This window comes from Camellia sinensis, chromosome 7 (assembly GCF_055761805.1).
Source record: "Camellia sinensis isolate YWXY chromosome 7, ASM5576180v1, whole genome shotgun sequence".
In the NCBI taxonomy this organism is placed as follows: Eukaryota; Viridiplantae; Streptophyta; class Magnoliopsida; order Ericales; family Theaceae; genus Camellia; species Camellia sinensis.
In genome coordinates, this window is record NC_138967.1 from 43159185 (window position 1) to 43231273 (window position 72089).

The 72089-nt window shown below is 39.2% G+C and overlaps 1 protein-coding gene across 1 annotated transcript; it reads right to left on the reverse strand.

The window, feature by feature from the left end:
- Positions 1–369: 369 nt before the first annotated feature.
- LOC114311595 (uncharacterized) lies at positions 370–1595 on the reverse strand. The gene is made up of 2 exons (XM_028257721.2): positions 1317–1595; positions 370–927 (listed from the first exon to the last, which is right to left on the reverse strand). Exons 1-2 carry the CDS (start codon positions 1593–1595, stop codon positions 370–372), a joined length of 837 nt encoding a protein of 278 aa, XP_028113522.2.
- Positions 1596–72089: the final 70494 nt, after the last annotated feature.

Below are 72089 nucleotides of genomic sequence, written 5' to 3' on the forward strand. Positions count from 1 at the left end.
AAAGCAAGAATACAAACTATCAATTTACAAATAAAATATTTTAAACAAAAAGTAGACCCAAAAAAAAAATATGACTTTACAAATAAAATATTTTAAACAAAAAATAGGTAAAAGTTAAAAAGTAAACTTTTTTCATTGGTGGGTTCAAAAGAGTAGGACTTAAAACTATGGGTTCAAAATTGTATTTTAGTGGGTTCAATTACTAATTTTTTTCCTAAAATCTAATATTTATATAATAAATAAATAAATAAATTCAGCCAGGGGGTTCGGGTGACACCCCTGACCAAGCCTTGGAGCCGCCCCTGCCTATAGCCCATACTTATTGATAATAACCTTTTTCTACAGTAAATGATCCTCCACCCCATACCTCTACCACCACTTTAATAACATACAAGCATTAGTATCCCTTGTCTTCCTAATGCCTAACCCTCCTTGGTCTTTGTTCATTGAAACATCATTCCATTTCACCATATGGATCTTCCTTCTCAACTCAGAACTGCCCCATAGGAAAGCTGACTTCAACTTATCAATTTCCTTAGCAATACCAATGGGTAATTTGAATAAAGAAATATAGTAACCAGGAATACTATCCAAAACTGATTTCACCAAAGTTAGCCTTCCAGCAAAAGACAAGAGCTTCATTTTCCACATAGCTAATCTTGACTTAACCTTATCCACCATAGGTTGCCACGCCTTCTTCCTTCGCGGATTCGCACCCAATGGCAAGCCTAGGTACTTTAAAGGTAACTTTTGACTTAAACAATGCAGGGTTGAAGCAAAATCATGAACCATCATATCACTAACTCCAACTCCACACACCACACTTTTATGAAAATTGATCTTCAGCCCTGACATTACCTCAAAACATCTCAGAATTCTTTTAACATTAATAATCTCCTCCCATTCAGCTTCGCGAAACTGCAGATCCTACAATAGTGTCATCTGCAAACTGGAGATGAGACAGCTTCAATACTGCAGATCCTACAATAGCTCCCTGAAATAAACCTTGACTTTTTGCCCTTTCCAACAAAATATTTAACCCTTCTACTGCAATGTTAAACAAAAAGGGTGACAAAGGGTCACCCTGCCGCAACCCGTTTTGTGGGTTGAATTCATTAGTTGGAGAGCCATTAACTAAAACGGATACTCTTGCAGTGGTTACACAGGTTTTCATCCAACCAATCAATCTATCTCCAATCCCAAGATTAGCCATCATGGAAAACATATACTCCCAAATTGACTGAGTCGTAAGCTTTTTCAAAACCCAACTTTACTATGACCCCTTGCGTTTTTGACTTTTTCCACCAATCAACTACCTCATTAGCAATCATTATGCCGTCAAAGATATTCCTACCACCCAAAAAAGCCATCTCCACCTCACTAATGACATTAGGTAGCACCTGTTTCAGTCTTCTTGAAAGCACTTTTGCAAAGATCTTATAGACAACCCCCACTAGACTTATCGGCCTATAATCTGTTAGGCCATTTGGACTTTCCTTTTTCGGTATGAGAGTGATAAAAGAGCTATTTAGCCCTTTAACCAACTTGATATGCTGATAAAACTCCTGCATAAACTTGAATATATCAGTCTTCATAAACTTCTAACATTTCTGAATGCATGCCATATTAAACCTATCCGAACCTGGCGCTTTATTCCCATCACACTCTTTAACAGCCTCACATACTTCTTCCAATGTGAATTCAAGCTCCAGTACTGCCACCACCCTTGCGTGACCAATTGGCACTCTTTAACTTAAGTAATTTAAAAATATATGTTTTTTCATCCTCCACAATAGGAGTGTGGTTTGGTGCGGTATGAAGATAAAATTAAAACGAAATCATGATTTAACAAATCTGCTATTTATAACAACACTGTGTTTTAGATGGTTTCAACTTATAGTTGATCGGAGAATAATTTTAAATAATTATTAAGTATCTGCATTATACATAACATTAATTTGTAACAAATTTTACATTTTAAATCTCTCTCAAATTTTTAGTTTTATATTTCGTTGGAAGTAATGTTAACTATGGTGGAGCGATGAGATTTCAAACACAAGTTTTAAATTTCAAATTGCAAACTAAATTAATCCACAATTAGCAAGAGAATCAATACAAATTAAACAATGTTTATAAACTAAGCGTTATTTTATACAGCCCTACTCCACAATTGGCTGGTGGCACGATCCTTTTTTGCAACTCATGCCACCACCACAATGAGATTGTTTTCTTCCCCTTTCTATCTCTATATGTTTCCCCTTTTCTCTCTCTAAAATATGCCAAAACACATTTTTTCTCTAACAAACCACAAATTCTATAGTTCTAAAAAAATATCATTCGCGTTGTTTTGTTTTCAATTTTCAAAAATAGTTTTCTAAATTTTCAATTCGTATTTTTATATTTTTAATAATTTTTTTAATATTTAAATTCACTTAAGCTTAACATACTTAAAAAGTAAAAAAGTTGTACAAAAATATTTTAAAAATTCATTGAATACAACAAAATATGAAAATGTATTGAATTTTCATATTTCTTTTGTATTTTTTTGTATTTGGAGAGTTTTTTGATGTTTTTTTTTCTTAAATATTATGCTTTTTAAGCATTTTTAGATTGTGTATCTAAAAAATGAAATTTTTGCGTAAAATATTAAAAAATTTACTAAAAACAAAATACGAAAAATAAAAATTTGTGAGATGTAGAGCTTCCTCTATAGCTTTTTAATTGAGTAATTGTGAGATTTCATTTTTTTATATATAATTTCATATTCGATATAGATTCCCTTTAAGGAAAATTTACTTATAAATCTCATCTTGAGGAATGGTGATCCATTTAGTCTCAACGATTTTTTTATAAATCAATTAGTCTCATTGATTTTGGAAAGGTAGATTTAATATATTATTTGGAAATTAGATTTATAGTTATACCCTTATTTCTATTATGTTTTTTTCTTTTTCTTTTTTTTTTCTTCTTTTATTCTAGAAAGGTAAGATACACAATCTATGGGAATCAAATTTATAATGAATTTTATGATAATCTTTTTATTTGAAAATCAAAAGGAATAAAAAAATGACTTGAAATATGAAATTCTTCAAACATTCCAAAGGGATGTGAAAATTGTCAAACATTTCAAAAGGATTACAAAAACTCCTTAATAAATTTTGAAAAAATATATAATTTCAAACTATAACACTCTTATATAATATTCCAATATAACATTTCAAAAAAACTCCTTACAAAAAAGCCAACTAACCCTTAGGAAACTGAGAGTATGATACAGACACCTCGTGCCACAAAAGATCAACAACCAACAGTGTAATGCGATCTGTATTTCGAGCGTATTTGCAAGTTCCTCTCAAAAGCCATTACTTTACGTTCAGCTAGTATTAAAAAGGCTACTCCTAGTAGAACTGGTAGAATTATTCCAAGTATTTCAGTTAGAACAATTATGTACTTTTTTTAAGCGTAGCATTCTAGTATAATATTTCAAAAAAAATTCTTAATGTACTTTTTCCGAAGAAGACACTCTAATACAACACTTCAAAAAAACTCCTTAGTGTACTTTTTTCAAAAATGACACTCCAATATAACACTCAAAAAAACCTCCTTAATATACTTTTTTTTCCAAAAACACTCCCATATGACACTCTAAATTTTTTTTTTTTAGTGTAACACTCTAATATAACACGAAAATTCCTTAGTGTACTTTTCTCAAACATAACACTCCAATATGACACTCTAAGAAAAGGATGTGGGATTTTTTTTAAACCATTTCAGAAGGATGTGGGATTCTTCAAACCATTACAAAATGAGTACAAAAATTTCTTAGTAAGTTTTAGGCAAATGTATAATTTCAAACTGTGAGCGTTACGTTTGGGAAAAATACACTAAGGAGTTTTTTAGTGTTTTTAAGTGTGTTACATTTGGAATTACATTGATTAGAGTGGTACGTTTAGGAAAAGTACACTAAAAAGTGTTTTTGTGTATTATATTGGAGTGTTATGTTTGGCAAAAACATACTAAGGATTTTTTTTGGAGTGTTATGTTGTTATATTTAAAAAAAAAGTATATTAAGAAGTTTTTTAGTGTGTTACATTGGAATCTTACATTAAAATGTTGCGTTTTTGTTTGTAATGTAGGATTTGTTCCAGAAGGAGAAAAAATTCAAAACATCTATAGCGTGGATTGCCTAAATATGTAATTTTACATTTGGAGAACTATACTTTTTGATAAGATTACTGAGTCATCATCAGTTGCATAACTGAGTCATCATCAGTTGCATAACTGAGTCATCATCAGTTGCATAAGATCAAGAGGCACAGCAGAGCTTATGCAACTGAGTACACAACATATCAAAGCTTCTATTAGTTAATATAACCGTATTTGTAACATCAGTTGAGTTTGTTCTCATCTGTTAGATATAGAATAGATATAGTTGGTTAGGTTTTACTGATGTGTAAATATAGATGTGGTGTAACAGATTCATTCATTTGAATAATAGTTGAGAGATTCATATCTTCTTCATGGTATCAGAGCAACTGCTCTAACGAGCTTCGGTTATGGAAGTATCTTCAATGGTGTTCATGGAGGAGTCTGTATTCCTCCTAATCTCACACTTTTGATTTCTAATTTGAACTCATTTGTTACTGTCAAATTGGATTCTTCAAATTACATCATCTGGAAAAATCATTTCCAGAACATACTCTGTGCTACATATCTCCTGAGTTTTGTTGATGGTTCTGATGATTGTCCCTCTGAATTTGTGCTTGATCTCCATGGTAACAATGTGATCAACTTCGATTTTCTAAAGTGGAAGTAGATCGATTCTCATTTGCTTAGTTGCATCACAGCAACTCTCACCTCTTCTATGTTTACCTATGTCTTTAAATGTACAAATTGCAGAGAGGTTTGGTCACTTCTTGCTAAGAGATTTACTTCTCTTTCTCGTACACATATTCATCAACTCAAGAATCAATTGACTAACATCTCAAAGAAATCTTTGACAATGGAAGCATATCTTAGTCAACTTAAGACCATCTCCAATCAGTTGGCTCTTGCCTCTTCACCTATATCAGATGAAGATCTTATTCTCATTGCTCTCAATGGTCTTCCTGCTGAGTATAATGCCTTGAAGACTACCATTCGTGCTCGAGTTGAACCTATCTCTATGGCAGATCTTTCTTCTTTATTATGTTCTGAGGCTTTACATATGGAAGGTGTGTCTTCAGTAGTCTCTTCTTTCTCAAATCTTACAGTAGCATATGCAGCCATGACCGATCAAAATGCTTTTAAATCTCATTCCTTTGGTTTTCGAGGAAATCGAGCCTCTTATTCACGAGGAGGTGGTCACAGAGGTGGTAGATCTTTTTGTGGTTCTCATAATAGAAGAGGTGGTCATAGAGGTAGAAATGGCAACCAACATTTTTCTCAACAATTAATTCAACCCTCCTATCATTCACCTTCATCTTTAGTTTGTCAAATTTATGGCAAGCCTAATCATACTGCCCTTTCCTGTTGGTATAGATTGGACACTTCCTTTCAGCCTTCATCTTCTTCCTCTAAACCTACTTTTGTTGCTTCTTCTACCTCCAATTCCTCATCTCTATCAGCACATTGGTATGTGGATTCTGCTACATCATCGTATGTGGCTTCTGAGTTGAACACTTGCCAACAATATCAGCCTTACTATGGTCGAGATCATGTCACCATTGGCAATGGTTAATCCCTTCCAATCCAACACACAAGTCAAGGTATTCTTCCTACTCCTTCATTTCCCTTCAAACTAACTAATATTCTTCATGTTCCCTCTATTACTTCTAATCTCTTGTCTGTCCATCAGCTAACTTCTGATAATAATTGCACTATCACATTTGATAATCAATCTTTTGTGATTCAGGACAAGATCACCAAGAAACCTCTATATAGAGGTGCGCATCGTCATGGTCTCTATCAGTTGCCTTCTAGTTTTCCATTATCTCCACAACCTGCTTCATCTGTTTCTCTTACTTTTGTTGCTACACAGTCTGTCTCTCCTGATACATGGCATAACAGACTTGGCCATCCTTCATCTTAAAAGATGCAAGTCCTGCTGAAGCAATTTAGTTTACCTGTTTCTTTTACTTGTAATAAAACTCAAATGTGTACTAATTGTGCTGTGGCCAAGTGTCATTGTTTACCTTTCCATTTGTCTAATAATACTGTTAATAAACTATTGTCCTTCATCCACAGTGATGTTTGGGGTCCTTTCTCTTCTTATACCTCTCGTATTAAGTACTATGTTCTTTTATCAATGATTTTAGCAAGTTCACCTGGATTTATCCTTTTCTTTACTTTACAAAAGTGAAGTTTTCTCGAAATTTCAAGAATTTACGGTGTTTGTTGAAAATCAATTTGATACTTGGCTTAAAATTTTTCGCACCGATGGTAGTGGTGAATTTACCAGTACTCATTTTGAATTGTTTCTTAAAAACCATGGTATTTTCCATCAACTTTCTTGTCCACATACTCCTCAAAATGGAGTTACGGAAAGAAAGCACAGACATCTCATTAGCACCACCATTGCTCTTCTTCATCAATCAGGTCTTTCACTGTCCCATTGGTTTGATGCTTTGGCCACATCTATTTTTCTTATCAATTGTTTACCTAGTTCCAAATTGCATAATAAAACTCCTTTTGAAATATTGTTTCATCAAGCACCAGATTTTGGTTTTCTCAAAAGCTTTGGATGCCGGTGTTTTCCTTGGATTAAACCCTATAATTCTCACAAATTGCAACCTCCTTCCTTGCCTTGTATCTCTATTGGTTATCATCCTTCCATAAAAGGCTATAGATGTCTCGATCCTCTTACAGGTCACATTTATGTGTCAAGACATGTTGTGTTTGATGAATCTCTATTTCCTTTGGTCATTTTTGATACACCATCTCATTCCTCTGGGTCTGTTCCTTTTTTTTGCTCATCTTTATTCTTTCTTTTGGTCTACTCAGCCATCTACTCCTATGAGTCAGTCTCCTATCTCTGCTTCTCTGTCTTCGACATCTCTGCCTCCATCAGGTTCTGTTGCTCTAGTTTCCTCTACTGTTGCACCTACTCCGTGTTCTACTGCTGCACCTGTTCTGTGTCCTCCTGCTATCGCAATTCCCTCTACTGCTGCACCTGTTTTGTGTCCTACTGATGTCCCTCCAACTATGGTTTCTGCTAATCCTGTTTTAGCTACTCCATCATCTTCTACTATTCCTATTGGCTCTCTTATTGTTGATCTCAGTTCTTATTCCGATTCAGCTCCTCCTTCAACTCCTCTTCCTCCTCCTTATCTAGCTCCACCTCCTACTCAAGCTCCTCTTAACTCTCATCCCATGGTTACTAGGTCCGAGGCTTCTCATTTCTCTTTTTTACTTTTGCCTCTCTTTCTCTTGATCTTTCTCTTGTTGAACCTCAATCTCATCATGAAGCTCTTCAAAACCCAACCTAGACTCAAGCCATGAATGAAGAATTTCAGGCTTTGCAAAGGTAGAAAACTTGGACTTTGGTTCCTCTTCCGCTTCATAAGCACTCTATTGGCTGTAAATGGGTTTTCCGTCTTAAGAAAAACTCTGGTGGCATTATTGCTAGACATAAAGGTCGCCTGATTGCTAAGGGTTATTTGCAAGAGGAAGGAATTGATTATCATGAAACCTTTAGTCCTGTTGCCAAACAACCTACCATTCGAGTGTTTCTCAGTCTTGCTCTCTATTTCAATTGGTCCATTAACCAGTTAGATATTTCTAATGCCTTTTTGCATGGTGTGCTTGATGAAGAGGTTTGTATGGTTCAACCTCCACGGTTTGAAGACTCTAATTTCTCTTGTCATGTGTGCAAATTAAGTAAAACCTTGTATGGTCTTAAACAAGCTTCCCGAGCTTGGTATTCCATTTTCTCTTCTTTCCTTCTCTCTTCTGGTTTTGTTCACAATAAATGTGACTCCTCTCTCTTTATTCATCATACTCCTCAGTCTGTCATTTTGTTATTGGTTTATGTGGATGACATCCTGATTGCTGGCAATGACTCTCGGCAAATTGCTACTTTGATCAAGCACATGCATTCAGCATTTTCTATGAAGGAATTGGGTCATATTTCTTACTTTATTGGCATCTCTGTTCACTCCACTGTTGATGCCTTCTTTTTATCTCATCACAAGTATGTAACTGAGATTCTTGTCAAGGCTGGTATAACTAATTGCGAGTTCTATTCTTCTCCCATGGCCACCAAATCTTATCCTTCTCATGACACTCTAGTTCCTTTCTCTCAATCCAATCTTTACAGAAGTGTTGTTGGAGCTTTATAGTATCTCACCATTACTCGGCTTGAGCGCTCCTTTGCCGTGAATCATGCATGTCAATTCATGCATGCCCCAATAGTGGCTCATTTCAATGCTGTCAAGCACCTTTTATGTTATCTCCAAAGCACTTTGCATTATGGTTTGCAATTTAGAACAAGCCCTTTGGATCTTCCGATTTCGATTGGGCTGGCAGTGTTCTAGATCATAAATCTACTACTGGATATTGTGTGTTTCTCGGTGATAATCTTGTTTCTTGGACTACCAAAAAGCAATGCACAGTCTCACGTTCCTCCACTGAGGCAGAGTATCGCGCTCGTGCTTAAGCTGCGGCAGAGTTAGCATAGCTTCGTATGCTTCTGCATGAGTTGTATATTCCTTCTTCCACTCCTACTCTTTGGTGTGATAACCTTTCTGCCATCTCCTTAGCCTCTAATCCAGTATTCCATCCAAGGTCCAAGCATATTGCTATGGATTACCATTACATATGTGAGCAAGTTGTTGCTAAGCAAGTGGTTGTCAAGCATGTCTCTTCTGTTGATCAAATTGCTGATATTTTTACTAAACCCTTGTCCACTGATTGGTTTACTACTTTACAAGCCAAGCTCATGGTTCGTCCTTCTCCGCTTCGCTTGAGGGGGCCTGATAAGATTACTAAGTCATCATCAGTTGCATAACTGAGTCATCATTAGTTGCATAAGATCAATAGGCACAACAGAGCTTATGCAACTGAGTACACAGCATATCAAAGCTTCTATTAGTTAATATAACCGTATTTGTAATATCAATTAAGTTTGTTATCATCTATTAGATATAGAATAGATATAGTTGGTTAGGTTCTACTGATGTATAAATATAGATGTGGTGTAACAGATTCATTCATTTGAATAATATTTGAGAGATTCATATCTTCTTCTCTCTCAAAAATTAAACCCAAATGTGTAAGTGACTACCCTTTTGTGTAATTTCTATTTTAATGGGACATTTGGGTTCATAAGAAAAAAAAGAGAGGACTAAACAATTCATAAGATCATATTTTGAAATTTATTGGTGCTTCACCCTTCAAATAATAGATACAAATTAAAACTATATGTACGCAACATACATATAATTTAGAATACATTACACTCAACTCCTTTGAAATTTGGAAATAAATATGGTCTATATGATAGTTTTGTTATAATTACACTGATCTCTCTTTAGTGAGGTCAAATAAACTAGGAGTAATATGCAGATAGTATGAAGACAAATGAACAAAGTAAACTAAATATTTTAGTATAAAAGTAATAACAATATTATTTTTCTGTTCATGTGAGTAACAAATTTCTAATAAAAATAATATCAAGTATTATGGGAATTAAAATTTTAAGAGAAGTTAATATGGTGATGCCAAAAATATATGACTTACTATATTTTGTTAAAATTTAAGTGGAGATATTATGTGACTTACCCTATAATTTAAATATCTATCACTACAATTTGTTTGTTTCAGTGGAAAATATTTTCTCACTGTTGTTGCACTCTTGACACTAATGTACTAATGGTTGCATTAGTGGTGGTGAAAGTGGCATCAATATGTGGAGGTAGTGATGAGGTTGAGGTGGTGTTGTGGCTGTGGGGTGATGAAGGTGGTGGCGGAGACAGTGGTGATAATGGTCATGGTTGTGGTCATGATTGTGAGGTGGTGGTAGTGGTCAGGGCCGACTCTAGGGGCAAACTGGCAAAGCTGCTGCTTTGGGGCCCCCAGATTTGATCTAAAACATATAGGACTCCATGTAGGAAAAATTCTTATAATATTGAGCAAATTTTTATTTTTTTTTGGGTTAAGACCTCAATTAAATGAAAGGGCTCAATTATTTTGATTGTTAACTTATTAAACTCACTTTAACTCTAAGCTTTTAACCCCAAACTCAAAAACAAACTGTTTTTATATATGGAGGATTCCGATTACTTTGATTTTAACTTATCACAACCCAACTACGTCTAGTGCTTAATGCCAAACAAAAGAACAACACTATTTTTATTACTGGAGAGTTCTAACTAATTGATTTTACTTCACCAAATTTCTTTCCAACTCAATTTAAAATTTTGATATTAAACTTCTTTGGTATTAATATTCTCTCTAGATGACTTTAGATTTTATATCATTTCAAGTTCTACTTCAATTGTTTGTTAACTTTACTTTAAAAATTGAAACCTCTAGATTTGAATTAACTGTTGCTTACTAAATTATGGAGTGGATTATTTATTTAATCATACTTCCTAAAAAGTATAGATGAATTAATTGAATCTCAGCCAAGAGCTCTTGGTTCAATTTTACAACTAGAAATGCAAGAATAGTAATGTTTAAGTGATACGGTGTTCAATTTTCTTTGATGTTATTACTCTAGATTTTTGTGCACTATTTTTTTCTTATGTAAATGGTTAAAATATAAAACAATAATACTGGTTTTTATCTATTTAAAATTTTCTAATAACTACTTTAAATTGATTTTATCTTTTAAGTGATGTGAAAAACTATAGAGCTCCAAATTAACAATTTGCTTTGGGTCTTTGAATATTCAGGCCAGCCCAGAGGGGTGGTATTGATAAAATATTTAGTTTGAAAAACGTTTGCAAGCTTTAAAGTAGAAAATATTTTTCTCCAAAATAAATTTATTTTCTACTGATCATAAAAAAATGTTTTTTTATTAACTTTTATTTTTGATTATATCACACATCAAAAAATACAAGAAGATATCTTTTAAAAATATTTCCACCCAAATGATCGGAGCTCTACGCTGTTGCTAGTGGTCATACGTGGATAACATAGAACAAAAAATTCTAACGCACATAAAGAGAACATATATTATTTGATTTTGAATAAATAAAAATAAAAACTACTTTTTAACCAAAAAAAAAAAAAAAACTTGGTGAAAGCTTCTTTCTCAGTGACTTCAGTTGATATAGTGTCAAACCGAAGAAGGGGAAAAAAAATATTACAGTCAAACCTCTGCCTTCAATTTGATTTTTGAAATAAAAAAAATGAAAGCAAAAGTTGATAGAGATTATGACCAGAAGAAAACTCAATTTATAATGGACAATGAGCGTATTAAACATTAAAAGGAGGGAAGTACGAAGGGAGGGAAAAAGACAAAGAAAAAGAGAGAGAGAGAAGGAAAAGAAAAAGAGAGAGAAGGAAGGAAGAGAAAGAGAAGGCCATGGAATGGGTTCTCTAACAGGGTGTAATCTAATTACCCATTTTGTCTATTTTGTTAAATATTAAGTTTCGTTTGGCAACCTCTACAATTTATTTTTTAAATTTATATAAAAAATACTAAATATGTTTATGTTTATTTTGAATTAAAACAAGAACAAAAACGGAAATGCTCCAGTGTACAATGCACACCGTATGCAACTCTACTCAAAATTGCATAAGTTTTCACAATCTCACGAAAATACATAAATTCGCTTAAGTTCGTGAAAACTTACATGATTATATGAATTTGTGTTCAACTTATGTATTTTTGTGAGATCACTTATGTAATTTCGTGAAAACTTACGTGATTATATGAATTTGTGTTCAACTTATTTTTATGAGATCACTTATGTAAATTCGTAAAAACTTACGTAATTTTGTATAGAGTTTCCATATGGTGTGCATTGCATACTGAAGAATTTTTCAAACAAAAAATATATTTGGCATACAAGTTTTTAAAAAAATTATTTTGAAAACAAGTTTAAAAAGTTAGTTACCGACGGTTAGAGAGAGTGGTTGGATATGGTTAGCAGTGGTCAGAGGTGGTTGGTTGCCACATGATGACCCAAAGTAATAGTCGATGGTCAGATATGGTGGCTAGTCAACTGCCTAAGATAATTTTCAACAAGAGATGGTGATCAAAGGTGGTTATTACCGATGAAAGGTGGTTGGTAGTGGTGATAGATGGATGGCGAAGGTAGTTAATGATAATAGTAGACAGTAGTGATAAGTAATGGGTGGTGGTTGAAAAAAATGGTTTGGTAATTTTTGATAAGCAAGTAAAATTAACTTTTTTTTTTTATTTACAGCTTTTTAAAAACCAAATCAGAAACCAATCAAGTTTTTATTTATAATTTTCAAAAAAATTATTTATTAAAATAGAAAATTGTAAATATAAACGTTACTAGAAATGCTTTAAAGAATTGGTGTGATGGTGTGGATGAGACATCATTTTATATATATAATGATATGATAATGGAATTGAACTCTATATGATTAAGTGTGACAAATAAGAAATTGACAATTTTCCTACATTGTGAGTCAAATTATTTTATTTTATTTTATTATTTTTTTTAAGGATTTCAAATATTTTTCACAAGTGAAATAACATTTTGTTCAACTTGAGTTCTATTTTTTTTTTTTTAAATGTATTTTATGAAAAACAACAAATTGTTTGACAAGCTATTTTTGGAAATTGATTTCATGAAATTTTTATGAAAATAATCCACTTGTTAGAAAAACACACACACACACAAACAAAAACAAAAAATAAAAAATTCAAACTATCAAAAAATGTTTTGGAATAAAATAAAAAAGGGGGTATTTTCAACATTTTCAGTTTTTTTTTTTTTTTTTTTTTTTTTTGCGCAAATAAATTATGTTTTGTTACAATTAGGAAAAAGTTGGGAATTCATAAAACCAGCAATCAAACTAATTGTTAACCAATATAGGATTGAAAATTTTGAGTTGTTATTGAGCACACGATTTGGTGATTTATTATTTGTCATCAATTCCATTGGTAAAATTTTACAAATCAACAATATGCAAATTGATATTGTTAGTAAATAAGTAAAACACTTCAGGCTAAGGTTTGACATCTCCTAAAAAAGTTAAAAAGTCAAAAATTTACTATCTTATTTAAGTCACATCATCTTATTTAAGTCATATCACCTCTCTACCACATCACTTCAAACACAACCCATATTTCATAAAAAGTCAAAAAGTGCACTTATTTAGATCATTCCAAATAAGTTTTCAAAAATATAGAAAAAATAAATTTTCAATTGCTATGATTTTATCCAAAATAATTTTTGATAGAATGGAAGTAGAGCCTGTATTTCGAATGAAACCATAATTGCAAAAAGAAATGGTTAAATGAGAACATTAATAACTACACAACAAAATCTATCAAAAAAGATGGCTTTAACTATCCTTTCAAAATAATCCAAGCTCTTTCTAGAATTTTTTTTTCCCCAAATTATTTTACAAATACAAACCAAACATGACCATCATGTTTCAATTGTAAAGTGAGAAAGAGTGATATACCGTGAATATTAAAAAGTGAAACAAACTTTTATGTTTATAATTTTTTGTTTATGTTAACAAAAAATTTAAAAACTAGTACATAAACATGTTTGGTACACTTTTTCGTTTGGAAATTACTGTAATTGATTTATAAAATTTGAACAATTCCGTAAAAAAAAAAAAAAAAAAAAATTAGTTACGCCTGTTCTTTAAATACATTGTGAAAACTTAAAAGAAAATGAAAGTGGATTTGAACGGATTTAGCAGGCCATCAGAACCGTGTCCGAGAGACGAATGAGTAGATTTAATGGCCAACATGGGTAGTAGCTACAAAATCGATATTCATTTTGTTTATGAAGTTTCATATATTTTCAATCAATTACATGGGAGAGGAAACAACCGTATTAGACATTTAAGTGCCTGTTGTTAAAAATAAAAATAAAAAATAAAATAAAAATGTACAGATGGATGTAGCCTATTTTATGATTACTATTATTTGATTCATTTAAACAATTGACAATGACAAGTTACTAAATTCTTACTTATATGTATTAAGGAAAATGCATAACACCCCAGTGGGGGTGCTGGGATCTGTTTTGATTGGTCAAAAACTGTTTTTTTTATTTTTATTTTTTCTTTCATTGGCAGTCACCCACGTGGAGGTGAGGGTGCTGGGTCGTTCCGTGCAGGGGTCCGGAGCAGCGCCCATGTATTAAAGCGTTGTGGGTATGTTTTTGTACTTCAAATACAGCTGCAAAACCTGAACCTTCTTCAGCATTTTACCATTTTCATTATCACCACAATCGACATATATATAAATAGAACAATAATATTAAAATTCAGAAAATTTATCTCAAATTTTATTTGAAAATATCAAGGCCGAATTACACTAACAATCCCTATAGTTTTGGGTTTGTATTACTTTATTCCTTGACTTTTCAATTGTGACAGATTTGACCCTGAATTTTGAATCTTATTCCAAATAAGAACAATTAAAGATATCATTGTGGTATCAGAGCCTCGTTGGTGGCGTTTCGGAACAAAAACAGCGTGTTGTTTGAAACTGCCCAGAAATCAAGTTGTTCAAAATCAGGTTTTGAGCATACCAGGAGCAAGGGCTCGACAAGAGGAGCCCAGAAATATAAAGCAAACACCCAACGGAGGTCGGACGCCGTCACGCGCCCTTAGAAGTTGGCGCGTAAATCCCAGTCTCGCCACGCGCCGTTCAGGCAACCGGCGCGTGGTCCCAGTCTCACGCATGCGCCCCCACGCGCGGCTGAAGGAAGAAGGTAAGTGGGGAAGGCGCGTGTAGGGCACGCGCAGGCCACGGGGGCGCCACGTCAGCAGCCGCGTCATCAGACACGTCAGCATAAGATGCCAGTCGTGCTACCACGTGGCAGACAGGTCAGCGACACGTGGCAGTCCACGTCAGCGCCACGTCAGCATGGTTGTGCCATGTCATCTGCCACATCAGCATCCAGAGGAGGGATCCAGTGCTTTGCGGCGAAGGTAAAGCCGCAGATCTGAGGCGTACAAAATGTTTTGGCTAGATCGAAGCCATTTCGAGTCCGTTTTTGGTGATCCAATAGTGGTTTCCGACTATTTGGAGTATTCCAGACACATCTGTACGGTCAGATTTTGGAGACGGAGTTTCTGTAAAAAGAAGGCAGATTAAAGTGGCGGACGGCGTCAGGGGCAGTGGACGGAATATTTCGTTGGTACACAGAATATTCCTTGAACTTCTGAAAATTGCAATTTGGCCCAGAATTTTCAAAAAATTGTGGTGTGGCCCAGCTTTCGGGGATAGTTTTCAGTGAGGTCCTCGGAAATGCAACGAAGGTTGGTTCTAGCTAAACGGACCGCTCCGGACGCAACCGCGAGGTCAGAATAGTGAAATTCTGAACGGTTTGGAAAGATTGTCAAAACATGGGTGTTTGCCATCTTCAATACTCGAAGGAAGGTTGCCGGATATTATGAAATGTTGCGGATTCACTGAAGAGGTTAGAATGGGCAGATTCTAACCAGATTGGACAACCAGATACAGATTGAGATAGATCATTGAAGACCAGAGGAGATCAGGCTTGATCAAATGGAAGATCGAGGGAGATCAGGATTGGTCAAGGGCGATCAGAGGATTGCAGACATGATTATCTCAAAGGTCTAGGAAAGTTCTGTCAAAAAGACACTGTCTAAGGAGACTGGTTCTTAAGTGGGACCGGTTGTGACCCCACCAGTCTTTCCTGGGAACTTTCCTGGTTGTTGAGGTATTCGGAGGATCTGGTTCAATCAAAAGAGAAGACCATTCATCGACGGATAGATGATTTGGCAACCAGTACAGGCTCAGGGAAATACTGTGGCTGTTGGAGCTACTATATACGAGAAGGTACTAATGGTATGTGGACATGTAGAACAATAGTTGCAGAGGAGCATACTAAGCGCAGAAGTACAATTGCAGACGTGCAACAGTACAAGGGTACGCTAGAGTGTCGTACAGAGGCGCGAGAAGAGTGTGCAGCAGCGGGTTGTTGACAGTTCACAGGAACTTCCAGACAGAGAAATTGAGACAGGTAAAACGCAAGAGTGCGTGCCAAGGAGTGGCAAGTCTTATTTCTCTATGGTGGTTTCTTTAGTTCCATGGCAGCAGATGATAGAGTTGATGCAGATCTCTCAAGCAAGCTTGACGCAGGGAGACCAGAAGCCATGGGTGCGAGCATTATGCATGGAGTTGCATAGTGGTAACTTGTACAGACCGGTGGAAGTTGTCTTGGCAGAAGGGCTAACTGTCAAACATCAGTACGAACGTACAAGTAAGACAGAACCGAACATCAGGGATTGCAGCACAGACAACAAGCGTATGTCGAAACGCCAGGAGGTTGTTCAGAAGTGCAGAGGGCAAAAGCTGAAAGTTCAGAAATAAGCTCCGAGCAAGGAAAATTGAGGATGTTGATATGTCAAACTCTGAAGTTTTCTAGTTGCTCCCGTGTTCATCATGCAAGGAGTTGCACGGTAATGCATGACAGTCAAGGGCATCCCAGCAGGGGGTGCAGGACATCCAATCAGGGGGTGTCGGATATCTTGGTTGCGCAAGTTCAAGCATAGCAGGTATAGACATCCGAGACAGAAGCGTGGAAGAGATCTGTGGGAGATAGGAGCAGAGGCTCTCTCCAAATCAGAGAGTGGTGTGAGTTGAGTTGAGGATGTAGGATTCCCTCCTCCTCTTGTATCTCTGGTGTATTATCTCTAGCTTTCAAGGGATACAGCGTCTCAGTGAGGAGATGCAAACTATGTTGAATTTGGGCGTGACAAGATTAGCAGCAATGTGTGTTGTGGATCACCTCACATGGGTTGAGGGGGTGATTTGTGGAATATCATCACCCCATGTGAGGGGTGATTCTCCATGTGCTGCAAGAGTGCAAAGCCAACAAAGGTGAGTTGGCCATGTGAAGCCATAGCTGGCCATATGCAAGGCCAGCCTCTCCATCTCCTTTGTAATTGTGTATAAATGGAGGCTAAGGGGAGGATTTGAGTGAGAGAGAGAGAGAGCAGAGCAAGCCACAGAGAGTGAAATACGTGAGGCGGAGAGACCGTCTCCCTCGGTGTGAGCGAGGGAGACGGGAGAGTGTGTGAGTGAGGAGAGTGTGAGCTCCTCCTCTATTGTAATCTTTCTGTAATATTTCCATTGTTATAGTGATAACCGGCTACTCTCCCGTGGACGTAGGCATTGAGGCCGAACCACGTTAAATATTGTGTCTCCTTGAGTGTGGGTGTGTTTTTCTGCTTGTTATGATTTCTACAAGGTCTTGGGCGGGATCCCAGATCCTAACACATTGCGCAATTTCAAGGGGCAAAGTCATCAATTTGATAAAATATAAACTAATTTGACAAAAATGAATGTCAAAAAAATATTTTTAAATTTTTAAAAATTATTTTTACCTACCAAAGATAAAATTATGTAAAATTAATAAATCTTTGAAGCATTTATTTATTTTATCAAATTAATTTTTATTATATGTTTGGATGATGATTATGTAATATGTGCTTGTTAGGCTTTTAATGTGTAATCAATATATTTAATATATGAAATATTTTTAATTTTGAATTTTTTGATTTAATGGATTGATTTAATAATGATATCAAAGTGGTCGCTATATTTGAGTTTTGAAAAAATAGAAACTAATTTAATGAAAATAAAAATAACCATCTATTACATGATCATCATCCATACACATAATAAAAATTAATTTGGTAAAATAAAAAAATAAAAAATGTGTAAAAGACTTATAAATTTTACATAATTTTATCTTTGGTGGGTAGAAATAATTTTTAAAAATTCAAAATATTTTTTTGACATTTATTTTTGTCAAATTAATTTATATTTTATCAAATTAACGACTTTTTTTTTTAAAAAAAATTGAGTAATGGTATTTTCAATTGTTCTTATTTTGAATAAGATTCAAAATTCATGATAAAATGTGTCACAATTGAAAAGTTAAAAACTAAAGTAACATAAAGTCCAAATTATAAGGACTGCTAATGCAATTTGTCCAAATATCAATTCATAGCCCATATTCATTTACATTTAAATCTCTTACTTATACCAATTTTCTACTTCACAACACACCACTTAAAAAAGTCCAGATAGTTATATCTGAAAAGTAGACTTTATCTAAATTGAAAGATAACTGCTAGCTGTTCTTCACCAATGATCGAATTTAGTGACCAACTGTTTTATATAGAATAATTATTTTATTTTTATTATCAACTTTTATATATTGAATGATGTATTTAATGTGTCATAAAAGGAGTATTAAATAAATACATGAGAAAATTATTTATAAGTCCTATTAGAAAGAGTTATACTACATATGGTCCTACTAAAAAACTTATGTTCTCATAAGTCCTGTAGGAAGTTTGTTGACACATTTACCTTCAACATTAGTTGTTAATATCATAAATAATAGTAAAACCATATATAGGAAATTGAATGTTACCATAGATCATATCTATATAAACGTAACGTAACGTAACGTGACACCTAAATAAACGTAACGTAACACCTATACGTAACGTGACACCTACATAAACGTAACGTGACACCTATGATTTATGGTAGGAAATTGCATGTTACCATATATCATAGCTACATAAACGTAACGTAACATGACACCTACATAAACGTAACGTGACACCTATGATCTATGGCAACATTCAATTTCCTATACAGGAAATTGAATGTTACCATAGATCATATCTACATAAACGTAACGTAATGTTTGAGACAAAATTCAAAATTCAAAATTTTTTATCAATTGAACCAATTTGAGACATTTTTTTGTCCAATTGGTCCAATGCTTCCAAATTTTTTGTCCAATTGGTCCAATGCTTCCAAATTTTTTGTCCAATTAATATGCTATAAATTGAGTTCAATTTATTTTTTTGAGTTCAATTTATTAACACAAAATTAACATGCTATCAATTGGTCCAATTTGAGACAAAATTAAAAATTCAAGGTTAAAATCGATTCAATTGAAATTACAAAAACTAAAATAATACAATAATCAAAATAGAGGAACTAATAGTGTAATTTGCCCTAATTGTTAGCATTTTTTAAGGACAAATATGTATATAAGTGACATATGTCATTTTTTTAGAGGCAAAATAATAAATTTGCTCAACTCAGTGAGTTAATCTGAACAATTTCAACGATTATTTTTTGTCAAAAACACTAATGGTATTATTAATTGGACCAAATTGACACAAAATTAAAAATTAAAAATAATCTAATTAAAAATATAAAGATAAAAATAATATTTATTTATTTATTTAAAATGTGAACAAATTTATTTATAAATAAATAAATAAATAAATAAATTTTTGGTACACTACTTCTAGCGATTCTAATTTTTCTTAAATCGTTATTTATTATTATTATTATTACTTTATTTTTTGGCTTTACTAATTGCGTGGGTACATGAGAATTTAATGTGATATTTAATTATATATAATTAATATGAATATTTATATATTTATACATATAAAGATGTTATATATATATATATATATTGATCTTATATAGCATTTTTGTATATGTTATATTTATATAATAAAATATAATATAATAATTATTAGGTTATTAGCCTAAGAGGCAAAGGAAAAAAAAAAAAACCAAAACAAAAACAAAAAAGAGAGGTTGTGCCCGTGTGAACAAAAAAACGGGAGGGCTCAGGGCTGCGCCTGTGTGAAAATAAAAAAAAATAAAAAAAAAATAAAAAAAACCGACATCGGAGAAAGCCGAGGGAGGGAGAGCCGGGGGAGTTCGGAGAAACAGAGGTAATAAGGAAGGATTAGAATTTTATTTTGATAATTTTATTTATTTATTAAGTACTTTTTAATTTTAAAAAAATAATTATGAGTGCAAAACTCACTTTTCTTAATTTATATTTATTTTATTGTTTTTATTTATTTGTTGTTGGTTTGATATTGAAATTGCATGTACATGATGGATTGATTTCAACTATTTTGGTTAGTTGTGTATGCAAGGTTTAGAGCTTTTATATGTATTTATTTTATGATTGTAATCATACTCATGTATATATGAAATTAAAATAAATTAGAAACACAGATAAATTCTGAATACTCCATCATACCTCAATGAATTGTTGTTTTATTTGAGTACTGGTGAGAAAAAGTGTATAAAAAAAGTAAGGATTATGAAATTTATTTGAATGCCTTAGGCTTGGCATTATTATATTTGTTCTTGTGAGTAAATGAGGAGTTGTGTGTATATATATTGTTGTCTCGTTTTTAGGAGTAGACGAGTGCTTTGATTCACGCGCGTACGTATATACTAACCGTTCGAGAAGTGTGGGTCAAACTCGGGATGATATCTCCGTGCAAGTTTGGTTTCGGAGCAATGTTAGATATACGGGAGTCACATGAGATATATGTATAAGCCAGAGGTGAAGAGCCAAAGTGATGGAATGAAGGTAAAAAAAATCAAAGCACTCATTACATGATTATCCAAACACATAATAAAAATTAATTTAGTAAAAAAATAAATAAATAAAGGGCAAATTAGTTGGAGGTCCTATTTAAAAGAGGATAAGTCTATTTAGTCCCACAATCTTTTGAATACTCTCAAAAGTTTACTACGTATTTTTCTTCTTTATTATTCTCTGTGCATTTGTTTTTCTCTACATCTTTCCCTTCATGATTTCCGGTGACTAGCAAGCATACCTTACTTCTTCTCTTTCTCTTTCTAATATATAGTCACCGGTGACCGACGATCATCATTGCTTGGGGTTCACCGGCAACTACCGACTATCGACTCTTTACTTCATCCTCATTGACTGCAAAAGAGACGAGTTTCTGACGAATAAGATGAGTAGATCTACTCAGATCTACATTAGATCTGAGTAAATCTATATGAGATCTGACTAGATTTAAATAAAAAATAGTTGTCAGAGTATAATATTTTCTCTATTTTTGTTTCTCTCTTTTGATTTTTTAATTTTTCAAATTTTCAAATTTTCTACCTTTTCTCTGCTACATACTTCTATTTTCCTGTTTTAATGGAGAAAGTTTTCAAGTTCTAAACAAATTATTTTTAAGTTTTAGTAATAGGCGGTGAAAATTTTACAGTTTTAGTTTTTTTTGGTGCTGAAATAAATCATGCTTAAAAAGTGTAAAATTTTACAGTTTCGTAGCACTCTTTAGAACTGTAAAATTTTACAGTTTCATAACATGTTTTCAGTTTCATTAATAAAGATAAATGTTTAATAGAATCATGTTGTTACAGTTTCAAAGTTTACTTTTCAGTTTGATCAATATTAGAGATTATTTGCTTAAACCCTACAAAATTTTAAAATAATATATACTTCTCATTGTTATTTGTTGTTGTTATGTTGTTGTCGTTGTTGTTGTTTTTTTTTTTTTTTTTTTCATCCTTTTCAATTTATCAATATTTAGTATATTTTGCTATGTTTTTTCACTATAATTTCTCCATTTTTTTCCGGCACATTTCGATGAGTCTCTAATGATATTGTTGACATGCAACGAACATTCTGGACATTCCAGCGACTTTTAGTGATGTTCAAAACACTCCGGCGAACCTCTGGCGAAACTCTAGCGACTTCATGGTGATGTTGACTATTCCGACAAGTCTCCGGTGACTGTTTGACGGAAGTCTGGCAATGGTAACATGTAACAACGTTTTTAAAGTTATAAAAAAAATAAAATTAAAAAAAAAGGGGATTTTTTTTGGTAACACTAAAAAATTTGTAGGATTAATTTGTGTAAGTGTTTTGTTTTGGAATTAGATGAATTTTGAACTTTATGTATGGGAGTTACTGATAACTGCCCCATAAATAAATGTCTAAAAGATTTATCAATTTTAAATAATTTTATATTTGGTGGGTAGAGATAATATTTAAAAATTCAAATTAGTGTATACTTTGACATTTATTTTTGTCAAATTAGTGTATATTTTATAAAATTGACGACTTTACCCTTAAAATTGAGTAATGGTATCTTCAATTGTCTTTATTTAGAACAAGATTCAAAATTTAGGATCAAATGTGTCACAATTGAAAAGGTAAGGACCAAAGTGATACGAGCCCCAAACTATAGGGACTGTTAGTGTAATTCACCCTTAATAAAATTATAGAGACAAAACTAATGCAAATGGTATGAAGATACCAAAATACACGATGTTAAATATATGGTTTAATATAAAAGGGATGCCAACATTATTTTTTCAAGGATAACATACAAATATATTCCCTGAGATTTATTTAAAAAACAAATTGTCTCTGTGATTTTAAAAATTATAAATATCCATTGTCATAAATTTTTATTTAAAAGAATTAATGAAAAAAATAAAATTTCAAAATATGTTCTTATAGAACAAAAAAAATATTGTAATTATTAATTGAAATATATTTATGAAATCATTAAATACTACTAATTTACTTGATGATTTATTCATGAAAAAAGATTACTTGTTATGTGATTAAAACTTGAAGAGGTATGATATAATTTCCAAAAGAGTGTTACTATTAGCACCCATCAATTATTTTGAACCCCCCATTTTTTAGTTTATTTATTTTTATTTATTTTTTTATTACAATGATAACCTCAAGTGAAATTACTAAAAAGGACATTAATAATTTTGGGACATCTTATCTCACAATTAAGCCCATATACCCACTACATCACGAGTTATGATTTATAAGAGCACTGACCTCCATCACCACCCATCCATCTTCCCCAAATTCCACCTTCAAAACCTACCTACCCTCAAAACCTTGAAAAACCCTTTGGCGGCAATATTCCGGCGACAGCGGTGGTAATCATTTGATTACATACACTTCTTTGGCAATGACAATGCGTAAAAGTTTTTTTGACAACCACAATTTCATGAGACGAAAGGAGTACAACAATAAAAACTTAGAGAGATTCATAGCTTTGATGGTGTTCTTAACTCAGAGAAGATTCCCTTTGTAAGGGTAAATTTCTTGAAAAAAATGACAAAAATAATAAAAATTGTTCATTAACTCTCGAACATATAATTGAAATTCAGAAACACAGACATAAACATTGTTTATTTGTTCGGAAACATGTAACGCCCCGAAAATAGTACAATAATTCAGCAATAAAGACTAGTACAAATGACATAATAGAGTATTAGGCTTTCATTAATCAGAGTTCATTTAAAAAAAGGGGTACATGCGTTACACATTCATAAGCTCTACCCTGAATCTATAGCATGCGACACTAAATTAAAATATCAACAAAATAAATACCCTACAGGCTTACATCTTCCCAAAATAGTTCTTGGTTACAACAAAAGTGAGCCTAGCTCATCACCATTCAAAGCCCTTGGCTATACAAAAATAGATATAACAAAATATAAGCTCTTGCTCCCAATCCCTTTAAGCTACTGCCTTGGCGGAGGCATATCACTGGCACCTAAAAATGGTTTTTCCCAAATAGGGTGAGCCAAAACCCAGTAGAAACAATCTAGCACAATATATGAACTTTAACAAGATTATAAATATGATGTACATGGCCAATGCTCAAAGTAAAATCAGTTACAACTCTTCTTCCCAAATCCATATTATGCCAAGTATGATATCCCAATCCATTTTCTATCAATTCGTTTCGTGTCATTTCATATCTCCTCAATTCACGAGTCATATCCTTTGTTATCCAGACAACCCAACTGAGATTATAACTCAATAGTTTTCTCACCACAAAACCATTACACATAAACACTTCAATTTTCCATTTTACGGAAATTTTGTCCGCGGGAATCGGCACCTATGTATACACAATCTTTTTGGGACTTTCACCCTGGACGCACAGGCCAACTTAATTCAATGGAGTCCATCCCCTTTCTCCTCCCAAACATGAAGTACATTCCCTTTCTCCTCCCCAACATCATACATATACAATGTAGTCAACACGGTCATATTCAATGACTATTAATCAGAGATCAATTTCAATTTACCTAATCCTCATGCTATTTCTACAACAATTATAGTTATCTTCAACCGATAGCCCAAAACAGATATACAATATTCTCAATAGATAAACTATTCAAATTTCCATAGGTAAAAGATTATACATATCTAACTTCACCATCTATATAAATATTCATCTAATTTCATATTCCCATTTCCAATTTCATTATTTATGCAAAATAATTACTTGGGCAAAACTCCAATTTGCCCCAATCTCATCCCAATCACCCAAAAACCAACAATTTTAACATAACCCAAGGTCATATACATCCCCATAACCATTTCTAAGACATATATTATGAAACCCCTCTTTGGAATTGAAACCCCAAACCCTAGGTTTGTTAAAATTACTTCAAAACCCAACGTTTCTCACACATTAAGAAAATGACCAAGTTAGAACTCATAGATAGTGTAGAGAGTCCCTACCTCAAGCTTAGATGACCAAAGCAACAATGGAAGAACTTCAAAGATGCCGCAACCAATTTCTATGCGGATCAAAACGGAGCTCTTGAGACGCTCTACCTTTTTAACAAAGGCACACGAGTAGAGGAACCCACGAATCGATGTGAAAATGTAGAGAGAATGTGAGTTTTAGAGAGAGAGAGAGAGAGAGAGAGAGAGAGTCCCGATCTAGGGTTTTGGTTGAAAAAGATGTGAAAAAGTAATGTAAAATGAGGCTACTGCGAACTAATATATGCACAGTCTGCTCGAGCACAAGAGTTGACGTTTGAGCGTCAGACACAATAAGTTGTTCCACTCGAGCGCAAGAAATGTCCGCTCGAGTGCAGAATAAACACGTCCAGTAGTTTTGCAGACAAAAGAACATCATTCGAGCACAAGAATAGCCTCTCGAGCGCACACTCGCTTGAGCGTAAGAAATGCCGCTCGAGCATAGGATACACTCTCCCAGTATTTCTGCAGACTTGTAAAAGTACTGAGAGTTTGCAAAGCCCGCTCGAGCGCAAAAAATGTTGCTCAAGCGAAAGAGCAAAAGTCTAGACAACAAGAGTTGGGAGAACAAACAACCAATATGTTCCAAACACAACCTTAACAATCCCAAAGCCAAGTTTAAGGGAAAAGAAGATAAACAAGACATACTCAACAGTACGAAACCAAGAAACCCATATCCAGATTACAACAAGGGTCGGGTCAAAACCATAATCGCTATAACCTCCCCCCTTAAAGAATTTCGTCCTCGAAATTTCAAATCAGGTTTTACAGTTATGTTTAAACCAAACACAATAATGATAGATAACTAATTCCAATACCATGACCCATCCCACGGTCATCCATTATCATCAACTTGATACACAAGTCCCAATATTGAAGAAAAATTCACATTTTCCAAAACATTTGCAATGTTTACATCAAATTCATGTTTCCAAAACATACACAACATATACAGTGTTCTCATACATTCAAAACATATACAATGTTTTCATATTTTATTAACATAACAAAATTCCATTACATGTTCAAACATCAATAAATAAGTTCGAATATTTCTCACGGACTTCTAACTCGCGTTCCCAAGTTGCTTCCTCGACCTCGTGATGTTTCCATAATACTTTTACCAAGGGAATCGTCTTGTCTTGCAAGACTTGTTCCCGGGTATCCAAGACTCTCATCGGTTTCTCCTCATACGATACATCCTGATCTACCTCTAAGTCGATCCAATCCAACACATGCGATGGATCTGGCTCATACTTCCGAATCATGCTAATATGAAAGACATCATGTACCCTGGAAAGCTGTGGCGACAAGGCCAAACAGTAAGCTACCTCTCCAATCCTCTCAAGGATCTCAAAAGGCCCAATGAATCGAGGGGACAACTTCCCACTCTTTCCAAACCTCATCAAACCCCTCCTAGGTGATATCTTTAAAAAGACATGATCTCCCACCTCAAAGGACAAGAGTCTTCTCCTATTGTCGGCATAACTCTTTTGGCGACTCTGGGCTATAGCCAACCTCTTACGGATAAGTGCAACTTTTTCCATCGTTTCCCAGACCAACTCTAGACCTAACATAGGTGCATCACCCACCTCGGCTCAACACACAGGGGATCTACACGGTCATCCATACAAGGCCTTAAACAGTGCCATACCAATAGGAAGCTATTATTATAGGCAAACTCCACTAAGGGCAAGTGCCTTTCCCACGAACCCTTGAAGTCAAGGACACAACCCCGAAGCATATCCTCTAGGATCTAAATAGTACACTCGGATTGCCCATCAGTCTAAGGATGATACGCGGTGCTAAAAGTCAATTTAGTGCCCAAGGCACTCGGTAGGCTCTGCCACAACCGAGTCGTAAAACGCGGATCTCTATCCGATACAATCTTCACTGGGACCCCGTGCAACCTCACTATGTCCCTAATGTACACGTCGGCAAGAAAATCTACCGAGTCACTTACGCACATAGGTATAAAGTGTGCCGACTTAGTCAACCAGTCAACTACCACCCAAATGGCATCACTACCCCGTTGAGTCCTCGGGAGGCCCACAACAAAATCCATTGTGACATGCAAGAGTTGCAACAAACCTGCTAGCCTCTGATGTTCGGCCTTCACTTGTTGACAAGTAAGGCATTTTGACACAAACACGACTACATCCTTCTTCATACCTCTCCATTAAAATTGGAAACTAAGATCGTGATACATCTTTGTGCCTTCCAGATGCACCGCAAGGTGTAAATGGTGAAACTCTCAAAGTATTTCCTCTCGGCAAGACTCTGGTACGAACAAACGGTCACAGTACCTTACACTCAGGTCAGGATACACATTCAAGCCTTTTTCTACCTTCCCACTAGAGATCTTCTCCCGGAGGGATTCTATCTCAAGGTCACCCTTCTGTGCTTCTATCACTCGGTTCACAATTGTGGGTTGCGCAACTATCGAAAACAAAGCGGCAGACTCAACAGACTCGCCAAGATGCAAGTCAAACTCCCTAATAGCACCCAATATCTCTCATTCTCGAATGGCAATACAAGCTACACTGCCAATTGATTTCCTACTCAAGGCATCGGCCATAATGTTTGCCTTTCCCGGGTGATAATGTAACTCAAAGTCATAATCTTCTATGAACTCCATCCACCCCATCTGCCTCAAATTCAAGTGTTTCTATATAAACAGATACTTCAGACTCTTGTGATCAGAAAACACTTCAAATTTCTCACTATGCAGATAATGCCTCCAAATCTTTAAGGCAAAGATCACCGTCGCTAACTCTAGGTCGTGAGTAGGGTAGTTCCTCTCATGTGTTTTCAACTGACGCGAGCCATAGACTATTACCTTCCCTTCTTGCATCAAAACACAACCCAAGCCTTCCCATGCGGCATCACAATATATCGAATAACCCAAACCCCTCTTCGGAATAATCAATACTAGAGCAGTGGTAAGTCTAACCTTGAGCTCATGGAATGACTTCTCACAAGGCTCATTCCACACAAACTTAACTCTCTTCCTTGTCAATCTAGTCAATGGTAAGGCTAGCTAGAGAAATTCTTCATGAACCGAAGGTAATACCCAGCCAACCCCAAGAAACTACGGATCTTAAAAGCATTCTTAGGTTGTTCCTAATCTTGCACTGCCTCTATCTTAGATGAATCTACAGTCACCCCTTTCCCGGATACCACATAGCCTAAGAATTTAACATTTTTCAGCCAGAATTCACACTTCCCAAACTTAGCATACAGTTTGTGGGCTCTAAGTAACTCAAGTACTACCCGCAAGTGTTCCTCGTACTCCTCCTTAGAGGGTGAATAAATCAAGATGTCATTCACAAAAACGACCACAAAACGATTTAGAAATTCAAGGAAGATCCGGTTTATCAAGTCCATATACACAGCCGGTGCATTGGTTAATCCAAAGGGCATCACTAGAAACTCATAGTGGCCATACCGCGTACGGAATGCCGTTTTCGGGATGTCCTCCTCCCTTACTCCCAACTAGTGATAACCCGATATCAGGTCTATCTTAGAAAAGCAACTAGACCCCTTCAACTGATCAAACAAATCATCTATACGAGGCATTGGGTACTAGTTCTTAACAGTTACCTGGTTCAACTTTTAGTAATCTATACAAAGTCGTAAAGCACCATCTTTCTTCTTGGCAAAAATAGCCGGTGCTCCCCAAGGTGAAGTACTAGGGCAAATAAAACCCTTATCTAATAATTCCTGGAGTTGAATATTCAACTCACTCAACTAGGCTGGTGCAAATCTATTCGGTGCCATAGAAATCGGTGTCGTGCCAAGCACTAAATCAATAGAGAATTTGATCTCTCGGTGAGTTGGTAAACTGGTAAGATCATCCGGAAAAACATTTGAGTACTCACAAACTACCCTTGGTAACTCAACTCGGTCTTCATCACACTCAATACTCAGGAAGTTGGCAAGAAGGAACTAAGCTCACTCTGCCCACGCAGATCATATATCGGTGATAAGACTCTATCCACCCGTTCCCCCAAAAAGTAAAAGCAATCACTGCTCTAAGTACATACAGTAACCCTTTGCCGGTAACAGTTTATAACAGCATGATTTGAAGACAACCAGTCTATACCCAAAATAACATCAAAGCTAGACATATCAATCAATACAAATGCAAAAGGAAGTCAGCGACCAGCAACCTCTATGTCACAACCCCGACACCCCTGCTTTAAAATAATCTTACCATCAATAGGTGACTCTACACAGAGGGGAGATGCTAACTAAGCCAACTCTAACCCCAAAATCGATGTAAATACAGACGAAATAAATAAATGGGATGCACCCGTATCAATTAACACATTAGCAACTGAATTGTAGAACAAGAAGGTACCTCTCACTACTGAAGGTGCTAGTACTAGATTTGGCGCAGTAACAGCATACACTCACCCTGTTGGTCTCTGATCTACTTGCTCTTCCCTCGGAGCATAGGCCTGGTGCACTGACTGAGCCTGAAAGGCTCCTTGATTGGCCCTTGAGGCCTACGCTGACTGAGCTGGCTGGTGACTCTGTTTCTATCTCGAACCAGACGCACTAGGTGTACCACCCAACTATGGACAAAATCTCTTCATGTGCCCCGCCTGCCCACACTGATAACAAGTGAGCGGCTTCCCTCTCCTTTGACTCTGGCTCTGAGAACGATCCGAAGACGGTGTAGATCATTCCCCTCCTTCTCTCTGCGGGCAAACCGGAGACTTGTGGCCCAACTGATCACATTTGAAACAAGTAATGTCTCCCTGACCACCCCTTCCAGAACCCAAACTTAGCACTAGAAAAGTGGACCTCGACTGAGCTCCCTAAGATAGCTGTGGGTTAGAACCCCTCTGCTTTTACTATCCCCGTGCACATCCTAACTCCTCCTGGAGCCCTTTATCATCTTCTTCTCCATCTGCATTATGGTCTTCAGATGAGCCGTCGCCTTCACAAGGCGTCCATAATCTCTAATCATCAACCCGACCAATTTGAACATTAGCCCGATCCTCAATCTTTTCTCAAACTTCAAACAGTGACGCTCCTCAAGCGCAACTAACTCTGGTGCAAACCTAGAGAGGCTAGTGAATACGGCCTCAAACTCGGCCATCGGTGTGCTCAACTGTTTGAGCTGAGGGAGCTGCTCCCTCAACTTCTCCCCTAACAGTGGGAGGCAAGAACTTGTACTGTAAGGCATCAACAAAAGCCTCCCAAGTCGTTCCAATACCCCAATGCGCATACTTCTACCATTGACCTGCATCTCCCTTCAGCTGGAAGGATGCCAAGGTTACTCTCAAACCTTCATCTTTGATACCGAGCATCTCAAATGTCTTTACCATCCGCTCTAGCCACTCATCCGCTTTCAATGTCTCCTTGGGATTACCCAAAAACTTAGCCAGATTTGACTCGAAAAACTCCCGCCTCAAGAAAGACAGCCCTGCCTCAGCTACTTGGGCTTGGACTTGATTCCCAGCCTTGAGAATGTCCATGGATTCCCTCAATGCTCAGGCCATTTCGTGAGCTAAGGTGCCTATGGCCTGTTAACTAACCGGTTCAGCCACATTGGGCTGACTAACACCCTCATGTTGTGCTGGAATATTATCCGGTATCGACATCTCCTGCCGTCTAGGCCTACCATGACTACCACCATGTCCACGTCCTGACATCCTAATGAAGGTAACAAAAGAGATTAGCATATTTATAAATATGTCGAAGCTAACTCACTCGCGTCCTAATGCGGTGGACAACAAGAATTCACTCCACATAAGCATATAGTCATGTAGACACATACGAATTTCATTCCCAGATAATGACCGTCCCGCGGCGTTGCCAGAGTTCCAATTAGAAACAACAGTGATCAGGTGCTCTTTTAATAGGACTACTAGAAACCTATAGACTCAATCAACATCCTAGAAATTAAATCCCATACCCATATAATCACATAAGCATGTTATCATATAAGCACATACTGTTCGTACTTAAGTCTCTAGCGGGAGAGACAAACCCATTGTGGTACTAACCACTTCCCACGTATCCAAGGTATTCAAACCCGGTACGCTCTGATACCAAGTTATAACACCCTGAAAATAGTATAATAATTCAACATTAAAGACTAGTACAAATGACATAACAGAGTATTAGGCTTTGATTAATCAGAGTCCATTTAAAAAAAAGAGCACATGCGTTGCACATTCATAAGCTCTATCATGAATCTATAGTATGTGGCACCAAATTAAACGATCAACAAAATAAATGCCCTACAGGCTTACATCTTCCCAAGATAGTTTTTGGTTACAACAAAAGTGAGCCTAACTCAACACATTCAAAGCCCTTGGCTATACAAAAATAGATATAACAAAATAGAATCTCTTGCTCCCAATCCCTCCAAGCTACTGCCTTGGCGGAGGCATATCATCGGCACCTAAAAATGGTTTTTCCCAAGTTTATAAATATGATGCACATGGCCAATGCTCAAAGTAAAATCATTTACAACCCTTCTTCCTAAATCCATATTATGCCAAGTATGATATCCCAGTCCATTTTATATGAATTCATTTCATGTCATTTCATGTCTTCTCAATTCATGAGTCATATCCTTTGTTATCCAGACAACCCAACTGATATTACAACTCAGTGGTCTTTTTACCACACAACCATTACACATAAACACTTCAATTTTTCATTTTACAGAAATTTTGTCTGTGGGAATCGGCACCCATGTATACACAATATTTTTGGGACTTTCACCCTAGACACACATGCCAACTTAATTCAATGGAGTTCATCCCCTTTCTCCTCCCAAACATCATACATATACAATGTAGTAAAGACAGTCATGTTCAATGACAATCAATAAGAGATTAGTTTCAATTTACCTAATCCTCATGTCATTTCTACAACAATCATAGTTATCCTTCACCGATAGGTCAAAACAAATATTTCTAAACAGATATACAATCTTCTCAACAGATAAACTATTCAAATTTCTATAGGTGGGAGATGATACACATCTAACTTCACCATTTATATAAATATTCATCTAATTTCATATTCCCATTTCCAATTTCATTATTTATGCAAAATAATTACTTTAACATTTTAGGGCAAAACTTCTCATTTTCTCCAATCTCATCCCAATAACCAAAAATCAACCATTTTAACATAACCCACGGTCATATCCATTCCCATAACCATTTCTAAGACATCCATTATGAAACCCCTCTTTGAAATTGAAATCCTAAACCCTAGGTTTGTTAAAATTACTTCAAAACCCAATGTTTCTCACACATCAAGAAAATGACCAAGTTAAAACTCATAGAGAGTGTAGAAAGTCCCTACCTCAAGTTTAGATGACCAAAGCAAAAATGGAAAAACTTCAAAGAAGCCGAAACTATCTTCTACTCGGATCAAAACGGAGCTCTTGAGGTGCTCAACTTTTCTAACAAAGGCACACGGGTCAAGGAACCCACAGATCTATGTGAAAATGTAGAGAGAATGTGAGTTTGAGAGAAAGAGTTCCGATCTAGGGTTTTGGTGGAAAAAGATGTAAAAAAGTGATGTGAAATGAGGCTGCTGCGAACTGATATACGCATAGTCCGCTTGAGCACAAGAGTTGACGCTCAAGCGTCAGACACAATAAGTTGTTCCGCTCGAGCGCAGAATACACACGCCTAATAGTTTTGCAGACAGAAGAACATCGCTCGAGCGCAAGAATAGCCTCTCGAGCACACACCTGCTCGAGCATAGAATACACTCTCCCAGTATTTCTACAGACCTACAAAAGTATTGAGAGTTTGCAAAGCTCGCTCGAGCCCAAAAAGTGTCGGTCGAGTGGAAGTGCAAAAGTCTAGGCAACAAGAGTTGGGAGAACGAACAACCAACCTGTTCCAAAAACAACCACAACAATCCCAAAGCCAAGTTTAAGGGAAAAGAAGATAAGCAAGACATATTCAACAGTATGAAACCAAGAAACCTGTATCCAAATTACAACAAGGGTTGGGTCAAAACCAGAATCGCTATAGAATTGGTAACCGAACATTTCTTATTTGTTTCGGAATAGATAATTGAAAAAATAGCAGAAGCATGCTAACAAAGAAGGTTAGGCCATCATTGAATGGTCGATCGGTGGGTGAAATTCTGCTTAATTTTGCTTAAATAGGGAGCATACAAGTACAATGAGACCATTGATGAATAATAAAAAGCCAACCAAAGAAGCATGAAAGTGGATAGTATTGTGTGTGAAAAGAGGTAATGGAAAAAAAAATCAAACAGATTGACAAATCTCGTAATGAATAAGAGAAAAAATTTCTTAATCACCACAAATTTTTTCCATTGGTTTTTGGAGGTTATATCGTTGTGGGTTTTGTTAGAATTTTGGAAGAGATACTTTTTGGGATGTAAGGTGTGTGGGGGTATGCATTTGAATGTGTGGAATGTTTTTACAAGGATAATTTTGGTATTATTTGGTGGAAGAAAGAAATTTTTAGAATTTTACAATTTATAAGTAGGGGTCTAAAGAAATTGAGGGTCTAAAATAATTGATGAGGTGCTAATAATACCACTCTTTTCAAACCCATGGAAGGTCTTCTGTATTTTAAGTAAATCTCAATATGTGTTTTTATAATTTATCCTTTTTCATTCATATCCCTCTCCTATTTTTAGTAATGAAAGAGATCCACAATATTATTTTATGATGTCTAAGGTCCCTCAATCCCAAACCCATATATTACAGAGAAATTTGTGTCTTCCAAATGTTGCTTCATTTTGCTTCTACTTTCCATTTGTATGTACGTAGCGAGAGAGAGAGATTAGGGTTTCTTCTATGAAGGAATTTGACTAATCAGGTCACCGGCGACATGGTGGTCGAGATTGGCAGCAACATCAATTGTGAGAAAAAGAGAATAAGATGAGAGAGAGACCTCTGTTTTTCCCTCAAATGGAACTCGACAGAGTGGAACTCACACTCACCGTCACCGTCGTTGTCGCAGGTGTGGCGTTTCACCAAGACCAGTAGAGATCTGGCTGGAAAGTCAAGATCTGGTCTAGATATTGTTCAGATCACGCAAGATCTCCTCATCAGATTCGAATACAATGTGATTTTGCTGAGGAGGTTTGGAGGGGGAGCTGGGTTGTGTAATCTATGGGAATAGGGAAGAAATTGCAACTTTGTTGATTGTTGATTGTTGTTTGAGGTACTATTCTACTCCTTACTCTTCCAGTAGTTCACATTAATGGATGGTGGATATGTAATTCAAGCCATTGCTGCCAATGGAAAATCTCTTTTGTTGTTACAATATTGAATAGGAGGAAAATAAGGGTGTAAAGATGTCAAAACTTGTACTGCATTTTATATGGCAAAGATGTCAAATTTCTCTACATTTTCTCTGATTGTGATAATTGTTTGTAAATTTTCTCTGACTGGAGAGAATTTCTCTGGTTTGAACTCAGAGAAATTTCAATTTTCTCTGGTTTGAACCCAGAGAAATTCTCTGTTCAAATTTCTCTGCTAGGTCTTTCTTGTTCAAATTTCTCTGGTATTGGATTTTCTCTGCATTAGCGAATTTTTTTCAACAAAATCGAAATTTTTCTAGAGAGAAACAGAGAATTTCTCTAGGTTTAAAATCTACTTTTCAACTCCAAATTGATTGTTCTTATTGCATTTATGGTTCTGACTTTGAATTTTCTCCGCATTAGCGATTTTTTCAACAAAATCGAAAATTTTCTCTCTGGAACCAATTTGTAAACCATAGAACACATTTTGCCTGAGGTTTATGATTTTCAACCTGAAAAGATTGTGAGGGGTAATTTCTCTGGATTGGAGAGGGGGATTTTCTTTGGTTTGAGTGATTTTCTCTGGGGTGGATGTGAGATTTTCTCTGGTTTTGAAGAATTTCTTTAGGTTGATGTGAATTTCTCTGGTGAGATTTTCTCTGGGAATTTTGTTCAAGTTGGAGTTTCAAAAATCAGCAATTTTGTTCAAGTTTGGAGATAATAAGAGTGGTGATTGTTTACTCAAAGATTCTAAGGGTTTCTGCAGATTATATATGAATTTTCTATGGATTTAGTCACTATGTGAATTTTCTCTAGATTTGGCTATTGTGTGAATTTTCTCTGGATTTAGTCACTGTGTGAATTTTCTCTGGATTTGGCTATTGTGTGAATTTTCTATGGATTTAGTCACTGTGTGAATTTTCTCTGGAAAACTCGGGATGTGTTGGTTTCTTTTTGATATTTGGTTGCTTCAATTTCTCTATTAATTTGTTTACTTGCTCAGCTATTGGAAGGGGAAAAAAAATGAAAAATGTGATTTTGAATGGATTTTCTCTGGTTTGATAATGATTAGGTATATATTGATCTTAAGGTTCCTTCTTGATCAATTTTCTCTGGTTGAATCAAAACACAAATTTCTTTGGAGAGAAAATCTCTAGGAGGTCCAGAGAAATTCTCTGGGTAGTGCAGAGAAAATCTCTGGGAACTCCAGAGAAATTCTTTGGGAAGTGTAGAGAAATTCCCAGAATTTCTTTGGAGAGAAAATCTCAAAAAAGTCCAGAAAAATTTTCAAAATTTCTCTGGGAAGTCCAGAGAAATTCTCTGGGTCGAATTTTCTCTGGATTAATGTTGAATGACCTTAGACATTATGAAAATATTGGGTGTCTTTTATGCTATAAAATCTTAATACTAGAGACCTTAAAAAAAAATCCCCTATTAAGTATTACATGAATTAAAATTTTAAAAAAAGTGTAATGTAATTATGTCAAATTTGTGGGACTTATTCTATTCTCTTCAAATCTCATGGACGATTAGTGTAATTTACATGTAAAGGAGAATTTGGTCAAAACTCTCTTATAATAAAACTTTAATGTATTAAGGACAATCACACAAAAACTTCATTGAAAAGTCCAACACATACCATTATTATTAAAATATCTTTAGTAACTAATTTAATAATTTAAACTTTAAAATGATATACCCTTTGATATAGATGTCGCTTTTTAATAAAATTAGTATTTTTAGAATTTTGTCTTCAAGATCTACCAAACAAGATCTAGGCTATAAAATTCTTTAAAAAATAAAATACAATTTTTACCGTCGAAATTGACGTAAACAGTAAAATTACTGTAAAATTTTAATTTTTAAATAGTAAAACATCATCATCATCACTAAACACCATAGTTACTATAATTATTAATAAACAATTACAAAAACATAAGTTTAACAGAGTAAAATGAAATAATAATTTTAGCAAAGTAAAATTTTGCTGTTAATTTAAAACGGAACATCAACAAATAAATGACAGATTACATATTATTATATAAAATCAAAATAAAACTTTAAACAAAGTATCAACAAAATAAAACACTTGAAATATATTGTAATAACAAATCAAAGTAAAATTAATCTAATAAATGACAGTTCAATTACCGTTTAGTTATTCATTACATATTATCAACAATCAAACAGTGATTGAACAGAACTCTAACTTTAACCTGAACACTGATCAAATCAAGTGATCAAATGAAATTCCAACTCTAACTCAAATAATCATCGAATAAAATTTTGCATACGCAGTCGCCATTTGGCATCGGCTTTTTTAGTTGGCTTTTTTGAGTTAAGATTTTTTTAAATTGGGACTAAAAAGTTTGTTTGGTTTAATTTTTTTGGCTTTTTTGACTTTTATGAGAGAAAAGTTCAAAGATTATGGTTTGGATATGATATTTTGTCTTATTGACTTATTTAGCCTATTTTGTCTTTTATATTTTTTTAGTCTACATAAGTTAGCCAAACGAAGACTCAATAAAGCTCTCATACTCTGAAGCTTGTGCAAGACATTGTTCTAGAATCATACTCTAAATTGTGTAGGTGAAGATGGAGAAGGGGAAGGAATTGATTTGCAATCACAGCATCCGTAGAAGGAAATGATCGGGATTGCGAGGAGGTATAATTTATGTTCTTGTGATTTTCCTCCCATTTGAATTAATGTATTGTATGTATTTGCATGAGTGTGCCGGTCCTAATGTTCAATATCTTCCGGGATAATAATCTTGACCTTGCTGGGGACACCACCACAGATATATGAAAGGGTGAGTCCCCCCCTAGGGATGGCAATCTGAAACCGGCCCGATGGGGACCTGACCACTCGATCCCAAATATAACGGTTATTCCCCGAAAAATACCCCTGACGGGTCGGGGATGGTGATAAAAAAAAAATCCCCGATGATATTCGGGCCGAGGACGGGGATACATGTTTCAATCCCGGCCCTGAGCCCTGCCCCGTTGGTCCCCCCGAATGATATATGTTATATATCCTCGATGAGTCATCCCTATCTTTTATTCATTTAGATATATATACTTTTTTGATTCTCATCTTCATCTACTCTCTCTCACATAAAGTAGATCTACTCTCTCTCTCTCCATTCCTCACATCTCCCTTCCTCTTCACCGTCTCTAGTCTCTCTCTTCTTCTTCACAATCTCTCTCTGCCACCTCCTCCTCCACCAATACTCCCACCACTCCCCTCCCTTCCTCCCTCCTCCTCATCCTCATCCACGGATCACATCGCCATCGTCTCTCTCACGGCTGCTCCTCTCTCTCTTTACAGAACCCCCTCGTCAGCAACTCTTCTTCCTTATCGGCGGCAACCGCCCTCCTCCTCTTCGGAAGCACCTCTCTCTCTTCACAGAACCCCCTCGTCAGAGGCTCTTTCTCGCAGAACCCCCGCAACCACAGCCCTAAGAATGGCCACGACGGCTCTGTTCGGCCACAGTTCGACCGCCGATCGAGAACCTCTTCCTCTCTATCATGTCGTTCATGCCGATCGAGAACCCCTTGCTCTGCCGCAAATAGGGTGCTTGTTCTTGACATCTCTCTCTCTTTCTCTGAATGTTTTAGATTTTTTATTTTTTATTTTTTACATTTGAGCTCTTGAATATATATTTTAAATCTAGGTGTGTTGTTGTTGTTGTTGTTATTGATGATGATGATGATGACCATGAGGATGATGAAGAACATATATGATTTGGTGGTGTTGTTGGATCTGTTGTTGTTGTTGTTGGATATTTATATATATATATATTTTTTAACCGGGGAGTTTTCGGGGTCGGGGAAACCCGATCCCCGTCGGGGGCGGGGGCGGGGACGGTGAAAAGCTCCCCGTCGGGGATCGGGGCCGGGGCCGGGGAAATTTCTACCACTGGGGATTGGGGACGGGGAGTGCGATCCCCGGCCCCACCCCGGCCCATTGCCATTCCTACCCCCCCAACAACAAAAAAAAAAAAGAGTAAAAATAGGAAAAAGATTGAGGCCTCGAATGTGGCTCGAATTGGTTTTTTTTTTTTCTTCTTCTTCTTTGAAACTGTGTTGGTTTGGTTGTTTTTATTATTTTTTTTATTTATTTGTTGGGTTGTGTTAGTTTGGTTGTTTTTATTTATTTATTTATTTATTTTTTTGGGCTGTTGTAATTTTTATTCTTTTTATTTTTTTTTAAGGATGGTTCTGTATAGGGGTGGGTTTAGAGTTTAGGATTTAAGGTTTAGGTTTTTATTTCTTCCGAGTCTTTCTGATTTGAAATAAAAATATAGTAAACACTCGTACGAAAATATATGGAATTAACAAATTTTAACCAGCAGTGTAACTTATCAGTCAATTTTATCACCCAATCAGTCTAACCCAACTCACTTATTTTACCAAATCACATAGGCTAAATTATTGTTGTTTTTTTTTCTATTTTTTTTAATTTAATTTCATTTTATTTTATTTGTTGGGCTGTGTTGGTTTGTTTTTTTTTTTAATTTTATTTTATTTGTTAGGCTGTGTTGGCTTGATTTTTTTTTTATTAGGATTTAGGTTTTAGGGTATACATAAAAATCCTTCCAAAAAAAAAAAAAAAAAAAAACCAAAACCAAAACCAAAACCAAAACCAAACCAACATAACAAAAAAAAAAAAAAAAAAAACAACAACTATTTGAGGCAAATTCGCGCCTCTTTTCGAGGCCTTTAGCACGGCTCGTAAAAATAACCCCTCCCAAACCAAAAAAAAATAAAAACGCATTTTTTTTTCCTTTATGAAATAAGCGCCTCTTGTTGAGGGAATTTATGAACTAAAACATTTTGAACTGCTATTTTTACTAAAAGGGACGGTTTTGGCCAAAATTTTCAATAAAAAATATAAGGCAAATTATGACAATAATTCTTATATTTTGGTTCTTACATCATTTTTTTTTAAATGATTGGATATTTGGGCCAGCCTATGCACACTTAGACTAATCTCAATACCCATGCAAAGCGCTTCCCCCACGTAGATCGGACAAATCTCAAGTAGAGCCCTTGGGCGTGGCCTTAAGAAGCAGATTGCTCTTAATGAAAGTTGAACTTGAGACCTAAAGGGTAGGAGTGGATATTGGTCTGTTGACCCCCCTAGCCTGTCCGAGCCAACCCTATTTTTCTAAGGCTTGGAAATGTTGTTTGAGCCCATAAGGCCATGCTGGACCAATATTTTTAGCCCGAAATATTAATGGGTTAGACTTGAGATTTATACTTTTAGCCCAGTCTGGTTCGGCTGCGCACGCTATTAAATTAATTAATTAATTAATTAATTATAATATATTAAAATATATATTTTTTTGTTGGAATTTAGACTTTATTTTTATTGACATTATTGAAACTCACATTTGTAGTGATGTGTGATTGAATTTATTTAAAAAATCCTTCACTTTATACACAAAATATTTTAATTTATAGTGGCGTCAATATATTTATTTAAGAAATATAATGAGTGATTGAATTTAATTACGAAATATTTTTATTTTTTTAACGTATAGCCCAATGGGTGAGTTTGGGATTTATAATTATTTTTTGGATTAAGCTTGGGCAGATATAAAAACCAGATGTTAAGTCCGAGTTGGGCTTGAGCAGGCACAAAGTCTCTTATTATATAATGTCGGCCCGGCCCGACATTTGTCCACCCTTACGCCCCAAGTTTCATCTACTAGGCCAACCCCTTGGGGTTGGTACTTATGTCATTTTGGTCTCTATAAATTTGATTGACACGATTTTCATCTTGAATTTATGATTTTGTTTTAATTTGGTTCAATTGATTACAATTATTAATATTTTTGTATGAAAAATACATAAGTAACATGTCATACTTTTAAAGGTAAAATTATAATTTACTCAATTCAGTGAGTTGACCTCAACCAATTTAGTAATAATGTTTCTTCAAAAACACTAACGACGTTATCAATTAGACTGAATTGGCACAAAATTTAAAATTCAAAGTTAAAATTGAGTTAATTAAAAGTGTAAGGACCAAAATGATAACAGGAACAAAATTTAGGAACCACTGATATAATTTGTCCAAAAATATAACATTTAAAGAAAGGAAAAGGATTACAACTAATTACTAAAGGAAAGTGCTATGATCCTAAATAATCTATCAATGTTTTTACAAATCTCTTACATAGGTGCGAGACTCACACAAATTCACATGTCTCTGGGTCCTACCTATGTGAGAGATTTAGTAAAAAATTTAGTAGATTATTTGGAGTCTCTAGCATAACTCATTATTAAATAATATATATTAACGTGTCTAAGTGGGCCGAATCTAACCATCTTCGGATCGGACCCATATATCATTAGCTGACCCTCTTTTTATTATTTTTAATTTACTGATTTGATAGACATTTCATATCATTTTTAATTTTTTTTATTATTATGTTTGAATTTCTGGTACAATCGATGCTGGCGGAGTGATTAGCGGTCTTCACTTTGACACATCTCGACCATCCATTTTTATTACATGGATGAATTGTTGGAATATTTGGTTTACAAGGCTTATTTTGGGTCAACTTTGACCCCAAAATTGAGTGGGCTTGAAACATCTTTTTATGTGGGTCTGAAGAGGTGATGTGTTGCTTGTCGCATGGTAAGTCACAAGGTGAAGACGGAACGTCAAAACCATTTATGAGTAAATGAGAAGTTGACGTCGTTTTCGAGTTCGTGGAATTGGACATTTAAGTTTTAAATGTGGGTTTCCTTGTGAGACTTGTCTCACATTGAAACTTGAAGAGAACTTATGTGTGTATATAAGTTCTAGGTGTACATCATTGGGTTGGGCCCCAAGGGGCACCTCAAGTTTGTAGAAGGGAGAAGTTATGGACAAAGTGAACCTTAACTCAAACCACCACATGCATCTGCACCGCCGTCGTCCGACCGGCCATGCCGAGCACGGGTGTGGGTCGGATCGGTTCTAATATTAATTTTTTAGACAAAGTTTATTTGAATCTTTTCCAAAATTTCTTGCGGGAAAAATTAATTTAAATTTTGTAATTCGAATTTGAATTCAAATTCTTGTCCAAAAGTTGTGCCTCCTTCTGTCCGAATTTCCTATTGTAACTACTGAACAGATTTAAATAGTTTCAGATCTGTTAAACTGTCCAAACAGATTCAAAATCTAGACAATTTTCAACTACAGCAGTTAGTCTGTTGAAAACAGTTTGTAGAGCTGTTTGATTTCAAACAGCACCTGTTCAAATTCAAAACAACACCTGTTCACTTCTTTTGTACTTGTTCGGGTCAGAATTATTACCTATAAATTCATATCTATTCCAGCAGTCTTGGAATCGAAAAAAATCAGTCTGAATTTTATTTCTTGCTGTCCAGATTCATCTGTTTGCATTTATTCTTCATATTAGTCTTTAGAAAATTAAAGAGAGTATAAAACACAAGGTTTTGTTCGCCGTACAAATTTGTTTGGAGTGCTACTACAAATTTGTGAAGATCATTGTATCCTGTGAGATAGACGCCACATAACCGTAAGCACCGTAGCGTGGCGAATCTTTCTTAAGGACAGAGTGTCACACACTCAACTTGGTCTTTCATTTTTTCATTTGGTTCGATAAAATAAATTCTGTAAGTTATTTATTTCATTTTGTTTGATTTTGTTTCAATTTATTTTTTGTACACAGAAGATTGTTCCAACATGAATAAATATGCATGTGTGTCCCTGGCTATTTTGGAAAGATGATTAAAATTTAATTTTTTTTCATTTTTTGTGACTTTTTTTGAAAAAATATATGTAAAAAATGTAAGAAATGATATGATTCAAAATAGGTTAAAGGCTGTGAAATAATTTTTAACCCATTTTCAAAAGAGGCCTGTGTAATGTATGTGTATGATTTATTTTATTTTTTATTTATAAACACCAAAATAAAAATAAAAAGTCTTTGACCACCAGGTTGGTGCAACAATCTTAACAGAAGAATCTATAGAATAGAACGGAGCTTTTATCCACAACATATATATATATATATATATATATGCACATGTCTATACATATATGGAGAGAGAGAGAGAGAGAGAGAACTAGCCATGAGAGGTCAGCATTTTTATTACCAGTTTGAAAATTATTTTTTAGTAAGTTTTTTATTTTATAGAATATGACAAAATGAAAAATTGTAGGTCTTTTTGAACTTATTTTTTGAGACATTATTATAGGGTAAATTATTTATAAGTCCTATTTGAAAGACTTATATAAGATATGGTCTGTGATTTTCTTGTGGACACATCTATCTCCAATCTTAATTAATTAATAACATGATTAATGATAATACCATATATGAGAAATCCAATATTACCATATATTGTGATCATATCTATATGGTTAGAAATTTGAAATACAAAATAACCCAATTAATGGCAATACCATATATGAGAAATTCAATGTTACCATAGATTGTGATCATATCAATATGGTTGAAAATTTAAAATTCAAAAAGTAAATGTAACATGTAACATTCCAAATCCAATATGACATTCCCAAATGCAACGTGACATTCTCATATGCTTTTCATCACAAACCCAACGTAAACATAACATGTAATATCCAAAACTTACCGTAACATTTTCATATGCTTCTCATCCCAAACCCGACATGACATTCTAATAATCCATCGTTGAATTATAAATAATGTAACCTCCCAAATGTAACATGTAACATCCCAACTCAACCCATGTATTGAACCACCATCACCCCCCAACCCACCGTAACTTCAACATCAAGCGATGAGATTCAATCTATATTCAATTACAGAGCCAAATCTCCAATAATTTTGTGCAACGTACCATAACATGTATGAAAACACTGATTACAACAAAGACACGATACACATTCAAACACATATACCACTGAACACACACACAAATGTCATCTGCTACATAGTGTATGTGACTTAACGTTACACACTAAATAAAACATGCATTGTAACACGATCATTCAGGTCCCTAATATACAATTGATATCCTATGACGTGGTTCACATTCGACATTCAATTAATAATCAAAATCAAATACCCTCAACCCAACCATTGAACCCATACACACCACCCTACACATCGAACATATCAAAACATAACTGTAGACGTCCCCGAACGCCCCGGGAGGGATGAGCTCCCCCGTTCCGTTCGATATTGGGCTCACTACAGTTCGGACTCTCAAATTGTCACAGTTCATAATCTGAACCAAAGAGTCCAAATCCGGCAAATCGTTTTGAGAAAACAGATTTTGAAAGAAGTGCCAAACATGGACTGCTTTGCCAGATACAGAGTCGCCACCTAAATGTTTTTTTTTTGGGAAAATTTAGGAAACCCTGACTCGTTTGCCTAAGGCCACGTGTCCGTCATCACCAAAGTTGTCTCGGCTCGAGAACTTGGGTACGATTGGGGAAGGTCACTTCGTGAGCACCCTTGCTCACCCGATCAAAGATCGGCCTTTACTAACCATGATATCTATTTTTGAAAACATTATGCGTTCTTATTCCGGTTATTAGCCTAGATTTACTATGTGATGCGCACAGCATACAAGTATAGATTGGATCGCCTGAATTGAAACAAAACATTTCATGTTTGTTTATTTGAAAATGGTTTGATGGTGCTACCCGCAAGTAGGCTAAGACATGGATTTGCCACCTTCGGGTGGGCTTTGAAAAACATGATTTTGCCACTATCTAGTGGGCTTAAAACACACAGTGAATGAATTGTTCCAATCCAAATAACCCAACCTTCACCCACAGGCATTCAGGCAGTTATATCATATAAGCACATAGCCTCATGGTAAGCATGCTATTCATGGTAGTCACTCACACGCATGCAAGGATGCTAAAGCATAAAACTTACCGAGTACTCTAAGCCAAAACAGAAGCTAATTAGAAATCCATGCATGATCCTAACTATACAAAAATGCCTAATGTAATACATGCAAAAGTGCAACTATAGCAGACTCGGCTATTCTAAACATGGCATATGAAATGCTACAGCTAACATGTATTCAACTTGGAATTGAAAATACAATGCAATTAGTATGATGCGCCGAGCCTGGTGCATGCAAAACAGATGAATGAATGCAAACATGCTATCATACTGTATGCTAATTGAAACATGCCCTAATCTAACCATCATAAGCGGGTAAATAAAATGGAGAAAGACGTGGGGTTGGAAGACATACATCACACACACGCACACTTATTACAATTATGCCCTCGCACAGAGGGTCCAAATAAATAGTACAGTCCAAATAATACAGCCCAAATATGTACAAATCCCTAATTAATTTACAGATTAATCTAGGAAAGCTATAAACTGGCATGCAAGCCAGGGACTGCCTTGACTCTGATGAATGATGTATGTTTGGGCTGCCTTGCGCGGAAATCCACTAGGATGCCCCAATTAGCCTCTGTTTTGCAATGATTTCTGGGAAAGCGCGCCAAGCCTCGGAAGACTGCTGATTCTTGATTTGCTGCAACAAAGAGCAGGAAAGGGCATAGCAATGTATTTTCACATATGTATGCATGTCTCGATCCTCGTGCCACCAATCACGCATCTCGATGCATGATGGCCGAGGAGTCAAATTGCATGACTCAATATGGAATGAATGCACATGAAAACACAACAAAACCTAGACTCCATCATGGATAATCCTGAGTGTCGGCGACTGGGAATTGAGACACGTTCCGTCGCTCGGAGTACGAAACGTACCTCGTTTCCCGTGCTCGGGCTAACTCCTATCCCAAGCACAATGCAATATGCATGACATGCATGAATGCAACTAAGATACAACCTAGCATGCACGATGCTATGAAATGGCATACACGATGCACGAGGTAACATGGCATACACAATGCGCTAACATACAACCTAGCATACACAATGCTATGAAATGGCATACACAATGCATAATGGACTTACATCAACATGAGTGGACCGCAGCCACACTCACATAAGAGGCCATTAGATGAAAATGAGACAACTCGAGATGCGTGCACACGTGCACGCATATCGAGGACCGACCCTAAGGCACCAAATGCCACTCTAACAAGACATGACAAGGCATGGAACATGGCATACTAGCATGCAAATTTCAGTGCTAAAATATGACCCAAAATAGCCCCGAATCATGAAAGCATGGCACCCGAAGCATGGAATGAGACCCGAAATGTAAAACTTGGCACACGCAATGGCCTATAGCTATGCAAAACATGCACTATTTGAATATGAAGTGTGAAGACAGATTCAAGGAAGCCCAAAGACAAGCATATTTACATTTTTAGGTGAGGCCAAACAATGAACACAAATGGGGCTAAGCTAGCATGCAAAAATGGCCCCGAAAGAGAGGTAATGAAGCAAGTCACAGCTTCTGGCCCCAAATGGCCAAGAGCCCTTCAACAAAGTTGAAGAGGGGCTCAAAATAAATCACTTCACAGTTTAAAACCGAGCCCAAAACAGTGCACAAGCATGCTCAAAATACTATGTAAAACAAGGCCAAAAAGAGAGCTATAACACAAAGTACAAAAAGGATGCCTCAAAAAGTAAAGGACCCTTAATGAAACATGAAGAGGGGATCAAAATAAGGCCATTTATAGTTCGGACTAGAGCCGAAAAACAGAAGCATAAGAGGCTAACAAATCATGCAAAAATGGAGCCAAAAGAGAGATACAAAGGCAAGTGACAAATGGAAGCCTTAAAAAGTGATGATCCCTTCAACAATGTTGAAGAAGGGCTCAAAATGAGCCACTTTACAGTTTATGACATGCCTCAAAACAATTTATACATAGGCCAAAAATACTACACAAGAAAATGGCATACAAGGGAGGTAATGAAGCAAGTGAAACAAGGAGGTCTCAAACAGTGAGAGGCCCTTAAACAAACATGAAAAATAGCTCAAAATAAGCCTAGCTCCAGTTAGGGTCGGAGCCCAAAACAGCAAGCAACTATGGCAATGTATTGAACAAAATAAAGCACAAAAAATGAGAATAGGAACTCACCCTTGAAGACTAGTCTTTGACAGCCTTTTGGACTAAGATGCAGCACTCTTAGGCTCTGAAGAACAACCTCAAGCTGCTGGAACGGAGGATGGAAGGGTGGGGGTATGGGTTGGTGAAGAAATGAGTGTAGGACTTGAGAGGTTTGAAGCTTGGAAGTGTAGAGGGAGAGAGATACAATATGGGAGCTCAAAGGTGATTTTTCTAACCCTTAAACCAGAGCTGGAGCTGCTATTATATAGACAAAGAAGGGTGGAAAAGAGGGGGAAAAAAGGGGGGGGGAAACAATTCAAGTTTTCCCCCAAAATGCAGCCCCCCGGATACAGAATCTGGGGGAAAAAGGAGGGTGTATCTGCACTGTACTTGATGTAAGGATTCTGGCCGGCCAGTTATTAAGGTTGAAGGTGGCCGGCCGGCTTTCCCCATGGCTGGCTGGCCAAGGGTCAAAAGGGTCAATCATGATTAGTGGCCGGCCACCACAGAAAGAGGACCTCCCATGTGTGCACAACACAACCCTGTGGTCAAAAACTGGAGAAAGTGAACCAGGAGAGAGAACAACCCACTTTTCAAAGGGGGTCAAATGGTTCAAAAGCAATTACTGGCCGGCCACCAAATATTGGTGGCCTCCCAGATGTGTACATCACAAATATGGGGTTTAGGGTGCAAGAAAATGGCCCAAGGGTGGTCAACATTGGCTTTGAAGTGAGAAAAATCGGGCGACGGAGGGCGATGAAGGGATAAAGTTGGCTGACAGAACAATTACTGGTCTTCCATCCTTCTATGACCTTCCTAGCAATGAAACAGAGGTCCCTGCCAAAAACGAACCAAAACCAATGCAAAATGAAGGTTCGGGGGCCCAAACGCGCAGCCCGAGGCCCCGAAAACTGACTGTTAGGCACCGGAAGTGGTGTTCGACCACGAAGTTGGTCTCTCGGACCGAAGTGTCCCTCAAAAGGAAGTAAATAAGATGCATGCCAAGAACCAGAGCAAACGGAGATGGTTAAGCGGTCCCGAACCGAGGCACACGGCCAATGGCTCTGAAAAATCGGAAACCAGACTCCAAACGGGCAAAATGGCCTACGACCACGAAACGTAGCCTACGGCCACTGAGAGATGATCTACGAAACCTCTCCCTCCCTTTGGGAATAGAAAACAGAGAAAATAGAGCCTGGTTCACAAACCGAGGCAAAGCACGAAAGAGTCCGGAAGTCCGGAGGCAAGGCTCGCAGCCGAGACACTAAAACCTCTGGACGAGCACGATATGCAACATCACCAAGCGCTCAATCGGTGACGTCTGAGTCTTAAGGTCAGTCAAAAATGGGGTGTCTACAGTTGCCCCTCTTTGACAGAACTCGAAAGTCATAAGTGACGGGAGTGAATGTCAAAGCCCAGAGACGACCCATTTTTGACAAGGCCGAAGACTTAGACAAACATACAAAACAACACAGATGTGCCCGCAAGCAGGGGCAAAATGCAACTGCCAATGTAAGAAGCCGAAGGTAACTTAATGATTATGCAAATACAGCAAACTGTAATGAAGCAAGTATTCGCAAATAGATGCAACAGTTTTAAGCAAGAATGCAAAGCAACAACTACATTTCATGCAGTTAAGAAAGCGGATAAGATACGATACCTGAGCGGTTCGTCTGGTCGCACCAGCTTCAAATGAACCGTACATACAATATCGTGCCTGCAAAATAAAGAAACTCAACAAGCACAACGTATCTAACAATATATATCCAATGTGATATCGAGTGCCGACAATCGCGGTGTTGATGGAAAAGTGCATCGCAATGCGGGAAGAAACGCGCGTGACAACGCGGGTTCAAGCACGGAGGCTCGGTGATGTCAAAGAGGCGTGCATAACAATGCAAGTATGTGCATGAGAATGCAAGTTATGTGCATAATAATGCAGAACAAGCGTAAACCAGGATGCATGTTCGTCACAAAACAATGAGCGAGGAAATGCGCATTTCGGCGAAGGCGATTTGATCGCGACCTCCGGTTCACCTCCTGGAGAGGTTACAACATGTTCAAAAAGGATACATCTCACTTTTAATGAGTAATGATGAGACACGCATCGGAAGTTAAAGCTGAGGTCCCGGCAGAGCGATTTCGCGACAGGAAGTGCACTTATCTTGTACTTTTTCAGGTCCCGAGGACTCCAATCCTCCTCAAAATTTGCAGGGACCTTGGGGGGCATGTGGGGAACACCACCGGCCAGTTTTATTGGGAGAGGGAGGCCACCAACCATTTTTTGAAAAGTGAATGGCCGGCCTGCCAGAAAAAGTGGCCGGCCGGCCACTTTGCCAAATCCGGGGGCAGTTTTGTCCTTTTAGCCTCTTTTCTTTAAATACACTTATCCAAACACTTTGAGCTCATAAGTGCAGCTCCGAAATCCTCTTCCCTAGCTTCCCAAACCATTTTCTCCCTCAGATCTGTGCTTTATACGCGTTTTCCAACGTCCCACGCAAGTTGTTATCGCGAAATCTTTCAGTTTTAAGCACTTTGAACCGATTAAATTTTGGTTTCGGGGCTTCTTTTCTCATTTTCGCCACTTGAGGCGAGTTTGTCTCAATATTTGGAAGATTTTCTCGGGAGTTGACTTTTGTTGACTTTTTCATTTCCCGAGAGTTGACTTTTTTCAATTTTGGCTCATTTTTGCCCCTTTTTGCAGATTTTTCGAAATGGCGGGCCAATTTCCCCACGACGGAGGTTCTCCGGGCGCCGGAGGCGAGCCTGACATCATGTCTCTGCCTCCGAGGGTTCGCCCCTTCATACCCAAGAGGTATGACCCACCAGTACACGTTCTTCCGCGGGCTGTTTTCCATCATTTCACCGATTTCGACGAGCGAGTCCCCGGGGATCTCCTTCTGCGGGAGCCAGAGTATTATCTCTCCCATGAGGCACGAGAGGTATTTACTTCATTTTTTACCTTTTCTGTAACGTATTATGAATTTTTCTCGTATTCTGTTCGCACTCTAAGCACACAGTCCAATCACTTGAATTCCCGAACACTCAGCCCATAAATTGATTGTGAACACACGGCACACATCGGTTGAGGTTTGAACACGCAGCCCACACGCTGATTTTCTGAATACATAGTCCGATCTTAAGGTGAACACTCAGCACACACTGATCGAGTGTTGAACACGTATCCTGAATACTGATTTTCTGAACACACAGCCCAAATTGATTGTGAACACGCAGCCCACACTGGTTAAGGGTTGAACACGCAGCCCAAATTGATGGTGAACACACAGCACACACGGATTAAGGGTTGAACACGCAGCCCAAACACTAATTTTCTGAACACACAGCCCAAATTGATGGTGAACACGCAGCACACACTGATTGAGAGTTGAACACGCAGCCCAAACACTAATTTTCTGAACGCACAGCCCAAATTGATGGTGAAAACGCAGCACACACTGATTGAGAGTTGAACACGCAGCCCAAACTCTAATTTTCTAAACGCACAGCCCAAATTGAAGGTGAACACGCAGTACACACTGATTGAGAGTTGAACAAGCAGCCCAAACACTAATTTTCTGAACACGCAGCCCAAATTGAAGGTGAACACGCAGCCTTCTGATTGAGAGTTGAACACGCAGCCCAAACACTGATTTTCTGAACACACGGCTCACTTACTTTACTTTGCGCGCAGCTTATTCATTTTATTTGCACGCAGCTTATTCATTTCATTTGCACGTAGCTTATTCATTTTATGCTGAAACACCTATTCATTCTGAATGCAGGTAACTTCTCGCAATGTGCGGGGGTATGGCTCTACTGCGGCGAGAGACTGGTATGCCGAGCTCCCGGAGGCTGTTCGAGATTTGGTTGACTTGACGGGGTTTGGGCCCTTCTGTACTGGGCTATCCCGTTGCCCTGCCAGGAGGACGCTGATGGCTGCCTTGGTGGAGAGATGGTGGGACACCACCAACTCCTTCCATTTTTCCGCTACGGGGGACTTGACTATGACCCCCTTTGACTTTGCCGTACTGACTGGCCTGGACATGGGAGGTTGGCCTATCCCTTACGATGAGGACATGGGTCAGTGGGAGGCTGCCTGGATATATTTGTTGGGGGCTCACCCGGCTGTTGATAGAGCTTCGGGGAGAGTCCGATACACCTGGTTCTCTTCCCATTTCCGGCGGGTGGAGATGGAGCCTGGGACTCCTGATGAGGCGGCACAGTATGCCTGCGGCTTCCTGATGTTCCTCTTCGGGACCACTTTGTTTGCCGACAGGGGGAACACTGTAGGGCTCTATCTGCTGAGTGCTTTGGTGGACCTATCACAGGTCAGGCGATACGACTGGGGTGGCGCCGGCTTGGCTACCCTTTATTACTATATGAGCGCGACTTCCCGCGGACGGGGGGACTTACTTGGCGGCTACTGGAGAGCCTGGGAGGTACTTTCTGCCCTCTTGATTTACATTTCTGCTCCTCATTACTTGCACATTGCACACACGGCGCACTTTATACTCTATGTCGTGCACTTTGCCCTCAGCACTTCGTATTCTGCTTTGTTTTCCACAGTTGTGGGTCTATGTGTATTTCCCAACATTGGCCCCGGAGATGGTGGTAGATGGACCTCTCGTGACCCCATACTCACTGGTATTTGAAGGCCAGCACCGGCCAAGACCTCGGGAGTCTCTCCTTTATCTGCGGTAGTATTTCGACACGGTGCGGTCGTCGGAGGTATTTCAGAATTCTCAGTTCTTTCTGTTTTCACCTTTGATTTGTCCAATACATTTTTGATTTCTGCTTGATTTATGCGTTTGTTATCTGCAGATTACATGGCAGCCGTGGGCACCTTTAGGTGAGGGCCTCCGATTCCAGTTTGTCGGAGGGTGGGGTGCATCCCGGTACAGGATCTTGTTCGAAGGGCCAGTTGGTAGGGCCTAGTTTTTGGGAGACCGCTTCTTGCGTCAGGTCTAGGGGTACACTTCTCAGGACCCTCCTTCAGCACCCCCAGTTGATATGCGGATTGCTGATATGCTCTTTTCCCAGGATGTTGTTAATGCTATGCTGGGTACTGATGCCTTGCTACATCTGGAGGAGAGGAATTACGCTACTTACCGCCACATATACCTGATGCCTCCATTGACGGGAGCTCGTGCTCCGACGATGAGGCCTGTTGGCATGCCATCTTCGAGCCAGACCCGAGCTCGGGCTGCAGACGCCCCTTCCACCAGCAGGGCTGGTACATCTAGATGTGGGGGTGGATTGGTTCCCCCGATTCCTCCGACTTATCCTCATCCTGGATGGCCAGACATGCCGACCGAGTTGACAGGATGGCGGTACGGGACCTCCTACACGATTCCGATAGAGCCTCCCATGCCTGACCATCGATACGTCATTGATCCCGACTCACCGCTGGTATGCCCCACTGTTTTTCATCTATCATTCAAACACTTAGACATTCCTTTATTCACTGATGATTATGAGCTCGTATCTGCAGCCACCCAGAGAGTACATGGAGGGGGTGATTGGATTTGTGGCCTCACTTGAGGGCATGGTCTTGCGGAGAGAGGCGCAGCCGTTCGTCATGGGTTTCCATGTACTCTTTAGTTTTCTGGCATTTATCATACTTTTGATGATATGCTGATTTCTACTGCATTGATAGGCTACTTGTGTAGAGCACATCTGACACACACCTCATTTATACACTGTGTTTATATGTACCCACTCCATGTAGTTTTCTTGCATCTGCATCTGATGTACATATTTGGACTGATGTATTTGAATTGAACTCTTTATTTTCAGATGCCCCCGGTATATGCTCAGCCGCAGGCCAGGCCACCAGGGCCTTCTCGGGGGGGTGGACCACCTGGGCCTTTTAGAGGAGCTGGGCCATCCAGGCCTTTTCGAGGAGCTGGGCCATTCAGGCCTTTTCGAGGAGCTGGAGGGCGACCGTCTCGTAGGCGCAGGGCACACATTATAGAGGAGGAGCCCGGTGAGGATGAGGAGGAGGAGGTTGCAGATCGTCAGTCGGAGACATCTGCCGATAGAGAGGACGACTCCAGCCTTGGTTCCGGGAGTGGAGGCGAGGCTGAGGGGGATCCCGAGGATGACGACTCCGATTCAGATGATGATGATGGCGATGGTAGCGGAGAGTCTATTCCGCAGAAGAGGACAAGGAAGGCCTCTTATTCCTCCTCTTGAGAGCACAGATGCAGCTGATTCCTGTTTTATTTATCTTTTTACTAGTAGTTGTAGCACATTTGTACATTATCGGGCAGTTTTATTCTCTGTAAAACTTGTGCCTTAGTCTGTAAAATGTTGTAACAAGCGAGGCATGATGGAATGAAACAGCTTTTGAAAAAAGTGTTGTATTTTAAACTCTTAGCATCATATCGTTTCACTTTGCACCATAATGAGATTGAATGGAAACATGCATTGTGCATTTTGCCCAGTCAGGTAGTGAACCGACGCAACAACTTAACTTTCTAAGATATAACAAAACCTTAGCAAGTTTACAACTCGATAAGCAAAACACAATAGTATTGACAACTCAAGACTCAAACAAAAATTGCTTAAACAAAGAGTAAAAACTCAAAAACAAGAAACACGACAGCTCGACAAACAACTCGATAAGCAAAACGACGACTCGATAAACAAAACAACATCTCGATAAACAAAACAACAACTCGACAAACAAAACTTAACAAAACAAAGTGTACTTCGGACGATCTGGGCAACGGAACGCATCCGAAATAGAGGGGAATGGAGGCCTTCGACACACCCGTTGCAGGGAAATGCTTGAAACTTTCTCTTGGAGGGTAAAACAGGGCTAAAAACACACATTGGAGCATGGTCGGCTACTCTTTGGAGCCGGCCGGCCATATTTATTGCAAAAGGGGGCCGCCGACCAGTTTTTGAAAAAGGAAATGGCCGGCCTGCCAGAAAAGATGGCCGGCCGGCCACTTAGTCCAGCAAACGTCAAATTTTTGACACTTGTCCCCCCGAATAGTGTCTTTTCCTCTTTAAAAGCCTTAGCTCCGTGGTTCATTCAAATCATCTTAGTTTTGCACAAAAATGGAGGCGTTTCTCATTGAAAATCTCACAGCTTGGATCGCTTCTCTAGATGGTTCGGAAAAATTGAACTTTCGGGGTTTCGGCTTGAATGCATTATTCACGCTGAGTCACTCCGCTGCACCTTCCTTTCCTCCATGCCGCGGCGAGGTTTTGGAATCCGGTGACGCATGTCTTTAGCTTTGGCGGGCAAGAGGTATGTCCGACTTTTGAAGATTTTCAAGTTTTGATGGAATTTGAAGGTCATGAAGAGATTTTGCCCCAGTTTCGCTTTGGCCACGCCCAAGCTTTAGGGCGAATGTGTGGACTCACCGCACATGACGCTCGGTTTCTGATCTGTAACGGGGAACTGGATATCCTCGCTTTGATTCATCACTTTTCTGACGCTGGTGACCACAGCAACCATCATTGGCAAGGTTTCCGGCAACACGCCCTTTGCTTGTGTCTGTTGTCTCACTTTCTGCTTTCCCCGGGCCTTGGCGGATCTAGCATTCGTCTGATTGAAGTTGCTCAAGGTTTGAAAGAAGGAAAGAGCTGCATCGTCATGACCTTGGCCGAGACACTGATGAGCTTGGATGCTATCTATTGCCGGGAGATGACTAGATTTGCTGGGAGTCCACTACTACTGCAGGTAATGTTTCCCACCCAATCTTACATATGTATTTGCTCACATCACTTGGCCCTCAGGCTCGATTTTTCTCACAAAAACCCTTGTCTTACTTTTCTCTCATCGTACACCTCTCTATTCTTTATTCTCTCATTTTTCATCCCTCCGCAGATATGGTTGATGGAGAAATTGCAGGTTGTGGATTCTTGCCCAGCCTACTCAGCTCGAGGCTATTTCTTTCGACAGCGCCTAGTCGATGCCCCTGATGAAGGGTGGTGGTTTGACTGGATGTGCAATTTGTCTGCAGATGGCAATGCTTGGCGTTGTCCTTGGCTCAACCTCCCGGCAATGAGCTATAGCATGTCCCGGCTGATCGGGATCCAGTTGATTGGTCTGACCCACTGTGTGTTCTACTTTCCGTTCCGGTTCCTGCGCCAGTTCGGTCATGATCAGATTTGCCCGCCAGAGGGGATTGAGTACCCGGCTGCTTTCCCGGTCTGAGGTGCACAGCTTGCCCGATATGCCACATCATGGAGGACTAGAGAGCTCCTGGCCCCCGCTCCCACTTTCAGTTGCACTTTGTCTGACGAGTGCTTGGATTGGCTCAATGAGGAGGCACAGATTGGGCCTAGCTTGGCATCAGAGACTTCGACCAACTCTGGGAGGGGGCGCAAGGACACTTGACTTGACTATGCCCCGGATTTATTGCTTTACTAGTACTTTCAAGTTTTCTTTATGAATGTAATAAAAAGCAACTTCGATTGTATGCAAGAGCAGGAGAACTCTGTTTTGAAATCAATGAAATTGAAGGTTGTGGTACTGAAAATTTTTGCTTTGGTCCAAAAATGGTCTTAGTTGTAAAGAGATTAATTTGAACAAAATCAACTTTTATTAAAACTTTTCAAAACCATTTTCGATATGGATCAGAACTGGACACGCCTAAGATCTGTCACTGAGATGCACAACCCCGGATCCTAGCAACTGGAAAGTTGCCCCTAGTCTGAATAGTACCGCGACAGCGTGTGGCAACGGAAAGTTGCCCCTTGTCTGAATAGTACCGCGACAGCGTGTGGCAAAGGAAAGTTGCCCCTAGTCTGAATAGCACTGCACCGGAGATTGCGATAAATGCTGATGGATAAAGATGACTGATATGGTCAAAATAGACAAAGTTGATCGGGGAAAAGTTTATGGCTGAACTTCAGGGTGAAGCTGCCTACGTATCCCAAAGATGGGAATCAAGCCTTACGTAGTTCAGGCTTAGGTTCACTCGAGTATTTTCACTCTCCTTGTACGCTATAACTTTTGCCAAGGTCGCCCTTTGCGGGTTTTCAACCTTGCGAGCTCAGTTTTTATATTTTCCAATTTTTGTGCTCTAACTTTTGCCTAGGTCGCCCTTTCGGGTTTTCAGCCTAGCGAGCCTCTCAAGGGTAATATTTCTTCAACTTGTCTATATTGATCGGTTGTGAGAACTCCAAGCCATCTAGATCCATCAGAACCACAGCTCCACCTAACCAGATAGCTTTGATGATATAGAGACCAGTCCAATTAGGTCTGAACTTGCCCCTTGGGTCGTGGATGGGAGCTCGGTTGTCCTTGTGCACCAAATCTCCTTCCTTTAGATTCCTGGACTTAACTTTCTTGTTGAAAGCCCTGGCAATTCTGCGCTGATAACCTTGAACATGGTACAGTGCTTTCAGTCTCCTCTCATCAAAAAGCATGAGTTCCTCAAACCTGCTCTGCTGCCAATCTGCTTCGGCTATTTGACACTCAGCCAATACTTGTAATGACGGAACCTCAATCTCAATAGGTAGAACGGCCTCCATCCCATAAACTAATGAATACGGAGTCGCTCCGGTAAAAGTTCTAATTGAAGTCCTGTAGCCTCACAGAGCAAACGGCAGCTTATCTGGCCAATCCCGGTAGGTTTCCACCATCTTCTGCAGTATGTGTTTGATATTCTTGTTGGCGGCCTCGACTGCTCCGTTGGTTTGCGGCCGGTATGTGGATGACTTATGAAAAGCCACATTGTATTTCTCCAACAAGTCATCACTTCCTTCTTGAAGTGGGAACCGTTATCCGAAATGACCTCGTTTGGGACCCCGTAGCGACAGATGATGTTATTTCTGATAAACTTTGCAACGTGCGACGCCTTCAATACCGCATATGATTGGGCCTCGACCCACTTTGTGAAATAATCTATCGCGACTAGGATGAACTCATGCCCATTCGACCCCTTTGGAGTGATAGCCCCGATCACATCAATTCCCCAAACTGAAAATGGCCATGGGGAAGTCATATTGTACAGCTTCGACGGCGGGATGTTCATGTGATTTGCATGAATTTGACACTTGTGGCATCGCCGGACAAAACGGATACAATCCTCTTCCATAGTGGACCAGTAGTAACCCTGTCTGAGGATCTTCCGTGCTAGCATTACTCCGTTCATATGTGCACCGCACTCTCCTCCATGGATGGCTTCCATCAGGCACTTCGATTCCTCGGCTTCGACATACAACTTATGCATTCCCAGATGACCTCTCTTATACAGCTTACCTCCATAGATGATGAATTGAATGGCCATTCTTCTGATTGCCCTTTTATCCTTGACATTTACCCCTGGTGGGTATGCTTCTTTCTCTAAGAAATTTCAAATGTCATAATACTAGGGGTTTTCGTCCTGAACCTCATCTATAGCAGCAATCGACTCATAGGCTGGCGCAAATTTCTGGTCAATGACAACTGGACGCATCCAGATTCCAAACGGGATGTCTATCATGGAAGATAGAGTTGCTAAAGAATCTGCAAACCTGTTGTTTTCTCTTGGAAGATGAGCAAAGTTTAGCTTCTCGAACCTAGGAATTAACAAGTCCAAGGTCTGGTGATACATTATCATCTTTTCTTCTTTGACTTTCCAGTCTCCTTTTGCTTGAGACACAACAAGGTTCGAATCCCCGATGACATCCAACCGTCTTGCCCCTAGTTCCAGGGCTGCTTCTAGACCAGCAATGCATGCCTCATATTCTGCTTCGTTGTTCAAGACTTTGAACCGGAGTTTGAAGGCTAGGGGGATACGGGAATTGTCGGGTGCTATCAGCAACACTCCTATCCCATACCCGTATTGATTTGACACTCCGTCAAAGTACATCGTCCAATATTCGTCGTCGATGTGCAAAATGGCTTCATCTGGGAATAAGTACTCAACTGCTTCACCTCCTTCCACTGGATGATCGGCTAAGAACTCTGCTACTGCTCTTCCCTTGACTGACTTGCGTGTTACGTATTTCAGATCGAATTCGGAGAGCAACAGCAGCCAACGAGCTAGCCTACCCGTAAGTGCCGGTTTCTCGAAAAGGTATTTGATGGGATCGAGTCGTGAAACCAACATTACGGAGTGAGCTAACAGGTAGTGCCGTAGCTTCCTGGTAACCCATACCAAAGCTAAGCAAGCCTTCTCTAATGGTGTGTAGCGAGTCTCATACTCTAGCATCTTCTTGCTCAGATAGTAGATGGCCCTCTCCACCTTATCCTCTGATTCCTGTGCGAGCATGCAGCCCATTATGGTCTCAGTCACTGAGAGGTACAATATCAACGGTTTCCCCGGCTCTGGCGGTGACAACACGGGTGGGTTCTGTAAATATTTCTTGATCTGTTCAAAAGCAGCTTGGCATCGGCCATCCCATTGGAATTTCTTGCCTTTCTTCAGGAGACCAAAAAGTCGTTCACAAGTCAAGGTTAACTTTGAGATAAACCGTCTTATAAATTGCACTTTACCCAGAAAGCCTCGCACCTCCTTTTCAGTCCTTGGTGGTGGCATTTCTAAGATGACCTTGATTTTTGAAGGGTCGACCTCGATGCCCCTTTGTGTAATCAGAAATCCCAGCATTTTTCCGGCTGTAACACCGAACGTACACTTTTGAGGATTCAGCCGCGACCAGAATTCCCTGATCCTTTGGAAGAACTTTTGCAAGGCGGTGTAGTGGCCCTCTCTTTCTTTGGACTTGACAATCATGTCGTCCACATACACCTCAACCTCTTTGTGGATCATGTCGTGCAATATTGTGGTCGCGGCCCGTTGATAAGTAGCTCCGGCATTGTTCAACCCAAACGGTATTACTCTGTAGCAGTAAGTCCCCTACGGGGTGGTGAAAGCAGTCTTTTCTCTGTCTTCGGGTGCCATTACTATCTGATTGTACCCTGAGAAGCCATCCATGAATGAGAGCAAAGCATGCCCTGCTGTGAAATCCACCAACTCATCAATATGCGGTAAGGGAAAATCGTCCTTCGGACTAGCCCTGTTTAAATCCCTGAAATCCACGCACACCCGGATCCTGCCATCCTTCTTCGGTACTGGAACGATGTTGGCCAACCAAGTCGGGTATTCGGAAACCAGCAGGAAGCCCGCATCGATTTGCTTGGTGACCTCTTCTTTAATCTTGAGAGCCTAGTCGGGGCGGATCCTTCTGAGTTTCTGTTTGACAGGTCAGGCCTCGGGGTCAAGGGGAATCCGGTGCTGTACAATCTCAGGATCGATCCCAAGCATGTCTTCGTAGGACCACGCGAAAACATCTTTGAAATCTTTTAATAAAGCGACTAGGCGCTCGTGTTCCTCCGAAGACAACGTGGACCCGATCTAGACCAGCCGCGGGTCCTCCTCAGTACCAATATTCACGGTAATGATTTCATCAGTTAAGGGTTTGACAAATCTCTCATGCTCCTGCTCAATTAAACGTTGCAAAACCGGAGGAATTTCTTCCTCGTCGTTTTCATCAAAATTTTGAAAGTCTAAGTTTATGCAATAAATTAAGGGCACAGAAAAGTACTCAGAAACCACAGTCACTTGATTCTCATTAAGCACATCCAAATCGTCCGAATTCTCGGTTATAACAGACTCAAATGAGAAAGAAAAAAACGACCTGGACATAACTGTGGCATCCGGGTTATCATCCCCAGGATTACCAGACTCAGACTCAGTCCAGCTGGAACCTGATTCCGACTCACAAGACTCGGTGGAATCAGATTCCGGCTCACTACCTGACCCGGTGCTGTTGGACAAAAATCCTTCCTCGTACTGCCAAGTGAGAGAGGGTGCGATAGATGCATCCAAAATAGTTGCTGGTAGGCCCGCAGCCGTTTCATCCCCGATCACGCATACCGAGAAGTTTTTCCCCAAGCACTTATGGTCGATCGGAGGATCTGAGAGTAGACTTGCCAGCGCTACCCCCATTTCAAGTTCGGTGTCCTCAGACTGCACTTTCTTGCTCTGTTCAAACTCAGCTGATGGGACTGTCTGCTTTTCGGCAACGTCATCCCCGGGTAGTTGCAGGTCGAAGAAGATCTCGAAACCTGGCACGCGCTTCTTTTCCGCGTTTAGCCATGGCTCTGGGAAGCCGCAAAACGGAAAGTCCTCCTCCTCCCAGACGAAGCGTCCGTTCAGGGTACCCTGAATGGGCATATGCATTAATTTGAAAGGCTTCCCAGCCTGCTTTGCTCTGGCTCTTCCAGCCATTTCTTTACCTTTCCTTACCCAGTCCTCTTTGGTGGGCAGATAACCCAAGCCAAAGGTATGAGGGTTATGTGGCACTTCGGTCAATGCTGCGACGCCCTTCAGGCCGCTCCTTCCCAATCCCATCCCGGGGATGTGTTGTAACTTGTTCATGAAGTAGACGGATTGAGCACTGACGTACACCCCCTCATTCACAGCCATAATATTCTGCACCACTCGAGCCTCAGCCAAAGTGAACCCTGATAAGAACACATCCTCAGTGCCATGCTCGATTTCCAAGACTGGTGTGGACACTTCCGGCGGCGGATGGATTGATGAATTCCCGAAGACAATAGCCACCCCTTTCCCGTGAGGGTACTTCAACATCTGATGTAAAGTGGAAGAGACTACTTTTACTTGGTGCAACCACGGCCGCCCCAAGAGTAGGTTGAAGGTTGTAGGAACGTCCAAGACATGGAATTCAATGTTGTGTTGTCCTGGACCAACCTGAGTCTGAATTTTGACAGTCTCCATCACTTCCCTGCTAGTGTTATCATAGGCTCTGATCACCTGAGTAGTCGGCACGAAGTCCACGGGTTTCAACCCGATTGCATATGCTGTTCTGGCTGGGCAGACATTGATGGCGGACCCGGTATCAACAAGTACCACCGGTATCCACTTGTCTTTACATTCCACGGAAACGTAGAGGGGTTTGTTATGATTTGTGCCCTCAGGCGGTAGTTCTTTGTCTGAAAAGGTTAATGTCGAGGAACTTCCTCCCGAAAAAACCAGCCCAACCAGTTGTTCTGGTGTAGTATCTATAGACAGTTTGGCCCTGTCCATGGCAGATAAGACAGCCTGTCTGTGTACTCGCGACGCCATAAGCAGTCCCCAGATGGAGATGTCTGCTTGTATCTTCTTTAACTGTTTCAGTACAGCTTCCTTTTCGATCTGCTTCTCTTTTTGCCTCTCGGCTTCTTTGTCTTTCCCAGATGTCTCGGGTTGGTCTAGGTGCGGGGGTTTGAAGTACCGCCCACTTCTTGTCATGTGATCAACCTCGTCGAGGTACCAGGTGTCATCTGGTTGATTGCTTCCCCAGTCTTCGTCTGTGTGGGCAAGACATAAGTCATCGTCTTCCCACCACATTCCATTGGCATTCAAAAGGCACCTGTCTGGCTCGGGCATGTTTGTACTCATAGCACCTTCAGCCTGCATGCTCACAGCATCCTCCGTTCTTGTGCCCACAGCACTTTCGATCCCCTCATAAATTTTGGCTTTCCCGATTCTCTCAGAACCCTGTTGTTCTACCTGCGTCAGTGCAGTTTGTTGCTCAACTTTCCCCACATTCACAATGCTTCTGTCCTGAGCGAAATTCTTTGTACCGGCGCTCTCCGACAATGTAATCTGATTTTCGGCCCTTCCGGCCACAGTTGATACTCTCGCCCCTGCCGGGCCCTGTTCTGGTTGGGATTCTTCCACACATCTGGCTGATCATCCAGCCATCCAGTAGCCTCTGCCGATTCCTCATAATCAAACCAGTTGACTGCCGCGCCCCCTGATTCTTGGTCATCGAAAAACTGTAGGTTGGCAAAGTCCTTCTTCATAGCCGTCAAATCATTTGCCCCTTGCTCAAATCCATCCGCCTGGATCACACACAGCTCTTCTTTCTCTGGCAATTCTAAACCCAGCCCAATCCGGCCTGTTGACAAGATGTACTCACTCGGATCATAGACTTCCCCAGCAAAACTCTGTTCAATCCCAGACTCAACAATTCCATCCTTTTCTGAAGTCTGCCTTGCCCTATTTTCGATGGTCACCACTGTCGGCTCTGGTTGGGTTGTGGAGATGTCCAACATGCACAAAGAGTCAGTGCAGTCGGAAAGGAGCACCTCCGGCTTAGGTAGATGAGTAGGAGTAATATAGATGCTAGGATCGTAAGACACGACCCCAGTCTGGATAAGATTGACTCTTTTGGGAGGTGAAGCTTGGTTGTGTGTAGGGAGTGGATTGGTTGTGACGTTAGGTTTCTCTGGAGGTAGAATCACATTTTTGTCAACGAGGTCTTGAATCTCGTGACGCAGCCTGAAACATTGGTCAGTATCATGACCGTGCTGCTGGTGATATGCACAGTACTTGGCTGGGTTGTGAGAGGGTGGAAGTGGATTTGGTAATGGCCTCGGCTCCAGGGGTTTTAGATGCCCCTTTCTGATTAAGACCCCCAGAGCCTTAGACAAAGGCATGTACAGTGGGGTGAAGGTTCTTTGGCCTCTGGGCTGGTATTTAGTGGTTTGGGTATTACTTCCGGATGCACCGGAGAAGGGTGTGGCTGCCATGGGTCTCGGAAGAGGAGGGGGAATAGTGGTGACCATGCTCACCTCTGAAGCTCTTGCAGTTGCAGCGCCACTCGGGCCTGCATTGTTGTTACGGTTGAAAGTCCTCCTCGGTTGATCCCTATCCTGGTCAATCAGACCTTGCTTCATCGCATCCTCGATTTGTACCCCCATCTCGTGTAAATCTGAGAAGGTGGGAAAGGGGAGTACAATCATTTTCTGCATCAATTTCGGTTGGAGATTGTGCACAATCATCCTGATTTGGTCTTTATCAGTGGGCCTCAAAGTCATCATCGATGCCTTCGCCCTCCATCGAGTTACAAAATCTGAGAAAGTCTCTTTGGGCTCCTGCCTCGTCGTTTCGAGATCACGAGTTGTAATCTCAATCTGGATATTGCACGAGTACTGTGCGACAAAGGCCTCAGCCATTTCATCCCAGCTTCTTTTTACCTCATCCTCTAACTTCGCGTACCAGATGGCGGCCACACCCGACAGTGTTTGGCCAAACAGCGAAAGTTTTTGTGGTCGGGTTAGGCCCATTGGCCGCAGTATATCTGAGAATAACCGGAGGTGGACCATGGGATCCTCGAATCCATCGAAACGATCAATCTGCGACATCTTGAACCTATTTGGCAATGTTACGGCCACATCGGTATATCCGTCCTCGATATCCGGAATAGCCTTTACTCCTTGTGATTTCTTGAAGAGCTTCTCTAGCTTGCTCAGTTTCAGAGCTGTATGGTCTATTTCGAACTCGAAGGGAGAGTCCGGGTGGTTGGGTGTATGGGTCTTGGACAGTTGAGGCGGAAGCGGAGGCGGAGCTGGCCCTGTTGGAAGGTTCGTGTCCTCTTGTATGTTCTGGACATTTGGCCCGGTGTTCTGGGTGTTTGGCAGAGCATTCTGGACAGTAAGTGCCTGTTCGGGTAATGGAGCCCCTGGCAGAAGAGGAACTTGATGTGAAGCAGATGCCGCATTCTGCTGTTGCAGTCTAGTGATTAGCTCGACCTGCTGGGCCATGATCGCGGCCTGCTGTTCGGAGAACTCCGCTTGACGGGCGGCATCCTCCTGCATTTGTCTCATGCTCTCCTGCATTTGGCACATCAGGGCTTCCATCCCTGATGTATTTTGCTGATCCATCTGACTAACTGGTATGTCTATTTCTATAGCAACAATCGAGACCTCAGTCCTATTGCCCTCTAATGGAGTAACCCACTGTTCTGGCAAACTCTGTTCTGACACACTGCGCTTTCTTGCCCTTCTTTTGACAACGGGGGGTAGAGAATGGAACACTAGCTGTCCGTCAATTGGATCCTCAGATCGATTGTGTCGACGTCCTCGTGTCCAAAGTGCTTGGGGAATATCTACTGGGTTGGAAGCAATTGTGCTAAAACTGTCCCTAGCAAAAAGATAAATAAAGCGAAAAGGAAATAAACAACCAAATAAATAAAGAACATGACAGCTTAAAATAAATACGCAACACACAGTCGGGCATGCAACACACGGTTGATAAGCTGAATACACACTGTTCCTCAAATATTGATTACTGTCCCTGAATCACTGTCCTCGAAAACTGAATCTCTGATACCCGCAGATAACTGATTCTCAATCACTAACTGATGCCCGCAGGCCTGGTGCCCAAACTCATACACTGATACATGCATTCCCTGTAGAGACGCACTCTAAAGCACATAACAGATAAGTGAGAGCCAAAACACCCCTATGTTGGGGTAGGGTTTCCCTGTCCTATTTTATCAGCAACTAGGGTTTCACTACGCACGCAGCGGCTTCAAACAACCTATGATCGGGTAAGCAACCTGTCTTAGTTTGGAATGGTCACTATGGATTCTGAATATGCACTAGGTCGAATGGTCAAAAGGGTGCCCCGGTAAAACCGGGGTTTGTGTTCCCATACTGGCAGAGCCCACAACCGGTCAGCCTTATGGTCATGCCTTGACAAGACAAGCCTCTGGCAAACCGTTCAGGAATAGCAGATGGCAAACACGGTGTCCTAGGCGCACCAATGCAAATGCAATGCAAAGAAACACATAAGTGTAGTCAAAACCAGATATCATGAGTTCGAGTCAAGTTCTCTAAATCCCCAGCAGAGTCGCCAGAAACTGTAGACGTCCCCGAACACCCCTGGAGGGATGAGCTCCCCCGTTCCGTTCGATATTGGGCTCACTACAGTTCGGACTCTCAAATTGTCACGGTTCGTAATCTGAACCAAAGAGTCCAAATCCGGCAAATCGTTTTGAGAAAATAGATTTTGAAAGAAGTGCCAAACATGGACTGCTTTTCCAGATACAGAGTCACCACCTAAATGTTTTTTTTTGGAGAAATTTAGGAAACCCTGACTCGTTTCCCTAAGGCCACGTGTCCGTCATTACCAAAGTTGCCTCGGCTAGGGAACTTGGGTACGATTGGGGAAGGTCACTTCGTGAGCACCCCTGCTCGCCCGATCAAAGATCGGCCTCTACTAACCATGATATCTATTTTTGAAAACATTATGCGTTCTTATTCTGGTTATTAGCCTAGATTTACTATGTGATGCGCACAGCATACAAGTATAGACTGGATCGCCTGAATTGGAACAAAACATTTCATGTTTGTTTATTTGAAAATGGTTTGATGGTGCTACCCGCAAGTAGGCTAAGACGTGGATTTGCCACCCTCGGGTGGGCTTTGAAAAACATGATTTTGCCACTATCTAGTGGGCTTAAAACACACAGTGAATGAATTGTTCCAATCCAAATAACCCAACCTTCACCCACAGACATTCAGGCAGTTATATCATATAAGCACATAGCCTCATGGTAAGCATGCTATTCATGGTAGTCACTCACACGCATGCAAGGATGCTAAAGCATAAAACTTACCGAGTACTCCAAGCCAAAACAGAAGCTAATTAGAAATCCATGCATGATCCTAACTATACAAAAATGCCTAATGTAATACATGCAAAAGTGCAACTATAGCAGGCTCGGCTATTCTAAACATGGCATATGAAATGCTACAACTAACATGTATTCAACTTGGAATTGAAAATACAATGCAGTTAGTATGATGCGCCGAGCCCGGTGCATGCAAAACAGATGAATGAATGCAAACATGCTATCATACTGTATGCTAATTGAAACATGCCCTAATCTAACCATCATAAGCGGGTAAATAAAATGGAGAAATACGTGGGGTTGGAAGACATACATCACACACACGCACACTTATTACAATTATGCCCTCGCACAGAGGGTCCAAATAAATAGTACAGTCCAAATAATACAGCCCAAATATGTACAAATCCCTAATTAATTTACAGATTAATCTAGGAAAACTATAAACTGGCATGCAAGTCAGGGACTGCCTTGACTCTGATGAATGATGTATGTTTGGGCTGCCTTGCGTGGAAATCCACTGGGATGCTCCAATTAACCTCTGTTTTGCAATGATTTCTTGAAAAGCGCGCCAAACCCCGGAAGACTGCTGATTCTTGATTTGCTACAACAGAGAGCAGGAAATGGGCATAGCAATGTATTTTCACATATGTATGCATGTCTCGATCCTCGTGCCACCAATCACGCATCTCGATGCATGATGGCCGAGGAGTCGAATTGCATGACTCAATATGGAATGAATGCACATGAAAACACAACAAAACCTAGACTTCATCATGGATAATCCGGAGTGTCGGCGACTGGGAATTGAGACACGTTCCGTCACTCGGAGTACGAAACGTAACTCGTTTCCCGTGCTCGGGCTAACTCCTATCCCAAGCACAATGCAATATGCATGACATGCATGAATGCAACTAAGATACAACCTAGCATGCACGATGCTATGAAATGGCATACACGATGCACGAGGTAACATGGCATACACAATGCGCTAACATACAACCTAGCATACACAATGCTATGAAATGGCATACACAATGCATAATGGACTTACACCAACATGAGTGGACCGCAGCCACACTCACATAAGAGGCCATTAGATGAAAATGAGACAACTCGAGATGCGTGCACACGTGCACGCAAACCGAGGACCGACCCTAAGGCACCAAATGCCACTCTAACAAGACATGGCAAGGCATGGAACATGGCATACTAGCATGCAAATTTCAGTTCTAAAATATGACCCGAAACAGCCCCGAATCATGAAAGCATGGCACCCGAAGCATGGAATGAGACCCGAAATGTAAAACTAGGCACACGCAATGGCCTATAGCTATGCAAAACATGCACTATTTGGATATAAAGTGTGAATACAGATTCAAGGAAGCCCAAAGGCAAGCATATTTACATTTTTAGGTGAGGCCAAACAATGAACACAAATGGGGCTAAGCTAGCATGCAAAAATGGCCCTGAAAGAGAGGTAATGAAGCAAGTCACAGCTTTTGGCCCCAAATGGCCAAGATCCCTTCAACAAAGTTTAAGAGGGGCTAAAAATGAAGCACTTCACAGTTTACAACCGAGCCCAAAACAGTGCACAAGCATGCTCAAAATACTATGTAAAACAAGGCCAAAAAGAGAGCTATAACACAAAGTACAAAAAGGATGCATCAAACAGTAAAATACCCTTAATGAAACATGAATAGGGGGTCAAAATAAGGCCATTTATAGTTCGGAACAGAGCCCAAAAATAGAAGCATAAGAGGCTAACAAATCATGCAAAAATGGAGCCAAAAGAGAGATACAAAGGCAAGTGAAAAATGGAAGCCTCAAACAGTGATGAGCCCTTAAAAAATGTTGAAGAAGAGCTCAAAATGAGCCACCTTACAGTTTATGACATGCCTCAAAACAATTTATACATAGGCCAAAAATACTACACAAGAAAATGGCATACAAGGGAGGTAATGAAGCAAGTGCAACAAGGAGGCCTCAAAAAGTGAGAGGCCCTTAAACAAACATGAAAAATAGCTCAAAATAAGCCTACTCCTGTTAGGGTTGGAGCCCAAAACAGCAAGCAAGTATGGCTAATGTATTGAACAAAATAAAGCACAAAAAAGGAGAATAGGAACTCACCCTTGAAGACTAGTCTTTGACAACCTTTTGGACTAAGATGCAGCACTCCTAGGCTCTGAAGAACAACGTCAAGCTGCTGGAATGGAGGTTGGAAGGGTGGGGGTATGGGTTGGTGAAAAAATGAGTGTAGGACTTGAGAGGTTTGAAGCTTGGAAGTGTAGAGGGAGAGAGATACAATATGGGAGCTCAAAGGTGATTTTTCTAACCCTTAAACCAGAGCTGGAGCTACTGTTATATAGACAAAGAACGGTGGAAAAGAGGGGGAAAAAAGGGGGGGGGGAAACAATTCAAGTTTCCCCCCAAAATGCAACCCCCCGGATACAGAATCTGGGGGGAAAATGAGGGTGTATCTGCACTGTACTTGATGCAAGGATTCTGGCCGGCTAGTTATTAAGGTTGAAGGTGGCCGGCCGGCTTTCCCCATGGCCGACCGGCCAAGGGTCAAAAGGGTCAATCATGATGTGACACCCCTGTTCTGTATTATGCTAATTGGTCCTTAATGTGTATACGATTATGTGTTTGTTATGGTTTTATATGCCATTATGTGAAAATATGTGGTTTTGAATTTCTATCTGTTCACCGTAGGAATATCTATTTGATTTTACCGCTTCAGAAATTAAATTGGAGGCCTTATCGGCCACAGAACCCGAAATTGATTATGCCATTGTGATTGGCATAATTTTTAGAGCCTACGGTGAAATTTAATTGAAAATTGATTCGGGTTAGATTAAACTGATTAAATTGATGAATGAGAGCCCAACTACTTTATTATTATAATCTTGGCCTTAGTGGATTTTGTTGTCAAGCCTTAAACACTCAATCTCTCCCTCTCTAGCCTCATTTTGACTGATATTAAACTCAAAGAAGAGAAGAGAGGGCCGGTTGTAGAGAGAGAAAGGGAGAGACTTGTGTAATTTGGGCTCAAGACTTGGGAATTTGAAGATCTAGCTCAAGATTTGGCTAGAGCTTGAGTGTTGAAGCTCTTAGGTAAGTGAATTCATGGACTCTTGTTTGTAATTTGTAAGTTCAAAGTTGAAAGAATGTTAAAGAACATGGAAGGAGTTGGTTTTGATGAATTTGAAGACTATATATGCATGCATGTATGTATTGTTTTGAATTTGCATATTTGAGCTTGAATTACATGACTCATGTTGCAATTTTGGTTGAAATCCATGTATTTGACCATCTTTTCATCATATGAGATGAGGATGAAGGTTATATGTCACATGCATGTACAATCCATGGAAATAGAAGCTTTAAATGCATGAAATGGTTACATTGGTAATGAGTTGGTGGAAAATGAGCCATGCATGTAAATAAATTATGAAATTGAGCTTCAATATGTTGTAATTCTATGTTTGTACCATGTTAATACATGATTATGTGAAGTTTGGGCCGAAATCATGCATTTAGAGCCTTTGAATGTCGAGATTAAGCTCAAGAACTCAATCTGGAAAACCCAGATTTTCGATGTCCGCTCGAGCGGGTGAAGTGACGCTCGAGCGAAGAAATCGAGCTCCCAGCATTTTCTGCAGACATGGTTCCCGCTCAAGCGGGGAAGTTGACGCTCGAGCGTGGGAGCTATTTTGACAGGCCTTCCACTCGAGCGCCCTATTTAACGCTCGAGCGTATTTTTCATGCAACCAGTACTTTTGCAGGCCTTGAGGGTCCGCTCGAGCGGGTAAATTGACGCTCGAGCGGGGACCCTAATTTTTTGAATTTTGTTCATGCGTTCTGTGTTTCGTTTTCCGTTCTCTTTCACTTGTAATCACTCTTAGGTGTGTGTTAAACATTATAAATGAGTTAATAAGATAAGAATAAAGCCTAAAGAGGAATATGTGAATTAAGGAACGGATTGAATTGTTAATGACCATTTTGTGTGCATGGAATGTATAGGGTCAAGCTCCAGGGCGAATCCACAAGCCGACCACTGTGAGTAATATCAATATTTGAAAGCTTGTCAATGTCCAATTGTTTATTCCCTTATAAACTTTATGGGTTGTTAATTGGGATTATGGACAAAAGTCTGACAGGAACGAATGAATGGACCGAAGGTCGTTTTGATGTAAATGAATGGACCAAAGGTTGTTTTGATATAAATGAATGGACCGAAGGTCGTTTTGATGTAAATGAATGGACCAAAGGTCGTTTTGATATAAATGAATGGACCGAAGGTCGTTTGATGTAAATGAATGGACCAAAGGTCGTTTTGATATAAATGAATGGACCGAAGGTTGTTTTTATGTAAATGAATGGACCAAAGGTCGTTTTGACATATGTGAGTGGGCTGAAGGCCGTTTTGACATGAATGAGTAGGCCGAAGGCCGTTTGACATGAACGAGTGGGCCAAAGGCCGTTTTGACATAAATGAATGGGCCGAATGCCATTTTGACAGAAATGAATGGGCCGAAGGCCGTTTCGACATAAGTGAATGGGCCGAAGGCCGTTTTTCCATGAATGGAAACCCGAATGGGCCAAAGGCCAGAATGTTTGGAACTACAGTCACTTGATTTACATTTCGTACAGTTATATATATATATATATATTTGTTAAGTAGAAGTATGAATTGGGCCCAAGACCGTTTGGAGCATCTTGTTCTACATATTGTTATGTAACTGTCATATTTGATATTATTCACTGGGCTATCGCTCACGCTCATTCATGTGTTTGTAGGTGAGCCAAGAGAAGCACAAACCCAGCCCCAGTGAAGTCTGCTAGGGACAACCTGAGTTTTGGGAGAGTCAGCCTTGTGACTCACGCATGAGACCATCCTTGCCCTTTTATTATGTACTTATGTTTTGTCTTGCTGGCAAGGGCCTAGTGCATGTCTGTACATAGTCTGTTATAGGTTGACTCGTTTTGGATGATCCTGTCTGTAATGAATTTTGTGAAACTGTATTTCTGATGTGGGTTATTAACGTATCTGAGTATGGTTTGTTTGATGTGCACATAAGCACGGCTCTATGGACAAAATTTTTATTTATTGTTTCCGTTTGGCCCCTTTACTCTGACAAGTTATGTTTGTTTTGGTCTGAGGCCGTAGGTAATCTCAAGATTGCTGGCCGGTTATGTCCTTAACCCATAGGGGCGGGTTCGGGTCATGAAACATGATTAGTGGCCGGCCACCACAGAAAGAGGGCCTCCCATGTGTGCACAACACAACCCTGTGGTCAAAAACTGGAGAAAGTGAACCAGGAGAGAGAACAACCCACTTTTCAAAGGGGTTCAAATGGTTCAAAAGCAATTACTGGGGTTTAGGGTGCAAGAAAATGGCCCAAGGGTGGTCAACATTGGCTTTGAAGTGAGAAAAATCGGGCGACGGAGGGCGATAAAGGGATAAAGTTGGCTGACAGAACAATTACTGGCCTCCCATCCTTCTATGACCTTCCTAGCAAAGAAACAGAGGTCCCTGCCAAAAACGAACCAAAACCGATGCAAAATGAAGGTTCGGGGGCCGAAACGCGCAGCCCGAGGCCCCAAAAACTGACTGTTAGGCACCGTAAGTGGTGTTCGGCCACGAAGTTGGTCTCTCGGACCGCAGTGTCCCTCAAAAGGGAGTAAATAAGATGCATGCCAAGAACCGGAGCAAACGGAGATGGTTAAGCGGTCCCGAACTGAGGCACACGGCCAACGGCTCCGAAAAATCGAAAACCGGACTCCAAACGGGCAAAATGGCCTACGACCACGAAACGTAGCCTACGGCCACTGAGAGATGATCTACGAGATCTCTCCCTCCCTTCGGGAAGAGAAAACAGAGAAAATAGAGCCTGGTTCATAAACCGAGGCAAAGCACGAAAGAGTCCGGAAGTCTGGAGGCAAGGCTCGCACCCGAGACTCTAAAACCTCTGGACGAGCACAATATGCAACATCACAAAGCGCTCAATCGGTGACGTCTGAGTCTTAAGGTTGGTCAAAAATGGGGTGTCTACAATAACAACCATCACAATGTCAAATAAAAACATTCAATTAGAACATTGGTCAAAGTGTGTCTATCAATGAGGGAATTGGGGTCACTGCTGTGTCTTTGGCACAGCAGTGACTGTTGTGCTTCATTTTGTGGTGCATTATGGATTTATTTTTATAATCTGAACCGTTCATGTTGTAAGGTTTGTTGAGTACTTCATGTCTACCAAAAATCATATTAATCGGATACCAATAACTATATGATTGATAACCAAAAAAATAAAAAGAAGTTTTTCTTTTGAAAAATAGTATAAAAATATGCAATTCGATCATATAGTTATTGATATCCGATTAATATGATTTTTAGTAGGCTTGAAGTACTCAACAAATCCTACAAAATGAATGGTTTAGATCATAAAAATAAGCCCATAATGCATCACAAAATGAAGCACAACAGTCACTGTTGTGCCAAAGGCACAGCAGTGACCTCAAGTCCATCAATGAGTGTATAGATTGTCAATGCCCTATTAAAGATGAGCAATCCGCACTTTAACAAACATCAACACACTTTAACCCAAAAAAAACATATATCTTCCTCTCAACCAATTGGAATCAAAATCTATCGAAGAAATCAACACACAATCCTTAAACTTCATCATATCATCAACCATATCCACATCCATTTAATTAACATTTTGAAAAATGCACTGGAATCCCACGATCAAGGCGAAAAAAACTCTCACGGTCGTTGCCTGTAGACTTATCTTTCTTAAAAGCCTTCCCAAACGTGATATGATAAATAAGAAAATAAGGTACAATATGGAAATAAATTAGGGGTATAATAGTACACTAATATGATTCATTTACAACTCATAGAACCTTATGGAACACATTCCTATTTAAATAGGATTTCAAACTCTAAAAGAATATTTATAACATTTCACATTAAATAAGTCTTCCAAATAGGACTTATAAATAATTTTTTCCAAATTTTGTTCAGTTTTTACAAATAATTAAAACTCAATTTCAGACAATTGTTAGGAATATCTGTTCCGATAATGATAGAGAATATATTTCTAATGAATCTCGTTTATCAAGTGCTGTAATGGAGGATTTTGGAGTTTCATCAAATCACTGGTCGACCAGGAGGACAACTGGGCAGATGTCCGGCCGATCGACCGGCCAATGTAGATTTATTTATTTATTTATTTTTTTGCCTTGAGGTGGTCGACCGGACGGACGACCAGGTGGTCGCCGGCCAGTGTAATTTTTTCACTTTTTTTTTGCCTTGAGGTGGTCATATGTCATTATAGTATTCCGTGGATGTTATGAAATTTCTAAAAATATTGAGGATAAATTATCTTTTCACAAATTTACCTACAAAATCATTATTATTATTATTTTGACCAGCAAAATAAAGATTTTATTGATAATAAAAAAAGTACAAGACGAGGACTTGACTGATTGCATCATAACTCAAGAATACATCACAATTAAGTTCACAACTACTATTATTATTATTAGAAAAATGCTTGGGACCTCTAATTAGAGGTACCACTAATGTTGTGGCAGTGGGTCCCACCCACTGCCACTGTCAGTCCTGTGTCTTGATTTTTTTTTATTTTTTATTTTTCCTTTTCCACCTCATTAGAGGTGTATTTAGAGGTGTATTTTTAGAGGTCTCTAGCATTGTTGTTATTATTATTATGGAAAAATCATCCCAAATACGCTCATTTTGCTGTTTATAGCATTTTAATTTTGGAGTATGTACTAAATTGCTTGGGGTATCTTTTACTTATAGTTTCTTACGTATGAAAAAATTAAATAAGTTAAAGGGTAAATTACAAATACAT

What these genes read in the sequence shown, in the direction of transcription:
- LOC114311595 (XM_028257721.2), bottom strand. Translation starts at nt 1,595, where the DNA reads ATGAAGACTGATATATTCAAGTTTATGCAGGAGTTTTATCAGCATATC. An exon ending in GCATAATGATTGCTAATGAG is followed by an intron (nt 928 to 1,316) that starts GTAGTTGATTGG and finishes ACACTATTGTAG; the next exon opens with GATCTGCAGTTTCGCGAAGC.